The 72,089-nt window shown below is 37.6% G+C and overlaps 1 protein-coding gene across 1 annotated transcript; it reads right to left on the bottom strand.

Moving 5' to 3' along the window:
• Positions 1–26,383: 26,383 nt before the first annotated feature.
• LOC131030364 (large ribosomal subunit protein uL29c) lies at positions 26,384–66,325 on the bottom strand. Its single transcript, XM_057961159.2, has 2 exons — positions 65,853–66,325; positions 26,384–26,904 (listed from the first exon to the last, which is right to left on the bottom strand). The coding sequence occupies exons 1-2, from the start codon at positions 66,189–66,191 to the stop codon at positions 26,734–26,736; spliced, it is 510 nt and encodes a 169-aa protein (XP_057817142.2). The 5' UTR covers positions 66,192–66,325; the 3' UTR covers positions 26,384–26,733.
• Positions 66,326–72,089: the final 5,764 nt, after the last annotated feature.

Raw genomic sequence — 72,089 nt, 5'->3', positions numbered from 1 at the left:
CACCTTAGCCATTATCTCTTTTCGGGAAATGTTTGCCCTAGACCTTACTTTTGAAGAATAACAAAGTCATCAACCACCCTTAGATGAGGACTTGAAATCCTTGTAGTTCGTGATCATGGATATTTACCTTCTTTTTGTTTTCCTTTTTGAGTAGGGTTGGTGCAGAACCAAAAATTATGGGTTCTCCTTCTCCTTAATGGAGAGTCCTTGAAAGTCACCAAGGTGTGAATGAAAAATTCACAAGTTTATGTTTGTGCCCAAAATTGTTCCCTCTTTATTTTGCTGAATTTCAGAGTTTTGATTGTACTATGCTATGTGGCATTATCACAGGATTTTATGGTGGACCCACACATCTTTACCAATTCGTCCCCATCGTGCTTCCATACATTTGGTTCTTGCTTCACAAACAGGATGTCCTAGGCTCCTTATGGTGCATCCTCCACATGGTTTCCAAGTAGGAATTCTATGGTCTTCGGTGATCGGGGCATCTCTTTTCTTTGCCATGTCGCCACGTGTCCAAGGGAATGACGACATAATTTTGTTTTGGCTCATACCGCATACTGAGGATGAGATCATCATTAGTGTCAGATGATAAGGGCGAATTAATGTTACTAACATTTATGCAAAAAGAATAAGAATATTGAAGATCTCCTAGTGCACTCATCAAAAGATATGAATCAAGATCAGATTGAAAATGAAGGCAATTACAACAACCTTCTTAATGACTATCTACCACCGTAGGGTGGAAATAAAGTTAGGGTTACTTGGTTTCTTAGGTTTGAGATCTCAAAGTATAAAGAGATGTTTTTGTTGTAAGAGAGGACTTTTGCTTTTTGCAATTTAGAGAAAAGACATATAGATTGTGTTGTCTTGGCCTCTCTATTTTCATCTTTGGATTTGTTTAAAGTATTAAGTCAAGATTACTAGTTAACGTTTTATGACTCTTATGGTTTTTGTTTATTGAATGCAAGTGACTGAATCATGTTCTTATTAAACTCTTTTAGTAACTTGTGAATGATATTATGTTACCGTATCATGTCAATGTGAATGAATTGTTATTCCAAGCAGTAAATGAAAGGCATATATCTTCTCACAACTCTTAATAAATTTCTACTGAAGATTTCAAATATTTGACTTCTATGTTTATAAGCTTTAAGCCTCTTGTTCTCCTTCAAAAGAGTGAATTTATTATGTACTCAATTCTATAAGATATCATGTCTGTGAATTAGTCAGGGAAAGTTCTTCGCTTTACAATTCTAGCATATTGCCTTAGTATTAGTTTTGTTTTATGTTCTTCTTTCCCTTTTCACCCCATTTGCAATTACGAAGAACCAACTTCTAAAATCCTAGAGGTCATTTCACAAAGATAATCAAATCCCATATCTATGGAACTTACCAACTGCTCTGCTTCAAGTCTTCGAGCCCGATTGGGGATCAACACACTTCACATTGCTCTTGTATAGAGTCACTATAATTGAATAGAGTTATTTGAATGGAAATCATAAACTCAGTTGACAAAAAACATACTTAAAAAGTGAAACATAAAGTTGTTAAGACAACCACTTCGAGAAAGGAGATTTATTGTGCTAGACTTTCTCATATGATGTTATAATGAATGGAAAGACTAATGCACATCATAATTAGAGGGAAGTAATTGAGAAAAGATATGTTATAATGTGGCAAGGGAACATACCAATTTGATTGAGCATTTGAGGTTATCAAGTGGGAATAAACACTATGTTTATGATATTGAAAGCAACATAACAAGGGTGTTGTCCCTATAACATCCATAGCCCAAAGGCATCCAAAAATTACACCAAAACTACAGTAAACCAATAACAACAAAAGTCACAGTAGTTCGACAACAATAAACATAACCATCTAGATAGTAACCAAAGTCCATAGCATCATCTATCAAAGAAACATACTATAATAACCTAGTAAGTTTATCAAATGAGCCAAGGTCTTGTAAAAAAAACAACAAAAACAAAGTCCCCTATAACACTAGGCATTACTAAATTTTTGGACACCTTGGCCTGCTTGCACCAGGGCATTATTCTAGTCCTTAGTTAGGAACTTAAACATTTCCCTGTGAATGCCTTCCTTGCTCACAACATCACTGAGCACATTTTCCTGCATTAAACAAGGTGAAGTTATCGAACTATGCATAACCCTGAGGCTGAATTTGCAAATACTGCCCATCTTCGGTTCCAGCTCAATAATCCTATCCTTTACCCTATGCAATTCCTCCCCCATATCCTTCAACTCTTTTTTAGCCTTTTGACATCCCACACAACTCTCACCTACAAAATTCATCTTCACATCTTCCTCCATGGCAACCTCCTCGAATTTTTCATCCCCAGTCGGATTCCCTTGTTAATAATGAATCATTTTACACTATAAAAGAGATAAGGGCTTACCCATTCAACATAAATACTTTAATTTGGTTTGAATTTCCAAATCATCTACTAGATGTATGAGATAAAAGATCATAGGGACTACATAATTATGGCATGCCTAGTAATACTCATGTTTCTAGATAAATAATATTTTTTTCATTTGTAAATATATATGGTTCGACTCGTACCTATTTCTATAGCTACATATTTTGAGGGAATGATCATACATATGGTCCTAGCTTGCGAATCCCTCAAACTCCACCCAATGGTATGCAAAGATGACATTTTACATCATGTGGATGTCTAAATAAAACAAAGAGATCACCTTCAAAAATTTCTCAACTATAGAGAATGGCAAGTAGTCTCCTAAAGCCACTACGCACCCTTCCATATTAATAGAAATATTTGACAAAGATTCAATATATTTCTAGTCTTCTACATTGAAACAAGAAGGGTACTATCCTCCTTAGACAATTTCCTTCTTTCATCTAATAGATTTGAGAGGAATTTATGGCTCACAAGAATAATAATGACCATATTCTTTCGTTGTTGTCATTATAGTATTAAGTTGATTCTAGTCCCTATTCATTAGCTTGGACCCAAGAAGCACTTTTAAAAGTGTGAATTTTATTAAAAAAATTCAAATCGTAGTAGGAAGTGACTAGTGTTAATCATCCAAGTGAGATTATCACTACCCCTTTACTATAAACATAATGTGTGTTCTTTGTATAGGGGGCTAGAAAGTATTTGAGGATTAAGAGACCATTTTACAGAAATGGAAAAAAATTCTAAGTACATGTTAAATGTATTTTCTATAATCCATACACATTTTCTTTTTGAGAATTTCGTATAAACCACTCCTCGTTGGATTAATTAAAATTGCCTCATGTGTTTTATTATTTGCTTCAACAATCGCTCAACTTCTAGTATACATTTGTTATGTCTTTGTTAAGATGGTGTTAGTTGGTATTCAAGTCATATTGCAAAATTTATTTTTATATATTCATCTTAATAGGGAATATTTATTCTTAACACATGGAGTAACTAATCTTGCAAAGATGACTAAGTAGAGTTTGAATTATTTTGGTTAGGTACCATTTGATAAACCTAAGTCTTTTATGACAAAACCACGAATATTAACTTTCAAAAATATAATGAATAACATGAATTATATTATTATTTTTATGTTTAGCACTTGACTTTTTGCATAGAATAGGCACTAATACGAGCATTTTCCAATCACCTACTCTACTTTTTAAAATGAATATCGTAATGGAAGTAATTTATGTAAATTAATCATCCACTATATATCTTTTATCTTTTGCTTATAAATATGTGGATTTATATTTTTGCAATTGAAAATCCCTCCATTTGTCTTGCTAGTTGTCAACCAACTTAAGATCAATGAGAGTTGAAATTGAGTTTGTTTTTGTGTCAAAAGGACCTAGTTCATATAGCATATAGTTTTAGAAGAATTGATCAAATTAGATGATCTTGAATATTTTATTTTTTTGAAGAGAATTTGAAATCAATTTATCTTTTGAGGGATCGAATAGGGAATACTTGTTGAGTTCCATAAAACTAAAAGTAGAAGGAGAAGCGAGTTCCCTCGTATGTGTTGTACCTACTTTTATTCTATTTGATCATGGTTTTTTGTGTTTTCTACTTTGGAATCTGACATACCATATAAATTAATTATATTTGTAGGAAAAATACCCAACTAGTTTTATACACAGAAACATCATAAAAAATTTTTGTTCAAACTTCAATATTCAATGGAAATGAGAAATGAAATTACGTTATTTGAATGACGAGACTTTCGAAATCGGGATTTTATGACTCAATGTTTGATCTAAACAAATATAAAGGATCCTTAATTATCTTAGAAGTCATTTTGCTAATGCTTTCTCTATGAAATTTACATTCTAGAATCAAAGTTTGTTTGTCGATCTTCATTCATCTAATGACTTCAAATGGAATCTCACAAGTGCAAGGACAACTACATAAATACAAGAAGAGGATAATCATGATCAATGATGTCTTTCCAAATCGAACTTTGACATTTTTTATATTTAATATAGAACAAAGGTAACTTCATATTAAGGGTGAAAGTGAATAAAAGAAAGACATCTCAATTGATGATCTAAACAAATCTACTAGATGATGACTTATTTTGAGACTTCTTCCACCAAAATTTTCCCTTTCACATTCATATTCCAAAATAGAACTTTAATCATCAACCTTCATTCAACATTCCTCATTAGATTCATTAAAATTGCCTCATGTGTTATTATTTACTTCAACAAATGTTCATTTATGAATATACATTTGTATTGCCCTTGTTCGGATAGTGTTATTTACTATTCAAGTAATATTATAATATTTCTTGTTATATATTCATCCTAATAGGGAATATTTTATGCTTAATATATGGAGTAATTAATATTGCAATGGATCACTAAGTGGAGTTTGAATTATTTTGGTTAGGTAGCATCTAATAAACCTAACTCTTACATGACAAAACCATGAATATTAGGCTACGTACAAATATAATGGATAATGTGGATTACATTATTATATTATTATTATGTTCAACACTTGACTTTTTGAATAGAATGGACAACCATCCGAGCATCTTCCAATCGCCCACTATACCTTTTAAAATGAAGATTGTAATGGAAGTAAGTTATATAAGTTAATCATCCATAATGAATGTAATGGTACAAAAGATTGCCACATTTTTACTATATATCTTTCACCTCCTACTTATATATACGTGGATTTACATTTTTGCACTTGGAAAACCCTCTATTTGTTTTGCTAGTTGTCAGCATAATTAAGATTTATGATAGTTGAAATTGGGTTTGTTATTTTGTCAAAAGCGCTTAGTTCATCTAGTATATAGCTTTAGAAGAGTTGATTAAATTAATTGATCATGAATATTTTATACTTTTGAAGAGAATTCGAAATTGATTTATCCTTTAAGGGATCTAAAGGGGAATATTCCTCAAGTTTCACAAAGCTCAAAGTAGATGGAGAGGTGAGCCCCCTCTCACGTGTTGGTCCTACTTTTATTCGATTTGATCATGGATTCTTGTGTTTTCTACTTTCAAATTCAACATATCTTGGAAATCTTATTCCCAAAGAAAAGCCCCAACAAGTTTGACATAAACAAATATAAAAAAGGCAAAAAATTCAAACTTTAATATCCATATTAAATGAGAAATGGAATGATGTTATTTTAAGAATGAGAATTCCAAAATTAGTCTCAACAAATCTCACCATTTGATCTAAACAAATCTAATGGACCCTAAAATATTTCAAAAGTTCTTACCAACACTTGCACTATTAAATTGTCCAAACTTCAATATTCATAATAAATGAGAAATGGAATGATATTATTTGAATGATGGGACTTCCAAAATCAATCTCAACATTTGATATAAACAAATTTCAATGTTTGATCTAAGCAAATCTAATGGATCCTAAATTATTTCAAAATCCCTTTAACAAAAACTTGCTCTAAATTTACATTTTAGAATTAAAGTTTGTTTGTGATCTTTATTCATGCAATTAAGTCAAACGAAATCTCACAAGAACAAGGACAATTACATAAATACAAAGAAAGGACAATCATGATCCGTGATGTCTTTTCAAATCAAAATCTGACATTATTTTACAATTAATATAGAACAAGATTACCTTACTTAAATGTGAAAGTGAATAAGAAGAAAATATCTCAATTTCAATTGCTGATGTCTTTCCCAATCAAACTTTTGACATTATTTCACATTTAATATAAAGCAAAGTCACCTTCATATTAAATGTGAAAGTGAATAAGAAGATAGATATTCTTTACAAATCTACTAGATGATGACTTATTTCAAAACTTCTTTCACCAAAATTGCACCTTCTACTTTGAATGGAAAATAAAGAAAATCAACCAATCCAATCAGCCATCAAATAGTAAAGTGAACATATAAAATGATATAAACTTCATAAAATTGTACACAGTCTAAAACATTGACTGTAGACAACATGTTAATGCCTGTGGTGAGGTCATGGAATGTAGGAAGTGGCAATGACGTCTTATCTCCTCTCCTCTGTGCATGCAAGGAATTGGGATTGTCCACTGTATCTCAGTTTAAAGAAGTCATGGGTATTAAAGAAAACAAAGCAAACTTAATATCCAAGTCATGGGTATTAAAGAAAACAAAGCACCCACATCAACCTTAAGATAGACAAACAGATTAACAGTAATGGTTGATGGAAAGAAAACAAAGCAAACTTAATAACCCACACGAACGTTAAGAAAGACAAGCAGATTAACAGTAATGGTTGATGACTAATGGTGACGTTTGATATGTGCTCAATAAAACAGAAGAGCTGTGGCCCAAAGGTTAGTGACAGTCTTATGCCACCCAGCTTAGCCTTCCAAGTGTCCTTTATCTCCTTCACATCCAACAGTTCTTCAAGTTCTGATAGACCTCTCATGCATTCTGACACCCTTTGAAGTTGTGATAGATAGCCATCAGATAATTCCATTTCTCAGGGGACCGTTCTTGGGACCCTCATTGCACAATATCCCAAACATGTAAATCCTTGTTGGGTATTATCATGTCAAGTGAAGAATGGATACAAAGAGATTTTTGTATCAGAGAGGCTTTGGTCCTACTTTGTACCACAACAAACAGTCAGACTGTAACAGTGTTTGACTGTGTGATATGAATTGTTCCTTTCAACAAAATTTACAGATTGAGGCCTATTCCAAAATTGTCAACAAAATTAAGAGGCCTATTTTAAAATGATTATCTTGGTATGTGGGTGTGTCAAAACTTGTTTATGAGATACAATTTATGGTACTGATTATTGTTTGTTAGTTCAATGCAAAGTATATGATGAATCGATATGATAATTTGTCAAATAAATAAATTTATACTCTTTTTTGTCGTAATACTTTTATCATTCAAATTGTATAATCTTTGAAATTAGTTGAGAATTCATTCAATAAATTATTCTATTTTTAAGAACCATTCTATGATTTGTGAGTTCAAACTATTATTTTATCCAATGTACACAAATATATGACAGATTTTTTTCTTTTTCTCAAAATAGTTATCAATATCTAATGTACACAAATATACTAGCTATTAATTCATCGTGGTAATTAATGCACCTAACCAATATTAGTCAAGATCTCATATAACTTTTTAGGGATCTTTTCTAATATATATCTCTAGTGGAAATTTTGAGGGTACTTGTTTCTATATGATACATGATAGGCATAGATAATTGGGAGACCTCAAATTACGTTAAAGAAAACATAATGAAGATAAGATGTTTGTGTTGTTGATCTCATGTCTTTCAATCTCAAAATTCCAAGTGTAAGTTCAATTCAGACTCTTATTATATACTTATAAAATGTATCAATGTTGTTGATCTCATGCCTTTTAATGATGTCTTATGGCATCCAAGGGAGATATTTGGTCAACTAGTATGGTCTTATGGGATTTAAAAGTGTCTAAGGCAGCTAAATAGAGAATAATCGAGGGGGGTAGCATGTCAATCGCTCATCTGCATGATATAACTCAATTATTTTCCTAAGCCTACGAGTGTTTCCTAAGCCTTCTAGACCTTGTTTTGATAAAACTAGGTGTCCGTAGATGAAAATTGATGAGTACTTCCTAGGTCTTTTAGAACTTGATTCAAGGAAACTAGAGAGACATTATTAATAGCCTCTTTGACCTCTTCACCATGATTAAGTATGACCAAACCTAAATTGAATTATCATAGCCTTCGAGGAATATGACTTGTTGCAAGTTTTTACAACAAACATCCCATTTTGAGATGGTTTAAAAAATGGACAAATTTGTCATATTAAATCTTGAAGTACACAACTTATATACCTAAATATAATCCTTATTAAAAACTCCATAGGTATAGTTATAATAATATACACATGACAATTTTAACTTTTCGATTGTACATTTGTAGTCCATACAATATAGAGCATATTATCAATCCACACAATTGCATTTGTGTAACTTTTCTTTGATACATTAATTTTCTTTTAACTTTATTTTAAAGAAATTTTATTTGTTAACGAAACTTCTTGTAGTGCAATATGCAATAGGTCTTATCCACCCAATCATGGAGTAATAGCTACAAAAAAGTGTTAAAATTAAAAATTATTTGAAACACATTCTTTAGGAATTCCTCAAGTTAAATTTTGATGAAGCCTCTAGGGTAAATTTGGGCATGTTTGAGGTTAGTGTTGTGCTTAGAGCGAGAAATGGATCTTTTTAAAAAGGTGGTTCTTATTTTGTTGGTTCAGGAATCAACAATATTTTAAAATGGGAAACAATGATGGCTATGGATGTAATGACAATATCAACAATAGACTTTACCTCTTGCATTCGGTTGACCGACTAGACTGAGTGCTCGTGCTTACAACAATGCAAGCTCTTGAATTGAGATGGATGCTTACTCTCAAATGGAAGGTATATGACTCGATAATGTTTCTATGGATAATGTTTTGGGATATTAGAAACCATTCTAGTAGATGTTAATTTGAATAATGTTATTCCTGGTTTAGGAAATCTAATTGCCTAAATTGTAGGCTCTAGGGTGTTTAAGAGGAAGCATTGCCTATTTGCAAGGATTTCAAAGACATTTTCCTTGTTCAATATTATTGGGAAGGCAATGACATGGTTGTGGTATATGAGGACCTACCAAACAAGGTTCCTATGGCAATGTCAAGACCATTCTCATGTTTGCAATAATACAAGGATCACGAAATTGTATCCAAAAAGTGTCCTACATACTCCAAAAAAGTCACAAAGAACTCTACATAGGATCGGACACACTTATAGTTCCATGCTTACACCAAACATTTTACAATTTCTAATATAGGTTTAGTAAGCCCAACTACAATGTCTAATTCACACTTCTTACTACATTATTCTAAGTGTAACACTTTGGATCCTAGACAATATAGTCATCATGTCAATCCATGTGCCATTCTTCAATCTCACACTATGCCAAGTCATTACTAGCACATCACGTGACTACTAATTACACCACACTTGTTGAGAGGTGACAAGTTGACATCCATAATGACTCCTAGCCTTCTACGACAAGTAAGCTACCTATATATACATATAAATAACATAGATTAACATGTAGAAGAATGCACACATATAGGTAGATAGCAAAAAAATATTTGTAGTACATATTTTAAAATGTGTTATGTAGGGGACAAACAAATGAAAAAAATAAATTTATTGTTTCAATTCTATACATCCCTCCTTTCCCTCCTATTTTGTCTCTCACAACTTCCACGCATGCCTATAACTTCATCTAGAGAGTTGTCCCAAGGGATTGAAACTAGGCCCAAACCAATGGCATAAAAGTGATTCACCTTCATCTTGCATGACCTATCAAATGAGCATCTAAGCCTTGGCATCAAACCTCAAGAACCATAAGACTATCTACTAACTCATTTCCAAATGGCCAAACTAATGCAAGAATACATTCATGTGATAATCAAGAGTGAAATTGAAACAACACTCATGAACTATCGAAAATTCCTCTTCAATTGGTTTGCAAAGGACCTTGGCCACATAGTTTCATCAACCTCATCATCATGTAAAGCTTTTGGTGGTTGTGTTCCCCCTAGGTTTCAAGTAAACCTAGATAGTTGTATTTTTTGTGGGAAGGGTTACTATATATGTAGTAGATAATTAGTTAGGCCAAAAACTTATTTTTCCATGAATAACTTTTCGAACGAAGAGATGATCTAGATTACACTTCTAAAATTCTTTTAACTCATCAAGAAATGATGGTAAGCACATTTGTTGTGAAAGAAAGACCAAACGAAAGACCAAACAAAAGACAAATCAAAGCCAAACTCTGAGAAATTCCTAGAAGCCATCAAGAATAAATACTATCTTGAAGATATTTGTGGTGACTGCAACATACAAGGCCACGATTGTGGCAAGGACATAACTAGCCAATCTAATCCTAAATTGATGCCTTTCATGACCTCTAAGCAAATTTAGACTCATCCAAGTCAAGGTAGCATCAAGTCCTCAATTATCGTAGTGACATATATGACCATCAATTCAATTTAGATAAAAGATAAGTCAAGAAGATGGGAGCTATTTATCACTATGTTGCAACCATTGAGAGTTCATAATGGAAAGTAGGAAGCAACATCAATGCTAAGAAAAACACTACCTTCAAACAAGAGTAAATCATTTGGGCTAGGTAAATAGTGCAATAAACAAAAGAGAAATAATCACTCTAATGTTGAGTACCACAACCAAAAGGATTTTCTCACACAACTGAGACTAGAGGATGATGATACCAAATCCTCAAATAGAACTATTGACGCATATACCAACATACTATTCAACATTGCACAAGAAACTACCATAGCACGAGAAGTTGATGTTGAGAAAATATTTCATAAATAAATGTGGGTATAAGGCAACCATTGGACCCCATGATCAACGGAGGTAGAATGAAGAACCTGATTTTTATAGCAAAAAGTGAGTAATTGAGGTTTCAAATCATGCCCTGTTCATAGCCTTAAATTTGGGATGTTTCAATGCCTACAACACCCGAGGTAGAATAGTTCCTCTCTAGTGCCACTTTTCATATGTTATTCATCCTTTTAAAGAGGAAATAGTTTGTAAAGTGGTGTCAATGGAGGTCTGTAATGCACTCGCCAGACATTTCTACATGCATAATCACTAGTACATGCACCACACAAATCCTCATATCATAGTGGCAATATCGAGTAATACTCGATATCGAATTCTTCAAGTGAATTTATGCCCAATACAAGTCACACCAACTCTCAAAACGATTGGGTCATATAGCTATGGAGGCTCAAATCTCTACACATAAACTCCAATTGACACATAACATGTTGGAACAAAGACAAATCAATTTTGGAAATCCTATTAACTAAATTGTTCCATACATATGTATAGAGTAATCTGAGTAGGTATGCTCTCTCAACAAGCCAAATGGTTCACTAGGGATCAATTAGAAGTCAAGACTTTGCACCTACTTCCTGGACAACCCAATTGGGACTCTTGCTTCACAAGGAGGGGTGACAAATCCAACAGGATTTGGCAAGCAAAGTACTTTTGGTAATGAGAAGACCATTTACGTGGCTCCCAAGTACATGTAGTAATAATTGTATGGTTTGCAATACAACAAAGTATCTCTAAGATGCTCATGATAACAAAAGGATCATCAACCCATCTCTAGCAAGTGCAACAAATATTCTAGCAATGGTGTAGAGCATTGTGCATATGGTTGAACACTATTGCAATAATCATATTTCCACCAAACCTTCTATATTTTCTTCCACAAAGTTGGCAAGGTTAACATACGTTCAAACCAAACCATAAAGTCTAATTCACACTTCTAGCCGCATTGTTCTAAATGTCACACTTCATAAATTGGACAATGTAACCATCACAATTTAGTCTAGGTGATGCTCCTAGGGCTTGCACTTTGTTAGCTCATCCACTAATGCATAATAGGACTACCAAGCCCACCACACTCATTGAGAGAAGATGAGTTACCCATTAGAAATAGTCCAACTTCCACAATGGCTCTTGGTCGTCCATGACATGCAATCTCTCTCTCTCTCTCTCTCTCTCTCTCTCTCTCTCTCTCTCTCTCTCTCTCTCTCTCTCTCTCTCTCTCTCTCTCTCTCTCTCTCTCTCTCTCTCTCTCTCTCTCTCTCTCTCTCTACACACACACACATCTCTCTGTGTGTGTGTGAGTGTGAGATTTCTTGTATAGGACGTGTTGGAACTCAAATCCATGGTGCCACCTCTCTCTCTCTCTCTCTCTCTCTCTCTCTCTCTCTCTCTCTCTCTCTCTCTCTCTCTCTCTCTCTCTCTCTCTCCTCTCTCTCTCTCTCTCTCTCTCTCTCTCTCTCTCTCTCTCTCTCTCTCTCTCTACACACACACACATCTCTGTGTGTGTGTGTGAGTGTGAGATTTCTTGTATAGGACATGTTGGAACTCAAATCCATGGTGCCACTTTTTGTTCAAGTCCCTTGAAATTTTGTGTTGTCTTGGCCACTTGTGACCCATTGATTATAACCAATTTAAAAGATCTTAGTTGGGCCCTTATGTGTTAGATGTCTCTTCCTTTATATCATTTTTCACCCTTGCAATTTAGTCAATTCTTCAATTTTTTAAAATCCAAAAAAAGGCTAAGAATAGGGGTGTTCTTCTTTTTTTGGTGCATATTGAGCCTAGAGCCTTGACAAGAAGCAAATACCTCAAGTTCTTTTTTTTTAATGAGTTTGGATGCAAAAGTTTAACATCCAATTTTGCTCGCAACTACCGCCATGAATGCAAATGGTTTTTTCCAACTACCAAAACTTAAAGCCGAAATCAAAAGTGTGTCGTGGAGGTTTGTGTACTTCAAGGAATTCCTCACTCTTGTGAGATGGTGGCTTTGTTGACAAAAACTTTTCTTCTTGTTGATGTTCATGGTTCATGAACATAAATCAAGGTCACCACAACTAGATATTAGGTACATTGTTCCCTTTCCAGAATTTGAAGCATGGTTTCTTTCTTGGTAAAGCATTAAAAAAATCTCTTTTTTTTCTACTCTACATAATTAAGTTTATCTTGCCATGGATAGCTAGAATGGATGCAATTACCCTAGGAATACTTATATAACATATACTTCAAACCCTAGATGCTATAATAGAGAAAATGTCTAGGAGTACTACAAGGATGAACCTCCATGTTATTCATAGAGCCCAACACAAGATAGAAATTTACATCCAAATCCACAGGCATCCATATTTGAAAGCAAGTTGAGGATAGATGAGCCAAGTACTTTGACATTTCTGTAACGGAGGAAATTTACTACCTCAAAGATGATGAATCCTTAAAAACAAACTATCCCTCTGATACCTCCTCGAACTGGCGCTAAGATGAGCCAAGGGATAACAAAATTATGCTAAGACGTCAGAAATCAGAGAGGAATCTTTGGACGGCTTTGCTAAGCCTCTGTCCTTGGGATGAGCGCACGGAGTTGGGACACCAGTGCGACACGCTATCCTCCTGTATGGACGAAGTGCAGAGCCCGAGCAGAAAGTTTTGGACGAACCGACATAACTCAGAAAGTAATAGAAAAGTGCTAAAATGAACTGATAACTCAGATTACGAAATGAAATGAGAAAATAAAAGAAAACGGAAAAATCTCACAAAGTGTCCACACTATGAAGCTTCCCGCAAGATAAATTCTTCCTCGCCATGACATATCTACACACATGCAAGAGAGAAAATGTTGGGTGGTGTGTTTTGGAGTCTACGTAAGTCACACCCCCATTTTGGTGTTGCCACCTCCATGGACAACCCAAGAAGCCACAAGAATAATAATATGATAAAGAGGAAATTGGAATTAAAGTAAAATGATAAATGATAACTTGGTAAATGAAAGGAAAAAAGCGAGTAAGCTAAACTCCCCTTTCACAATACTCGTTGAGATGATGGCACGAACTATCTGGAGAGTTGCAACAATGGTGGTGTTCGCAAGAGAAGTTGTAAATGTTGTCCAAAGAAATCTCCAAAAGCTTCAACCTACAAAAAATTATCAACTTTTCAAAGGAATCCCCCAAAATGCCTTTGAAAATGGAAGATAAAGACCTTGCAAGGAAACCAGACGTTGGTGGGCACATGCAGAGGCGTTACGATTCCTTCTGGGTGCAAGTGTAACGCTCAAACGACCACCTGCAGACTGTCAGATTCACAGGATGCTAGCGCGTCGTGCAAATGTCTCTGTGTCACGCCTTAGTCCCCGAAGGTGACAGGTTGGTAGAGTTGGTAATGCTTTTGCCTAAAATTGACAGGGATAATCCGAGTGGACAAAAGGACAAGGTGGTGAAACCCGACCTCCGATGACATAGAGGAAGATGCCATTTGTCACATTAATCGCAAGGGGTGAGATTTTTTATATTACATTTTGCCCCCACTTTATCGAGCATACCTTTGTCGAGGGATGCGGAGCTAAAGTAGAGGAAGATAAAGAAAAAGAAAGTCGCGATAGGGAAGCAGATTTTCGTTGATCAGACGAGGCTGCCCCCAACGAGATGATACTAAGATTTGGAATAGATATTGCTATTTGGTACATCACAAACACGCTAGCTGCAGACTAGCATGATCGATGATAAGAAAAAGAAGTAGATAAGATAACGTAACAACAACGAACCTCGCTTTGGAGGAAAGCCCCTGGTTACGGAAAGAGACGAAATAAGCGGTCGTCGAGATATGAGATACGTTGATATGGTTAGCAAGATGTGTTATGCAAGATAGCCACATGATAGGGCATGATAATTGCCAACATGAGTAGCAATATGCTAGATAGCCATGCGATAGGGCATATAAGAGATAGATGTGTCGGCATGAGTAGCGACGAGCTAGATAGCCATGCGATACGACAGATAAATTTGGTAAGTAGTAGATTGGCCCCTACAAAGGCAAACAAGAGAGATAGATCAAGAATGATTTGGCACCCATGTGGGCCATCTAGGAAAATAAAAAGATCAAGTGGTTTGGCCCCCACCTAGGCGAGCTTGGGAAAAAAAGATCGAGTGGTTTGGCCCCCACCTAGGCAACATGAAAAAACAGCCGATAAAGGATGCCGATGCAAAAGCTAAAAAGATAAATGTAGATATGATGCCCCCCCCTTAGAATGATATGCATGGAAGGCATGTCATTCTAAGGAGAAGAGCAGTTGTGGCACATCAACATAGTAAGATGTTTGCATGGAAGGCATGTCATTCTACGGAGAAGAGCAGTTGTGGCACATCAACATAGCAAGATGTTTGCATGGAATGCCACCATTAGAGGGTGACACATGAATGTCCACAACATCGACAATGAAATGCAAGAGGACAGGAGGATCCGATAGTCTGGCATCAAAACCCATAGCAGTGATAAAAGATATGTAATGCAATTGCGAGATGGGTATATCGTCATAGCGCCAAAGTTCTCGGATCTGAATAAGAGCACATGAAGACAGATAAAATAAAAAATTCATGTCAACATGGAAGAAGGCAAATGATGCCCCCAACGCTTTGCATCGTTCCCGAATATCGAAAAGTAAGATATGACAGATAGAAGTAGAGAAACAAATAGAGGAATGAGTACGAAATAAAATCCCCTGTATCTGAGCATCGACAGGGTAACTCGGGTCCTACAGGAAAGTACAACGGATAAAGAAAATCAACCACCCGTATCCAAGTACCTATAGATTAACCTAGGTCCTTCGGGAGGGAACAAACAGAGAAAACAAGCACAAGGGAACACAATCACATGCACATGCAAACAAATGTAGAGAAAATATAAAAATCCTAAGGGTTTTCCCTTAAGAGGTCATTGCCCCATAAGAGATCATCGTCTTCCCAATCTAGATCATAGGGAGAAGGGGGACGAGCTCGGAGAGGGACAATCACAAGGGCTACACCGAGCGCCTTATCGACAACGAGAGCAAGAGACGAAGCAGCAACAACGTCTTCGTCTATAGGTTCATAAGAGGTGAGGGTCAGCGATCGAGCGAAGATCGTAGACAAGGCCAGGATGTCCTCTAACGAGTCGAACATGCAGGTCTCCGTGGAGGAAGCAGGTGAATCACTTGGAGAAGATGAAACAAGAACAAGACTATCGACCTCTAGAAGAGGGGTAGTGACAAACTCAGGAGAAGGCAGGGCCTTCTCGATCACACATACATATACAGGCAAACCAACAGGCATGGAGACAAGCAGAGGAAGGGACGAGGAGCATACCTGAGAGGATTTGAGTCATTGAAACTCCAGGATGGAGCCCTGCTCGAATTTGTGCTTAGATGGGATAGGAGTGCTAGGCCTCCTATCAACCGTTGCAGGCTGAAAGACCCCAGGAAAACTTGGATGCTGGAGCAATGGCGAAACAAGCGTGGAAGACAAAGTTGCCCTAGGCATCATCTGCATGTGCAACATATCAAGCAACTGGGACAAAGGAGGCATGTCCGACAAAGAAGTGATAAGAGGCGGTTCCAAAGAGGGAGCAATGAAAATCTGCACCTGCTTAGGGGGAGGTTGATCAACAGGCCCTGAAGCAGCATGAAGCAAAACTGAACCAAATGCAGAGACAAAAGCAGTCATAGAGGCGGGCTCCAAGACAACAGTGCTGGGTGTTGAAGATGCCCCAACAGATTGCAAGGCGACATCACGCTCTTGAGCTCTGGCTCATCGAAAGCGTTTATGCTCACGCGCACGCTGATTTCGACAGAGGTGAGGACCATCAACTGAAATCCAAGAGGATTCAAGGGCATCATGCTCCATAGGAGAGGCCTTTGGAACCGTGTCAAGGATAGGAGAAGGCCCAATGAATGAAACAGGAGGTGCATCTTGTAGAGGCACGACATCCACAGCAACGGGTGCTCTACCTCGCTTTGCTCAAGTGATCGAGGGAATAGAGGGTGCCGACACAGGCTCAGAAGCAGTAGCGAGAGGGGATGAAGGAATATGAGAAGAGCGCTTCCTTTTCCCGTAATGAGGGGGTTGAGGGATATCGGCCATGGTCAGAAGCTCGAAGGGAGGGCAGACCGCGGACTTCGACAACATGGGTGCCTTTCCCTTGGCTGCATTGGGCGCAGTTGTAGGAAAAATAGACACCACTGGAGGTTGTGTGGTCCTAGGTGAACACGGAGGTCGATTCGAGGGAGCAGGCTTTGCCTCGGCCTCCAATGAGGGAACATAAGGCACTACCCGCTCCAAGACTGGAATCGATGGAGAAGGGGTCGATGCAGGGGGTGGCAACGAAACACTAGGTTGCACAGATTTAGGGGCTGACTCCCCCATCTTATACTAATAGTAACATGGTACATCAAATCACCACGGGGAAGCATGGGCCCTACCGAAGCAGACCAAAAGTGGTCCAACAAAAAAATCCCACAGGCAATCAGGGGTCTATATCCAATATCTTGGATGACATACATCGTGCCCTCGTGGGGGAGCTTAAGACATTTGTGGACAACCGAAGGGACTGCCTCCATAGCGATCAACCAAGGAATGTCGAGCTTAGCCTAGGAGAGGTCCGATTTGGGAATGATCACAAACACGAAGGATACCTCCTTAGGTCCTACGAGCACCGTCAAGGTGATACTACCCAAGGGGCAGATGGAGAACCCATCATGCGTCCTCAAAGTTGCGCGACACTCATCATACACCGGCCTATGCCAACCGTTCACGAAGAGAGTCTCCTTTGTGATAACATCGACTCTGCTCGATGGGTCAACCATCACACCTATGATAGTTTGGTTGTTCATCTTGGCAGGGACATAAAGAGGAGCAGACTCTCCGCAATATGGGGCATCCAAAGGGATAAATGACATGGACAAGTCAGATACCTTCACCTTCTGGGTCGAAGGTGAGCTAATAGGGGTGATGGTGACCATGTTCACATATGGACCATCATCCGAGGAAGGATCCAATGCAGAGGTAAAGTTTGCCAAATGTGGAGGGAAAGGATTAGTATAAACCTGCAAGTCGTTGTTAGTTTTATCAACAAACTTGTTTGATTTGTGCTTCCGCGCATCCACCTTGATTGCACCACTGTCAATGTGGTCTTGAACAACATGTCGAAGATGATAACATCCCTCAGTGTCGTGACTAGGCACATGATGATAATGGTAGAACTTCGATCCATCATACCAGCGAGGGTAGGGTCGACTATCAGACAATGGTTTAATCTCTAGAAGTGTGATAAGGTTGTCTTTCAACAACCGTTGCATTATGCTTAAATAAGAGTTATTCAACTTAGTGAAAACTCTATTGTGTTGTGAGGTTTGTCTGATAGTTGTCGGAGGAACAACCACGACATTAGCCACTGCTTTATTCTTTCTAGACCCTTCCGTTGATGTACCTGCAAAGGACCCACCACGAGGGTTTGAAGTGGCATCTTTGAATTGTGACACAGTGTGTTGGTAATCCATAAGAGTAGAGCACATGTTTGCAAAATTCCGATATCGGTTAAGGGACAATTTCTCCCTTAATGTCGGCTGCAGATTGTTGATGAACATTCTCTGCAGGTTGCTATCTAGCAGGGCAAAGGGGATCCTAGTGGATATTGTCTGGTACCTCGAGATGAAATCTATGATATTCTCACTAGGCTTTTGTTTACAATGAACAAGATCGGCAATAGTGACCCTTCTACCAATGTTCGCCTGAAACCGCTTGAGGAACATATCCATAAGCTAATCGAAGATACGAATGGAATGATCAAGTAGGGAGCTATACCATTCTAACGTTGTCCCCTTGAGGAAACGGGAGAACAACTTGAGCAAAACAAAATCTAGACTATGGTAATCACTACACATAGTCATGAAGGAATCTATATGCACGTTCGGGTCCCCATCACCATTGAACCTATCGAACTTCAAAGAATCAACAGCAGTAGGAAGGATAGTATTCAGAATGGTGATATCTAGGGGGCTCTTCCTATAATATGCAGGCATAGACGACTGGTAGGAAGCAGATGCTAGGTTAGTGAGTAGCAACTGCAACTAACCCATGTTTTGCTAAATGGTGTTCATGACACAATTAGGAGGTGGAGGCGGAGGTGCACCACCACCTCCACCGATACCTCCAAGAGAAACCAAAATACCTACAAATGTAGCACTTGTGTTGATCAAGGATACCTGAGCAGAGGTAAAAGTAGAGGTTGAACTACTAGCCATACCCATATAACCCAATGGAGTGGATGAGGCATTAACGCTATGTTTGGTAGAATCAACCATATGCACATTCAACCCCGGAATACCAACGCCAATTTGAGAACTAGAGGCGTCATATTGACCAACCTGAGGGGGTACATCTGCCAAGGGCACATGGTTTTTGACAATCATGGATAATGCCCTCAACATCTCCAGGCCTCTCTTGTTCGAGATCAACATGTCTCTCAGAGTACTCACGACATTCCCAGCTTGGGGGAGGAAATTCTCTCGATTTAGGAAACCCTCAAAGTCTCTCAAATTCTGCTCCAACATGTCAATTTTCTCAAAATTGACAGTGACGACGGAATCATGATCGATGACAGGAGAGGAAGACAGTGGAGAATTCATTGGAGAATTATTTTGGGAACCAACAGCTGAAGAACCACCCATGAAAGGGATCCTAAGAGTATGGGAAGAGAAAAACTCGTTTGGTTTAGGAAGAGGATCCTTGTTCATCGTATCGAGTAGAGGATCGTATCGAGTAGAGGAGAGTTGTAACGATCAAGGGGAAAACTCCTCCTAGAAGACCTAACCACAACTCCTATTGCAGTCTGAGTTGTAAATCTCATAGACAAGCTACACGATGTTCAAGACCACACCACAGGGACACAGAAAAATTTGGAATGATAGAGTTGGTTTAAATTAAATGCAAATGCTAAAAGGAAATGCATAAATTAAACTGAATGCAGATGCTTGTTTTGCTTTGGCTTTTGTTTTCTTCTTTTTTTAAAAAGATTTTTGGAAGATCTAAAAGCTCATGCGATAAACTGAACAGAAAGCAAAGATGCAAACAAGATTATTTCACGTCAGGTTCACCAAAACGTAACGGAGGAAATTTACTACCTCAAAGAGAAGAATCCTTGAGAACAAACTATTCCTCCGATGCCTCCTTGAACTGGCGCTAAGATGAGCCAGGGGATAAAAGAATTATGCTAAGATGTCAGAAATCCGAGAGGACTCTGGACGGCTCTGCTAAGCCTCTATCCTTGGGACGAGCGCATGAAGCTGGGACACCAATGCGACACGTCGTTTTGTATGGACGAAGTGCAGAGTTCGAGCAGAAAGTTCCAGACGAACTAACAAAACTCAAAAAGTAATAGAAAAGTGTTAAAATGAACTGATAACTCAGATTATGAAATGAAATGAGGAAATAAAAGAAAACGGAAACATCTCACAAAGTGTCCACGCTATGAAGCCTCCTGCAAGATAAATTCTTCCTCGCCATGACGTACCTACACAAATGCAAGAGAGAAAATGTTCGAGGTTGTGTTTTGGAGTCTGCCTAAGTCAGACCCCCATTTTGGTGTTTTCACCTCCATGAACAACCCAAGAAGCCATGAGAATAATAATATGATAAAGAGGAAATTGGAAATAATGTAAAATGATAAATGATAACTTGGTAAATGAAAGGAAAAAAGCGAGTAAGCTAAACTCCCCTTCCACAATACTTGTTGAGATTATGGAATGAACTATCCGGAGAGTTGCAACAATGGTGGTGTCCGCACGAGAAGTTGTAAATGTTGTCCAAAGAAAATTTCCAAAAGCTTCAACCTCCAAAAAATTATCAACTTTCCAAAGGAATTCCCCAAAATGCCTTTGAAAATGGAAGATAAAGGCCTTGGAAGGAAACCAAACATCGGTGGGCACATGCAAAGGCATTACATTTCCTTCCGGGCACAAGCGTAACGCTCAAACGACCATCTGCACACTGTCAAATTTGCAGGACGCTAGCACGTCGCGCCTTAGTCCCTAAAGGTGACAGGTTGGTAGAGTTGGTAATGCTTTCGCCTAAAGCTAACATGGATAATTCGAGTGGACAAAAGGACAAGGTGCTGAAACCCGACCTCTGATGACATAGAGGAAGGCACCATTTGTCACATTAATCGCAAGGGGTGAGATTTTTTATATTACGGTTTCTTGGGTCAACTAGAGGAAAACAATGAAATCTTTGATATACTAATTAATGTCTAGGTTTGGTGGGTATGATCATGTAGAGGGAAATGCACATATTGAAACATTTTTAAATTTCATGAAAAAATATTAGTCTAATGATAAAGACATGTGGATGAGATTTTTTGTTAGGTCACTAAAGGTAAACGCAAAGAATTGGTATGATGGTTCTTCAAAGTGTGATCAGGATACTAACATGCTACGTGACTGAAGTCCACACAACTCTCCTCTAAGCTTTGTGATCTACTCCTTCAACATGGCTATCAAATCTCTTTGTATATCATCTCTGTGTCTTGTCATTGTCAAATCGTCCACTAGTTATTACACTCAGGGATGTTGCATATTAGTAGGAACACTGTTGCGTGCAACCTCAACCTAGCTCTCAAGCTCATCAACCTAGCTCTGAAGAGCATAAAACACCCCTTTGGCACTCTTTTCTCTTCTCACAACCTAGTCTTGCTCAAAGAGCATGGCCTAAAACTCCACAACTCTCTGATCTCGCTAGCCTGTCACGGTGCTCAATTTGGCTACTCTCTTAACCAACTCAACATGGCCCTCGTCATATGTTGTCCTGAACCATGTTATAGATCCAAATAGCTGGACTTGTCATCCTGCTATCTGTTGTAGCCTATATGAATGTAAGGTCAAACCCTATGTCTATATAGCTAGAACCATCTCTAATATGACTCGACTAAAGAAGTTGAGCCACTTTCATGTGAACATTGCAAGCACTGAGGAAATAACATTGGTCAGTACTACATCATGATCATAATCAAAACATATGATAAACCAAAATAAACTCATCTATATCATATCAATAATAAATGCAACTCATACTTGGGTCACCAGACTACCAGTGTGAATCCTGCAATGTAGCCCCACTGCTTGAGGCTATGCTAGGTCTTGTAGTAGTGAATAAAGGAGGGACCATCATCTTTGCACTTAGTGGCGCTACTATAAACATGGGAGCTCTATCAGGAGAAGATACTCTCTATCACCTATTGGGTCTATGTTCTACCTCTAAAGGTGTTTTCTCTATGACCTCCTCGCTACTCTCCTCCTCCCTGTTTGACTTGTGAACACCAAGATCCCCTCTAGAGGCATCATTTGAGAAAATTAGGGTTGGGCATGTCATGTCTCAACAGTGAGCAAAACTTGGTGTGGCCCCTACATCATCTATGTCTAGGGCTGACTCTACATCACCATCGTCACTATCGATGTCGCTAAGGGAAACCTCGCTAATCATATGATGGGGCTAATCCCCTACCCTTGTAGCACTCTTATGCAAGTGCATGTACGATGGTGTAGCTAGGGGCAACCTCTGCACCTATTCAAACTGCCAGCAATTGGGTGCCAATAGTAGGGCACGATGATATGGTTGTGGCGTCCAACTAGAAGTCTATCACATTGCATCCTAGAGATTTGTGCTCTATCTGTATTCCATGTAGTCATGTCCCTACATGCCTCCCATACCACATCTCCACTCAATCTATCAACGATTTTTGTCTTGAATAACAAATCTCTAAATCTCCATTTGTGTACTAAGGGGTATGCATGTGCCTTAGGCATCTCTTAAGTGATCTACTAGGGATAATTGATCGGTCATATACATGTGATGTGCTTGAAGGCCCACATCTATAGTAGTGTGCAAGTCGTCACACTATGATACTCATGGTGCACATACTGCCTAAGGTCCTAGTACAAGTGGGCCAACATGCTTAGTCCCCATGCGAACACTATCCTCCTATCCATTTGTCTAATGCAATGCATGAGGTCCCCATGTAGGTGAGAGCCTCAATCATCCATCATAACATGCAATGCCACCTTCGCTATCATGATGCAAGGGACTAGTGGCGCAACGACGCATCCCTACTTGAGCCACTGTATCTAGATGTGTCTCGTGGTGTCCTCCAAGACGACTTGGTTGATGTGAAGAATTGTTGTGCAACTTGTGCATTTGTGGTTGTTTATGCCTCCTTGTATACTACCTCTTCTTCAATGGGGAGTCTAAGGATCTAATATACATTAATCAATGTGATTGTCATCTCCCCTGTAAGGACATGAAATGGGGTGTTTGTGTCCCACCTCTCCATGAACGCCATTAGTGTGGCAAGGTGGAACTATATCCCCAGCATCTTATAGATCCACCAGAGTCTGACACGATGTAGCAATGTGTGCTTGGCAACTGTAACCTGTTTTTTGCAGCTCCTCAACAAAGATGGTACAACCTAGCTTGCATTCTCTCAAACAACACACAACTCCTACAAATCAAAAACTATGTCACGAAAAATTCTACTTCTATCTATTTTGGCATGAGATTTTAAGCATATTTCTCACTTCTTAAGCTATTTTTTCTTCTAAGTCCCTCAGATACCCATGCGCCTTTTGGATGTCAATGCATTCTAGAGACACCATTGTGTCCTATACACAACACACCCCTATGATGCCTGCATAGTGGCAAAACACCAATGTTCCCGCTAGAAACTAGCACACGTCAAATTGTTTTCAACCTAAAATTAACCTACTATACAACATCAGAAGGGAAAAAAAGTTGTGTACCTCATTGCTCTCCATTGCAACCCTCCGTTCGTCCACCTGTGACAACCAGAACTCACATCTGTGAGGTATTTTCACTAAGAACCTTTAGTTGTTTTGATTGTTATGACAACGCAGGCACACAAACGTTCATGTAGCATGTTGGCATCCATGGTTGAGAGAAAATCCATTTAGTGGTGAAATCTTTGGCCTCTATGCTTTCTATTCCTGTGATCTAAATATTGTTATCTTACTATATATCCTTGCAATTTAGTAATTTCAATTTATCTCTTTTGATTAAATTTAGCATAACTTTGAATTGGTAACACAAGTATTCTTTATTATTTCTTTTAATCATTTCAATAGATCGTTTTAGGTAATCGAGGGCTATTTTCTCCTCGAGACCTTGTTTCTTGAGAGTAACCAATCCCCTCCTTTACATTATGTTTGAGTATTGATTAGGGCGATAGGTGACATATATTTGTTGTTCTTTAGGTTCAATGTTTTTTCATGTCTCAAAGGTTTTATGTTTGTTGGTATGCAAATTTTTTGTTGTGTGGTCATTTTGTGTAGGGTTTATTAGGGCTTTTGGTGGCTTCTCTAGGAGTTAGGATTTTTATTAACGATATAGCTTGCAAGTTTTAGCAGTGGTTTATAAATATCCCCAACATCATCGCAAGGTCTTTGACCATAAAATTCACAAGATTTTTTGGTGCCAAGACTAATGTGTTGTTGAGTGTTGTTGAATCTTGTCAAGAGTGTATTGTGAAGTGAAGATATTGGTGATAAGGTCAAGGGCATTCGTAGTTGTGGACTTCTCTTCAAAATTGTAAATGCTATCCCTTCAAAGGAAATGTATAAATAAGTAGAGCTTCTTCTACTCCATATGTAATATATGATGCTAGAAGGTGGTTTTGAGTTGAAGGAAAGCAAGGAAGCCATTAGAGTCTCATTTTTTCTCATTCCTATGAAGTTTTAGTATCTAAATTTGCTACTATAAAGGAGTTGTGGGCAATTTGATTTAGGCTTTTTGCCCAGATTTGCAACCTTTTACTAAATATTTGTTGGTGTCCCATAATCAAAAGACTTTAGAGGTGTCTTGTGCATACACCTTTGACTAGTGACAAGTTGGCACAAGAGTTGAAATGTATTGGCATTATTCATGGTATTAAATTTGATGCTCTTCATAGTTCTATCAACAATGAGGAGGTGACGACCAAGTAGTGTTTGTTGGCAATGGATGGGTGGACAAGATGATATGCAAGGAAGTGGGTGTGGATCCTATAGATGGTGTGAGTGGATGGGATCATTGTGGCCTTTGTAAGCCTCCGACTAATTGCAAGTTTCTTGGTTTAGCTTGTTGCAAGTACTTCGTTTGTGGTTGGTTTTCTTCTAGTGGCTTTGTTGGTCATCACCACCCTTCCATGGGTTTAGATTTGACTCTTTCTATGCTTAGTTTATTTTGTAGTTGGCTTTGTATTTTGTTTTCCTTGGCGAGAGGACCTATAGAATTCCCTCTAATATTATCTTAAAAAACATGTTATAGGTCTTATTGTTGGGTGTTCTATCTCCTATTGTGCACTCAAATATTAAATTTGAAATATATTTGCATGCATTACTCTCCTAGTGTTGAATTTTAAATTTGAGCAACTTGCAAAATTGCAAGGTTAGCTGAGTGACATTGACTAATTGCAATAGGGCATAGTGAGGTTAAAAAAATCCCAAGTTGGAGCCCAAAAAAGCTAAGAACCCCAATTAAAGTTGTAGAATGTACCTCCTTAATGGTAAAAACTAAATCTTATTGCATTGTAGAATTTTTTCATTATGACTAGAAATGGTCACCATTTGATTCATCATTTTAGGGATAAAAATACAAGAGTCATTTACAAAGAGAAACTAAATCAAATCACACTTCATGCACAAAGGATCCAACTCTACATAAAACAATTATGATCGTCGAAATTGGGAAAACCAAAATATCATAAAATACCAAATAGCCAAAATAACATAACAATTCACGTCCTCGGCCAAAAGATAGAAACCCCAAAAGTTTTAAAGACCAAAATCAAATTTTTTGCAACAAGTCTTGATTGTTGGATGTTATACTCCATATTAAGACAAGATCCTTTGTGGCGACAACCAACTCCCAATCAGTTTGAATATTATCCTGTTTGCCAACATTTTGCTACTCACCATGTTTTCTAGAGAAATTGCTATCTCCATACGGAGGAGCCTACCTTTTCTAGATTAAGGATCTCATCCACCATGCCTTACAAACAATGGAGAGACCCACTAAATAGACAACTAACTCATGATTAACAAACACTCACGAATGATTGTGCCAACGAGTATCTCCACTTAAACATCAAACTGTTTAATGTTGAGTAGGTAATGGTAACTTTATACCTTATTCGCATGCAAAAGTGGTAAATGGCTGTCCTATTTTTATTGACAAAAATTTACTTTTGACTGTTGAACCATTTGATGTTTAATAATAGTCTCTCCCCTTTGTGCCAACAAGCTGCAATACAGTGATGGGTGTGCACTGTGCATGCACCTTCATACTAAAGCCAGTTGTATATTTAATTATTAAATTAAGAACAATCCAAGCCTGGAATTAATTAAACTAAATATCGAATCCTGTACAATGTCATTAAGCAAATAAATCAGCAAAGTGTATCATGCAAAGATACCAAAACTAACATAAACTTACCCAAGATAGATATCCGATATTCCCTTGCAAAGCATGCTGAATTATTTCATGTTTGTAGCCTTTATGATACAGTATTTCTTGATTGTTCAAATAGAAAAAAAGGCTTCTTAATATAAATAGGTAAAAGATTTGATATCAATATCATAGACAATGCACCCTACAGGTTAGTTCCAATGGTGAAAACTAATAAGGGAAAAGAATTCCTGAACCAAGAGGATACAGATATCCTTAAAATGCTGTCAGAAGATTTTTTGACCAAAAACTAGAAGTCTTCAATGACATCGATTGAACTTCCACACCTGTAGAGAATCAGAATGAGTTGAAAGCAAACATGAATTATGACCCTTTGTTTTGCTCAGCAGCATTTTCTTCTTGCATCTTCCGCAATGATGGAGGTGGTCTAACAACAACACTACGTTTCCATTCACGATCCATCTTTCTTGATTGTTTTTTATTAATTCCTTGTTCAAGCTCTCTTTCTCTTCGTACTGTTAGCAGTCGTGCAATCTGTTCAACATCCATAAGTCAGAAAAGGTAACAATTCATGCTTTTCTCAGTGAGTTAATATAAACAAAACTGAAACAAACAAAAAAACATGGAAATACCAATATCCTAAATGAATATAACTCATCATTAAATAAAAACTGTTCTACAATCATGACCTAATATCCATATAATGCAAGCTGAGCAAAAAACTTGGGGCAGAAGGATACAATTGATTGATATCAAAGAATTTTCACATTAATATTCTACCTTACAAAGAGACTTTCAAAGACAACCAAATCTTATGATAAATTATATAGTTAAGTTGCAGAAGTATTTTGTACAAGAAAACAAATGAATTGGCTGACAATAAAAACTTCTGAATTGACATAACGCTAGATTGGTATCATGGTCCTGACCATCTTTGCAGACAAGTAAGTCTGGATCATCATAAAGTACTGCTCTGGGAAATTGAAAAACTAACACTTATGCTGTTGCTTATTTATTAAATTGAAGAAAGAATATTCAAACATCAAAGGCTTATGTGAATAGTACTAAAGGTGATATTTGTTTGACATGTGCTTTGCATTAACAATTAAATTGTTTTCATGTATAGGCAGCACCAGCAGTAACAGAAATGAATCTTATTAAATGTAAGCAATTGTAAAGCTATCCTTTGTAAAGCTATACTTTGTAATCTCACTGTGACAGTCAAATCAGATGTGGAGGTGCTCCGTGTCTCCAACTTTAGAGTACTAAGAGGACCTTCATGCTAGTGTCTTTGCTTGTTCTCATCTGAATAAAAATGCCCACATCATTATTGAGAACAAGATCAATGCATATCAATGGCTCTCCCATCCTTGTCAGAACAAATTTTTGAAGACCTAAAGCAATGAGATATGGCACAAACACCAAACAATAGAATAATCTTCAATGTATGTGCGGTTGCAATACACAGCATTTCTTATGAATCTCATAGGCATGGTGCACCTAGAAGACATAAAAACTGGTGGTTTCAGAAACATGAATTGGCAGGTATATACAACCATCAGTCATAGAAGAACTGAGAGAAAAGGTATATGCAATCATCACAGTAAAATTTCTCTGTTACAATCAGTAATCTAGAGATTGATACATAGAACAGGCAGATAGGTTTGGCAAAATTTCAGATATATAGAATTATACCTTGCATATGTGAGGATGGTAATTGAAATAGATCTAAATACTAAATGGTACACTTTGGAAGATATAATCCACGGAGGAGGAAAATATGGAATAAGTTCACTGAAGCAATGCCAAGATGATGCCTACTCTAGATTGAGAAGAGATGCAAAGTCTATAATATAGATTCTCTTCTACAACAAACAAAATCAGTAAGCTCCAGATATTTTGGTGGATTTTGGCAAACAAAATAAAATCTAAGATTAGATACTTGGTACACCTTTAAGGGAAACTGACTTAAGCAGAGACAAGGTTAATTCATGTACAGTTAAACAAGTCAAAATACCTCTCTGTTTCAGATATTTATAATTTCACTTTTTACACCCAATGTATCAGTAATTTTATAGACTGTTTGGCTCTTTAGTCAAAAGCACTTCAGCTTTACTAAACCAAAGGAGGTTAAATGAGAAGACTTTGCATTGTCTAAGTATGGGATAAATCTCAAAAGTTAATATTGGAAAAACATCTTTATATTTAGAAACAAAATCTCAAGTGAAATGACTGACAGGAATGCCTCCTTTGTCACTGTTCAGCACTTAGATGCTGTTAGATTCCTTTAATCCCAAATCGCTTAGTACAGAAATCTTATGATCTAAACTCAACGTGGATATTCCATTGTATGATTCATCAAAACAGATTCATATTCATTCATCCCTATCTAAACCATGTTACCATACATATGAATGCTCAACAGATCCACAAAACCAAAGTGCAACCAAGAGTATGTCATGAGGAACAATAACTATGCTCGTGAATTAAACCACAACTTTTATTGAACTTGTTTACAGCTGAAGCTTATCTATTTGTGCTATAAAATGTTCGAACCTTGCAAGGAGACAACATAAAAAACTAATAGAAAACAATGTCAAATGAGATGAACACCAACACAAGTGATTTAACCTTGAAAAATCCAATTAGGAAAAAACCTCCAGCAAGAATCCATTTCAAATATAAAATCTTGCTCCGTCCTTTAGGGCCACTAAGAACACCAACAACAAAGTATCTTCTCGCTTGCACAGAGTGAACTCAATGACTGCATACAGCCAACTAACTCTAGAACCATGACAATGGAGTGGAACTTTTAATAGGCACCTGGCAAATATCTAAGGTAGAATTGTAATAAAATTCAATTTTGTTACTGTTGCGACTACCATATCTGTTCTCCAAGAGCTTAATAAGATCCAACCATAGTTCTTATGGTCTGGAAAGGAGGATGTGATGAAGACATAAATTAGATGTAGCAAGTTTAGTTGTTTATCATTCAATATGCAAGTGAATTTATTAAAATTAGTCAAAGCTAAGATTAAAAAAACAGAAGTGGATAATTAGAAACTGGCAGGTGGGAGTTGGAAACACACGATGTCTTTGCAAGGCTTTTGGACTATAAATATACGGCAATATCTTATGTAAACAAGCATTCAGAATAAGAAGCAACAAAGCCTCTGTTGATCAAGTATTTTCCAAGCTTTAAAATTTTCTTTATTATTTTCAAATTTTGACTTCTGATTGAGCTATTCATTTAATGCATATTAGATTTTTGATTGACTTCCTAATCCTGTGTGTCAGCTCCTGGCCGCTAGCCTTCAATACACTTCTTGCATATTTGTCTCCAAAATCTCCTATGTCTAGTTCCCTGTTTTTCAATTTCTGCTGTTAAATTTTTGTGTCCAATTTCTGATGTCAAATCACTGATTCATATTGCAACTGCTAAATTGCTGATTCCATTTCAATTTTCAAGGTTACTGCTTGCCATTAGGCCATCCACAGCCCAATAACTCAATTTAGCATGATATCCCAGCATGTAGAGATCTAGTCTGATGCTACTGTCTGAACTCTAAAGAATACCTGTAACAGCAGTAATAGAGCAACCATACAGAACCCATCAGCAACTCACTTTGGTACAAGATTAGGTATGCACAGATCTGGTATACTATCCTGACAGCAGGTTCACAGCCCAAGAGCTACTCATTTTTAGGTTGGGTCCTCCTGAACCAAGTACCCACTAGCAGATTTGTTCACTTACCAATAAATGCCTCTTAGTTGCCAGATCCTCGGTTCAGAGCTTAGTTTCTTGCAAGTCTGGTCCTCTAGTTTCCTGCATATCTGATCCTCTATTCTTCACTTTGCCATTTGAAGAGGCTTTTCCATATTGGAACAACAGTTGCAGATTTTGACTCGACTATTACAGCGGACTCTCTCCTTGATTGTGGCTCCTTCAACCTAGTGTATTTCTCCTAGCTGCTGCAAATCAATTTTTGCAGGATGTGTCTACCTTAATTAATTGTGATCTACAATGAACAAGAGATGATGAAAAAAATCTCTTAATATTAAGGTATAGTGAAAATTTTCCTAACTTGAGATTAAATACTTGATTTCTCCATTCAAGTATTTTTCTGCCTTAGGCATTTGCCCTGTGGAAAAATATTTTATTTATATGTAACTTTGTCTTTATGCTATTGTAATTTTAGTTTTGAGTTTGCTAATATAAGCCAGCCTTAGTAGAAACTCTAAATTAAAAGGCGAGCATGGGCCCCATAAATCAAAAGGAGCTAAAGTTAAAAAGGAGATTTTTCAAAATAAGGAAAACTTAAATGATAGTAAGGATATTCCTCTTTGAAGAAAGGAAAGGAATATTCCCTGTGGACACAAGGCTCGGCCAATGAATAAAAGCTCATTTTAAAACTTCTGGTTTTAATATTTTAAGGTCTACATACCTTTTCCTTACTGCAAAGATAGTTTTGTAGGCTTTTGCGGAGCATTGATGAGAAGAATGATAAAGATAGATTTTGAAGGCCCTTCAATGGCCCAGATTTATACATAATATAAATAAATAAACAAAGAGAATCTCTACTTTGTAGGAGCTTGCTTCTGCGGTGAACATTCTTGCCTAGATGGTTGTTTCTTCCAACCCTTGAAGAATTTTCATACTTGGAATGTTTAAAAATATATAATAAAAGACAATCTCGTTGTTTTCATTCTGCCCTCAATCTTCAGTTCTATGTGGATGGTTTAGCCTCTCAGCAGTATGGAATTTATTGCCTTTAGCATATATAGTTTATGTGTCTACCTTGCAGTTGAATATTCAGATTAAAAATTATTTTGTGTCAAACATCAGCTCTTTTATTCCTGAATTTATTGTATTTTTCCATCATCCTTTTCACCCCCAAGCATTTTAGGTAGTGTTAGAACAAGGGAGCCAGCCCAAAATGATAGGTTGCTCTAAGCCTGCAATACTTAGAGCTTCCTATCTGTAAACTTTAATTGCAGGTGCAATAATCTGATCAATTAGAAGTGTCTGAAAACCTTAGTTAGAGCTCCTATCTGTAAAATTTGATTGTGGCTGCAATAAGCTGACCAATTAGAAGTATCTAAAAGGGATTTTGAAGTTTATTAATAAAGAGAAATTTTCCTTTCATATGCACAACTATTTTTCTTAAGGGGTGAATTTTTTCCCCTGGACATCTCATGAGTTTAAGAAGTCATGTTATAAAGTTAATTTATTCACTTGGCTTCATGTTATACAATTCTTTTATTCAATTTTCTTTCTAGCCAATGAGAAAGGTCACTGCTGGTCAATGGAAAGTTATCTTATGTCAACACTCTAGAGTATATTTCAAGGTCTTTTTCCTAGGTGTTATTTCTTTTATCATAAAATACTTCAAAATTTAAATTGTAATCTTGGGATTTGTTACAAAATATTCTTCTATATTTCTTTCATTGCAATATCAATAGTGTAATCATTTTTCTTTGTATCCTTTTGTTTTTATTTGATACATAGTTCAGCAAATCCCCCAAACACCACCCAAAATCCCAACATGGTCCGATTACTCACCCATGAGCTCCATGATCATCACCAATAACAGAAAGTGCAATTCAGCTCCAATTTTTGCAATAGATAACAAGCAAATTCTAAGAACTGATGGGATAATAACAAATCACCAACGCTACTCCCCAATTGACCCAATTCCAAACTCATTTGAGGTTGGACAAGAAGATACCCATTCCTCATTTCGATGGCATAATTGATAGGGATAACTTGGATGCTTGGATTCACAAGTTGAAAGTTATTCTTATCTTCAGGGCCAGGGATTTGTCATCAAGAAGGTAAAGCAGGGTTTCCATCAATAGAAATAGGAGGGTTAAAGGCCAATTGACAAAAGTGGGTAGTCTCTACGACGCTTTGGCCTCAGCTAAACCTAGGAAGGTATTCCTACAGGTACCCTTAATAGGGTTTTAAACCAATTAAAATGTAGTATGACTACAACAATCAACAACTATACCCGATGTACACATGAACCCTATAATTCACAATAGATCGGAGACTAACTAGCTATATAAAAACCTCTATATAGTTGATAACACACCTTGCAAATGCACCTAGAGATGACAACAATATTTTAATACCTTTAGTTGATTTCATTTGATGTTACATACACAATGGCAAGGTGCACACATGCATGACATGATTTGCCAGTGATTTAGCATTTTGGGCTTGCTTAAGATTATCCCTTGGTTTGTAATATTGAATCGGGAACAACATGCATGAAATTTTAATCTACTCCTATAGCTAACAAGCATGGAGTGTGTTTAAATGATGCATGTTTGATCCTTCAACAATGTAGATCAGTGCCTATTCCATTGCGCAATAGAGTCATGAACAACAAAGAGGAAAGAGATACAATCAAGCAAAGTATCAATAGAACCAGATTTCATTTACATGACAATCAAATATTACATCATATGTAATGGACATACTTAATAATCCATCTCATGACTACAATTATCCATATGCAACAAAGGTTAGACCATTACAAGCTATCACCTTTCATCTAGCCTCTATTACAATCACATTAGCAAATGTGGTGAGAGAAAATGCACATACATTTCCTTGAATCGTTACAAACTGCCATGGAGATATACTATTACATGAAGATTGGCTTTAACAAACCCTTCCTACTCTTCACAAAATGTATTCCTTCGTTTGAATCTTTGACTGGCAACATTTGATGCCCTAAAATGTGTTGTATACGTTCCCAAACTAGAAAATTGGCTCAGTGAACAACCCTTTGAATGAAAAACAAGCTGCTATTTATAGTTTTCTAGCTTAGTCATGCAACTTTGGGAGAGGAAATGTGATCACTTTGTGTTGCAAGGGTCACCCATACCCTTGACATCATTATCATTAATGCCCTCTTATAGAAATCCACCCTTCAGGATGTGTGGAGGTCTATGGAGGCATGAGGAAATCCTTCTCTTCATGACTGATATTATTCTAAGCATTAATGGCATCTTTTGATTTTAGTGTGCAAGGTATAGAAGAGCCCATGAAATCCATTGAAACGACAGCCAGGTGATGGCATAAGGATCATCAAGGCTTAAAATTCAACCACTACATTAGTTACAATGTGGGTGCCTTCATCTTTTATCATTAGCTGTCCCACTAAATCCGTGTCTTTGGAATAAACAATGATTTATGGGTAGGAAAATCTGATTTGGTAGCTACAACCTTTATCTGGTAATTAATGGTGTTTTGGGTCATGCAAGGAGGTAGGTAGGAGTGAACAATACAAAACATGAGAATTTCGGAGATCAAGGGTCTAGAATACCTCAACCCATACAATTGTCGAGGATCAAGATTTGAGGATCCAAGGAAAAGGAACTCAAGGAAGGGATGGATGGAACTCCAACTCTGAAAAGATATGCATAAAGAAACATCAAAATTCAGGGATTGGAGATACTAAGAAAGAGGTATTCAAGTAAATGGATAGCCAAAATTCCATCTTCAAGAAAGTGACTTAGTGCAACAAGTAGGAACTCAAGGATCAAAGGGAAAGCATGCTAATAAGATGAAGTTTGATACTTTGACAAAGACAAGGGAAATGCAAGGTTTGGGAAAAGGGGATGTCGGGAACGGAAACTCTAAAACACAGACAAGGGAAAAGAGGTGAAGGCAAGAAATGGATGAAAGATATGCCTAGATGGGAAAGTTTGATATCTCGACTGAGATAAAGGAAAAAGGTGGACTTAGAAGGAAAGATACATCAAGAAGGGAGACTCCAACAACTTGCCCACACTTAGAGAAATGACCAGAAAACACCCCACACAATTTTTGGGGGATTTTTGCAACATCTAACACATGATGGGCACATAGAGGATGACAAAGGGCAACACTTGGGCATATTTGACAAATGGAGAGCCATACAAAGATCTCTCAAATTAGATATATGTGATGGGCAAAATGGAGCCTAAGTGAACAAAGGAGCTAGGACTAGAGCAAAATTTGGAACTACAAGTTTGAGTCCCAACATTGGCTCTACTTGGCAAGAATAGTAAGAATACAAATCTTCAAGAGCAGACCAAAATTGGGGACCCAAAGGAGATTGAGAGAAATACACTTCATCATGATCAAATAGGGATTCATGATGGCACAAAGACACAAAACACAATATACAAGGCAAGCCACCACAAAACAAGGACGCAATATGTGCAATATAGTACCAATGCTTATAAAAGCACTACTAATCCAAAGAATCATGGATCAAAAACCTCACTAGTTCTTTGGCCAAGCTCTTGAAGTGGTATGTGTTGTCACCATATCCCTCAACAAATTTGTATGACCATGTCACTAGTCATAGCCTTCTCCATCTTGAACATTTGTGTAGCAATCTATTCTGATTTTTCCCTAGCATCAACTCATATCTCTAAAGCTTCAAATCAAGTGTTCCCTACTAATTATCATTCCATCCAAGGATACTATTCATATCCTCCAAGAGAAATGTCATCTTTTTGGCTTAGATCATCCTTGAGTTGAAAATGGTGGATGCATATTTGACATTTACCTCATTGACCTTGATTGCATCTAGACTTACACCTTGCCCATCAATGACTTCAACATCATGCAACAGCATAAGCATTTGAGGCACCAAGCTAATTGGTGCAACTTCTTGACAAATTAGCTCAAATGAGCTCCTACCAACAACTTCTCCAAGGGTTATCTTATCAGCCCATGGTGTAAACCTCCTCTTGTCATCATGTAATGACTTGTTGATAAATGCAATAGGCTGATCGCGCTCATTTTTGTTCTTTTGAAGCACAACAATAACAAAACTATATGTTGAAGAACAAGGGAAGAGTTGAGAAGGCTCATAATGGCTTGGACTTACCAAGACCAATGCATCCTAAAGTTCTTCCTTGAGTTGCACATATGCATCAGCTGCCACCTCACTCTTTATGACTGATTTTCCATGTAATATTCCCACTCAGAAAATCCAAGTTTTGCATGCAGTCATTACATATTAAGCTCAAAATTTGTTATCGGAACTTGCAAACACTGTGCTAATCCATTGACAGCAAATTAGGAAAGAAATTAGTTCCAAGCCAAATAAGTTTGATTGATAAAATACTGGTAAATTAATTCAATGACAGAAAACACTGATATCAGAATGGGATCTATTACAATCTGAGTAATGTATTCAATTTTCAGCACTTCCAGCATACATACTGATTGACCCATCTAAGTAGTGTACCCTCAGCTATTGGAGCGATTTGCTTCCTCCTTATTTGGCTAGATCCAACCAGTCCGATATGTTTAACATAGATGCCTTGATACAATGTAGATAGGTGCCTTGAAGTGGCGTCAAGCCTTCCAGTGAGTCTCTTCCTGCTGCTTCAGCATGAAAGCAATTTGCTCCTGGCAGCTCCCATCCAACAAGCAGATCAATAGGCATTCTCAGGTTCAGCTATCTTCCCCTCAGTGAATGCACACTCCCTCTTTTCTCTGATAACTCCTAACTCCAACAATCGATAGGGGTGACATTAATACTCAGGTTTAGCTCTTGAGATCTACATGAGGATAGGGGTTTTGTCCTACCTCGACTAGGTTCTAAGGTTCACATCTCAAAAGACTTGCGTGCACAAGGAGTGTTTGCAACAGATCGTGTTTGCAACAGATCAAGCATACTTTTACAACTGAAAGATTCACATAATAATACTAACTCATGCAAAGAGGAAAACAGGTTGGTCAAAGGTAGAGATGTCGATCTGCCTAATGAGAACCAAAATTATTTAATGGCATCCCTTTATTTAATGCTATTCACCATCTCAGGTTAGCCCGCCCATGTATCATTGAGACATTATTTAATAATTACATTTATGAATAATTGTTTATTTATTATTTATTTAATAAAAAATGCTAGCACACAGAAAAGGTGTTAATCAACACTGCTAGGTTGGCTGACCTAGCCCTAAATAGGGGTTATTGTAGTCCTCCCATCCCAGAATTGCTTGGCCTCAAGCAATTTCAAACTGGGATACTCAAATATCTCAACTCCCTCCCATGTTGCATCCTCAAGCGGAAGGTTCTTCCATTTCACTAGATACTTAGGAATGATCTTGTTCCTTAACCTCTTTTCCTTCACATCCAACATTGTTTCAGGTTCTAGGATTAATTTTCCTTCATCATCCACGGGCAGCAGCTCTTGTGAAGGAGCGATCTACTATCCAAGAGCTTTCTTCAGACAAGAAACATGGAAAATACTATGAATTCTACTGCTAGCTGGAAGTTCCAGCTCATAAACTACCTCGCCAATCTTCCTCAATACCTTGTAGGGTCCATAAAATCATGGCTTCAGCTTCTCAACTCCACTCTCTTTGATGAATGACTGTATATAGGGCTGCAACCTCAAGAAGACCATGTCACCAACCTCAAAAACTCTAGTTTTGGGCCCACTGCAAGTTCTCTTTAAGAATCTTCAAGATATCCAAACTTTATTGTACCACATCTTTGGCTCTTGGAACTCTACTATCCATAAGGATTAAATCCACAAATGAAGTAGGATCATACCCATAAAGTGCCTTAAAGGGAGTCATACCCATTGACATGTGATGTGTTATGTTGTAGCAATATTCTCCCAAATGCAGCCACTTGATCCGTGTTGTTTGCTGCCCTATAATGTATTTCCTTAAGTAGCCCTCTATCCATTTGTTCACGATCTCAATTTGCCCATCAGTTTATGGATGATAGCTAGTGCTTGGTGTCAATCCCGTACCTATCAATCGAAAGAGTTCTTGCCAAAACAAGCTGAGGAACTTATCCTTTCTATTACTTACAATGTTCTTTGGCAAACCATGCAGTCTGAAAATCTCTCTAAAAAATAGATCTGCCAATTGTGGGGCTTTATATTTTGAAGAAATTGCATAAAAGTGAGCATAATTAGTGAGCCTATCAACCACATATATACAATCCTTACCTTGCACCTTTGGAAACCCCATAATGAAGTCCATGAGTATGCTCTCCCATTTCTGACTTGGAATGGCTAGAGGCAGCGAAAAACCTGTTGGAAAAACATGCTCTATTTTGTTTTGTTGTCATTCCATACACTCTCTAGCATGCTATAACACATCATTTATAAGCCCTTTCCATGCAAAAGTTCTCTCACCTACTTGTATGTCTTGGAGAAGCCTGGATGACTAGCAAGTGGTGTGTCATGACATGCCTTCAAAATCCTCTCCATCTTGGATTCAGGTATGAGATACACCCAATCTTTGTAAAGGATGAGCTCATCAACCACCTCAAACCTATCATCTTACAATTTCCCTTCCAAAATATCATTAGTAATTGGATACTCAACATACTAGGCCATTACAGAAGGCTTCCAATCTAGCAGATATATCAGTTATAGAATATAAATAAGGCTTCCTAGAGATTGCATCAGCCACCACATTATTATTCCCTTTTACATACTCAATATCAAAATCATAGGGTTGAAGTTTGCTTACCCATTTATGTTGCCTATCATTCAAATCCCTTTAGTTGAGGAAGAATTTCAAACTATTATGATCTGTTTTGACCACAAACCTCCCACACAAAGTATTGTTAAAATTTGGCTAGAGCATGCATGATAGCTAACATCTTATCATAAAATACAGAAATTTTGTTCCATATCCTTGAGCTTTTTACTCTTATATGCCATGGGGTGTTTATTTTGCATCAAGATGTTAATATTAGGTAGCTATGGTCAGATTCCTTCAAGCCGACATAGCTGATATAAATGTCTAGGTGGCCTATCGGCCTTAGACATTTATATGAATCAATTTATTAAACATAAAACAATATTTCATGTTGCCCGATAATCTCCTAAGATGTACGATTTCTTTATTATGTGCAAATAAATATAATAAATAAATTTATTAAGGGGGCCAACTTTTGGGAAAGTCTGCCACCCTTAATGAAAGGATACGTTGCTTTGTATGGAGCCGACTCTTCATGGAAAGTCACCTTGCTTGGGTATAAAGGAAGATAGATTGACTTCTCCTTGGCATTCGAATTACACACTAGAAGCAGATTGATTAAGTTATTTAGCAGATCGAACTTCCAAGGCAGATCGTATATCTTCATTAGCAATTTATATATCATCTTTAGCAGTCCGTGGATTATATTGTGTTCTTCAAACAACACATTAAGATCGGATTGTGTGTTATCAAGCATTTGCTGCTAAATTCAAAGAGTGAAGCGAATTTATTGTAAAGACAACTTGTTTTCTGATAAATATAATAAGAGACATTTTGTTGCTGGGTTTTTCACGTTCAAGTTGGAAGGTTTTCCTAGGGTATATGCTGTGCAAAGTTGTGTAAATTGTCTTATATCTGCATTGTTCTAAATCTGATCATAAAATTAACATGGTATCAGAGCCACGGTGAAGTAGATCGTGATCAGATTTCTATATAAGCAACAGTTTATTCTTGTTCTAAGGAGTAGTTCTTAGCAAGTGAAAATGGTGAATGGACTTAAAGTCGAGGATAGGCTTGAAGGCGCATCAAACTTCACTTCATGGAAGTTTAGGGTTCTTATTGCACTTGAAGAAAATGATCTTCTTCAGTTTGTGGAAAAAGAAGATTTACCTGAACCTGAAGATCAAGAGGAGAAACTTCAATTCAAGAAGAATGCCATAAAAGCGAAGAAGATCTTGATTGACTCCGTCAAGGATCACTTAGTGCCTCTCATTTCCAAAACGACAACTGTAAGAGACATGTTCAAAACCTTGGAAGGTCTATATGAGATCAACAACACAAGTAGGGCTCTTGCATTGAGGCAACAACTTCATCAAATCAAGATGGTGAAAGGAGAAACCGTCATATCATTCTGCATGAAGATCTCAGAGCTGAGGGATCAACGAAGTGCCATTGGAGATCAAGTAGTGGATAAAGATCTTGTCATGTTGGCATTAAATGGCCTTCCTCATTCTTGGGAGCCATTCATTCAAAGTCTCAGTGGAAGATCCAAATTGCCCAAGTTTGATCATCTTCGCATTGATTGCATTCAAGAAGAATCTAGGTTGGTTGCAAGAGGAATTGTCAAAGGCTCTCAAAATGAAGACACTCATGTTCTAGCCACTCAATCTACCAAGAAAGGAAGGAATTGGAAGAAAGGCAACTTCAAGAGAAATAGAGATCAAAGATCAGATTCTGCACCTGATTCAAAGAAGAAGAAGAAAGATCTCTCCCACATTCAGTGCTTTAGATGTGACAAGTTTGGTCACTATGCAAGAGATTGTTTGACAAGGCCTAAGCAACAAATGGCAAACATTAATGAAGTCTCATCTCAAAAGGAAGTAGAAGACAACTCTAATGGATTCCTCTTCATATCTGCCTTATCAAGTAATGTTCCCACGGATAGTGACACCTAGCTAATTGATAGTGGAGCTTCTCGACACATCACAGGCTATCGAGAACATCTTTCAGATTTGGTGGAAAGGGAGTCTAATCTTCAAGTGATCATTGGAGATGATACACGCTATTCAGTGAAAGGATTTGGTGCTACATCTCTCAACCTAGAATCTGGAATTCCTCTTCATCTAAGTGTTGTCTTGTTCGTGCCAGGAATCAATAGAAACTTTGTATCCATTTCAGCCTTGGAGGACAAAGGTTATCAAGTGGCATTTTCAGAAGGGAGAGTTATTGCATGGCCAAAGAACTCTAGCATCAAGACTGCACATGTGATTGGGAATCGGCATGAGAGTTTGTACAAGCTTTCCATTCGTCCAGTTTAAGCTCTTCTACATGACTCTTCCAACTCTAGCGAACTATGGCATAGAAGACTTGGTCATCTACATTACATGGCTCTTCCATCAATGGAGAAGATGGTTAAAGGTATTCCTAAACTTAGTCACGTACATGATGGTACTTGTAGAGGTTGTGCTATGGGTAAAAATACTAAGAGTCCATTTCATTGCAGTGAAAGTAGGTCAAAAGATATATTAGATCTTGTACATTCTGATTTATGTGGTCCAATGTCAATGGCATCCATAAGTGGATTTTTTTACTATGTAATTTTCATAGATGATTACTCTAGGAAAACTTGGATTTGTTTCTTAAGGTCTAAAGGGTCCGATGAAGTCCTAGGTAGATTTACAGAGTTTAAGGCTCAAGTAGAAAACTTGTCTGGGAAAAGGTTTAAAGTTTTAAGGTCTGATAATGGAGGTGAATACACCTCTAGTAGCTTTCGTGATTTTTGTATTGAGGCAAGGATCAAGAGGAAGTTTTGTGTCCCTTACAACCCACAACAAAATGAGGTTGCAGAAAGAAAGAATAGGTCCATTGTTGAAGCTACAAAAGCCATGATCCATGATCAAGACCTTCAAATCTTTCTTTGGGTGGAAGCTTCTAGAACAACAGTGTATGTTCAAAATAGATGTCCTCATTGGATATTGCAGAATATGACTCCAGAAGAAGCCTTTACAGAGGTTAAGCCTGAAGTCAATCACTTGCGAATCTTTGGTTGTCCGGTATATGTCCATTACCTAAAGATAAGAGAACCAAGTTGGAACCTTCTGGCAAGAGAGGAATATTTGTGGGCTACAGTGAAACTTCTAAAGCCTATAGGATTTACATTCCAGGTCAGAAACTGATAGAGGTTAGCAGAGATGTCACCTTTGAGGAAGATGTTGCATTCAGAAAATCTAAAGGTTCGTGCATGGAGATAGAGGATGAAGAACAAGAGACTCCTCAAGAAATGGACACTAATCATACTCCTGAGATTCAGAGGGAGCCTACTGAACTAGTTGAGAATATTGATCCAATTGAACCCTTGGATCCTACTGATGGGCCTAGAGATATTATTGTGAGTCCGAAGAGACCTCTTTGGGCAAGGAACACTATGGAAGGGACAAAAAAGTTCGCAGCTCCAAGAGGCTCCTAGAGGCACATTCAAAGAAAGTAGAAGACCACAGAGATTCTCTAGCTATGTTGTATTGATGTGTAATCTTATTGAGACTGAACCTTCCAGTGTTGAGGAAGCCTCGAATCAGCAAGTATAGAAAGATGCCATGGATGAAGAATATCAATCCATTACTAAGAATGATGTTTGGGATATTGTACCTAGACCTGAAGGGAAGTCAGATGTATCTTCCAAGTGGCTATTCAAGATTAAGCATGCAGTTGATGGAAGCATTAAGAAGTACAAGGCTAGATTTGTGGCACGTGGTTTCTCTCAGAAAGAAGGAATAGACTATGAAGAAACATTTGCTCCAGTTGCTCGCTATACTTCCATCAAAACCATCATTGCCATTGCAGCAGCTAAGGGATGGAAGCTACATCAGATGGATGTGAAGACAACTTTTCTCAATGGTGTAATTGAAGAAGAGGTCTACATTGAGCAACCTGAAGGTTTCGTAATTCATAGGAAAGAGTCTCATGTATGCAAATTGAAGAAAGCACTATATGGTCTTAAGCACGCTGCTCGTGCATGGTATGAAAGGATTGACAAATACTTGGTGAGTTTGGGTTTCTGCAAAAAAATGATGTTGATCTAAATCTTTACTTCAAGATAGTCAATGGTGAAGCTTTAATCTTGGTTCTATATGTTGATGACTTATTTCTTACTAGGGAAGATCATCTCATATTTAGATGCAAGGAGTTGACTTCAGAATTCGAGATGAAGGACCTAGGACTCATGCATTTCTTTCTAGGTTTGGAAGTGTGGCAGAGGCCTAATGAGATTATCCTGAGTCAAGGAAAATAAACCATTGACATCTTGAAGAGATTTGGAATGTTAGATTGCAAGTCTATGTCTACACCGATGGAAACTAACTTGAAGAAATTGAGTGGATTTGCAGCTAGTTCAGATCTTGTGGATCCTACTATGTACAAACAGTTGATTGGATCCTTGATGTATCTAGTTAACACTAGACCGGATATTTGCTATGCAGTGAGTGCACTTAGTCAGTTCATGTGTGAACCAAGGCAAATACATCTAGTTGCAGCCAAGCATACCTTGAGATACTTGTGTGGCACAGTTGGATATGGCATGAAATATTCTCCAGTGTGGACCTGATTTTGCAAGGCTATTCTAATTTTGATTGGGTAGGGAGTGTTACAGATTGGAAGAGCACCTCTGGTTGTTGCTTCAATTTGGGATCTGCTATGATTTCTTGGTGTAGCAGGAAGCAATCTTCAGTAGCACTGAGCACCATAGAGGCAGAATACATTGCAACATGTGTGGCAGCTCGCGAAGTAGTGTGGCTTCGAAAGCTCCTTGCAGGATTGTTTGGACAATTGTTGGAGCCTACAGTTATTCATTGTGATAACCAAAGTTGTGTGAAGCTTTCTGTCAATCTTGTGTTTCATGACAAAACTAAACATGTGGAGATCAAATATCACTATATTAGAGATATGGTGCAAAGGAACGCTATTCAGTTGAGGTACATTAGCATTGATGATCAAACAACCGATATTCTCACCAAGCCTCTTGCCAAAGTGAAGTTTGTGCATTTTCAAGACAAGCTTGGAGTTGTGGAGAATGAAGCCCTAGCTGAGAGGGAGTCTCAGCATCAATGATTTCTTGAGATGTACTATAATGCATTCTTCTCTGTGAGAGAGAAGTTTGCGGTGCATGCCCTTGTTAATGCATTCTTCTCTATGAGAGAGAAGTTTGAGGTGAAAGCCCTTGTTCCACCCTCTGGGAGTAGCCATGGTGGATGTCATGTGAGAGACTCCATGACTTAGCACTTGTGTTCATTCACCCTCTGGGAGTAGCCATGGCGAACGTCATGATGAGATGAAGACATCACGTTGAGTGATTCCGAGATGAACACGTGTTCATTTGCATTTCCATTCATGGGAGTAGCCATGATGGACCCACCCTTTGGGAGTAGCCATGGTGGATATCACTACATGACTCAAACATCGAGAAGGATTCCTCCCTAGCTAAGAGGGAGTGTTAATGTTAGGTAGCTATGGTCGGATTCCTTCAAGCCGACATAGCTGATATAAATGTCTAAGTGGCCTATCGGCCTTGGACATTTATATGAATCAATTTATTAAACATAAACAATATTTCATGTTGCCCGATAATCTCCTAAGATGTACAATTTCTTTATTATGTGCAAATAAATATAATAAACATATTTATTAAGGGGGCCGACTTTTGGGAAAGTCCACCACCCTTAATGAAAGGATACGTTGCTTTGTATGGAGCCGACTCTTCATGGAAAGTCACCTTGCTTGGGTATAAAGGAAGATAGATTGACTTCTCCTTGGCATTCGAATTACACACTAGAAGCAAATCGATTAAGTTATTCAGCAGATGGAACTTCCAAGGCAGATCGTATATCTTCATTAGCAATTTATATATCATCTTCAGCAGTCCGTGGATTATCTTGTGTTCTTCAAACACACACTACAAGCAGATCGATTAAGTTATTCAGCAGATTGAACTTCCAAGGCAGATCATATATCTTCATTAGCAATTTATATATCATCTTCAGCAGTCCGTGGATTATCTTGTGTTCTTCAAACAACACATTCAGATCGGATTGTGTGTTATCAAGCATTTGCTTCTAGCTTTAAGGAGTGAAGCGAATTTATTGTAAAGACAACTTGTTTTCTGATAAATATAATAAGAGACATTTTGTTGCTAGGTTTTTCACCTTCAAGTTAGAAGGTTTTCCCAGGGTATATGCTGTGCAAACTTGTGTTAATTGTCTTCTATCTGCATTGTTCTAAATCTGATCATAAAATCAACACAAGACAGCTCCAATGCCTTCTTCTAAAGCATCACATTCTAAAACAAAAGGAAGTGAGAAATCTGGAATTGCCAAAACACAACATGAATTCATTACCTTCCTAAATTTATCAAAATCTTCTTGTTGGGTTGCCGGACTCGAAGAGAATGTCCCTTTCCTCATTAAATTTGTTAAAAGAGTTGCCAGTTGTGAGAACCTTCTACAAATCTTCTATAATAGCTGCAAAGTCCCACAAATCCTCTCTAGTGTGTCAAATTCCTTGGTCTGGGCCAATCCTAGATTGCCTTGATCTTCTCCTCATCCACACTAACCCCTTCAACACTAATCTTGAATTCTAAATATAAAATTTCAGTCAACCCAAAGTCATATTTAGAGACTTTGGCAAAAAAGAAATGCTATTCAAGTATGCCAAGCACTTCATCTAAATGTTTCAAATGGTCCTCCCATGTCTTACTATAAATTAAAATGTTATCAAAGAAAACCAATACAAATTTCATCAACTGAAGGATGAATACCTGATTCATACATGATTGGAAGGTGGTGGGTGCATTTATTAATCCAAATGGCATGAACAAGAACTCATAATGCCCATTATGACACCTGAAAGTTGTTCTGTGCACATCATCATCTCTTACCTTAGTCTAGCGGTACCCTGATCGCAAATCAATCTTGAAGAAATACACCGCTCCATGAAGCTCATCAATCAATTCATCAACACTAGGTATGGGGAAGCGATTTCTTATTGTCCTTTTGTTGAGGTCTCTATAATTGATGCACATCCTCATAGTCCCATCCTTCTTAACCAATACTACGAATGAAGCAAATGGGTTGGAACTAGGCCTTATATGCTCCATATCCAATAAGTCCTTGATTGCCTTCTCATTCTCTTCCTTGTATTCCTAGGATGGCAATATGGAGTTATGATGACTGGTTTTGCTCCCTACTCAAGCTCAATCACATGCTAAAAACCTCTATCTGGTGGTAGTCTAAGAGGAATTTGATCAACTTGTCCAAAATGGACTGAATATCCACATTGTAGGATCTCCTATCCTTCGAAGGACTTGTGTTTGTAATTAAACATTTTGTTGCCCATGCTACTTGATCTCTATGAAAAGTTCGCTCCATCCTCTTCATTGAAACCATCATGGGTCCACCATTAGAGAGACTATGTAGGACTTACCTTCTTCCCATTAGATTGGAATGCTAACTCCATAGTCTGATAACTATGTTTATACTTGTCAAGCGAGTACTACCATTGTACTCCTAAGACCAACTCTGTATCTCCCATGCTGATAATGTAGAAATCATCTCTCATCTTATTGTCTCCCATAGTCAGCTTACAAGGAAGAATTGTCTCTCTTGTAACTGTAACATTAAACCCCTTGATGTCTATGTCTTCAATCCCAATTTAGTCACTATCCCTTCATCAATGTAATTGTGAGTAGCACCGCTATCAATGAGAACAATCACCTTTTGTCCAACAAAACTCCTCTTTAACACAAAAAGCATTATATCTAGGTGCCCTTAATAGTGTTGCAAGTATACCTTTTGGATGCTCTCCTCCTTGGTGCTCATGCTAAATGTCTTCTACCTCTTTCTCAAGCTCAAGCTCATCATTCTCAGTATCTTCATCAAAAACTACCTCTATGTAATGTATCTGTCCTTTAACCAAACACCTATGTCCTAGTTGCCATGGATGTATGCATGTGAAACATATGAAAAAAATTGGCATACACAATCGAATCCAGAAACAAATCACTAAACATGTGAAACATAGCTTTTCCCTTCAAAGTTCATTCTTAGATACCTTTATTTGATTTGTCTTAGGAGATGATACATTGAGAGGTAGCGTGTTCTTCTAAAAAGGTCTCTTTGGCAAAATAGTAGGGATTCTCTTGGAATAGACTCTGTCCTTAGTCACTAAATCCTCCAAATTTAGAGCTCTCTTGATGGCTTCTTTCAATGAACTTGGATCAAATGCCCTTACTAAAACTTTCAGAGTTACAACTTGGCCTTCCACAAAAAAGACTATGTGAGGATCTATTAAACCTATGAGTGTACACTCTAAATGTCTTGTACATACGTGTGTGCATTTTTCACTTTCATTCTTATGTGCATGACTCCATGCTGAATGGTGCATAGTAGCATATGCCCAAGAGTACCATTGGTTGGAACCTAAGACATGTTTGGAATGGCCTATGCCCTATAGAATTGTTCAAGGTTTTGTAGTAGGCATGCCAGATTTATAGCAAGTCGTGACTCCATGTGCATGGTTGACCACCTTGGTCTAGTCATCTATCTACAAATGGAAGGTTGTGGACTCATCCAAGTGTGTATCCAACTTCTCCCAAAAGGTTTGCCAAAAGTAAGCTAACAAATTACAGATCACAATCAAACACAATGGATGTTGGTAGCCCATAGTGAATCCAAACATGAGTGGGGAAAAGTCAAGAAATTTCCTACATTGATGCTCTTCCTACACGTAACCATGATGACCATCTTCAAAAACTTACCCACTACAACATACTTAGTCATTTGATGCATTGTCATAGGTAGTCAAATCATGAAATCCAAGTTGATAGATTCCTAGGGCCTTTGTGGTATCACCGAAGGTGTGTAGAGCCATATTCCCAAGCTTGGCAATGCAACATGGAATGCAAAATTTGGTACGGTGCTCAATGTTTGTGCACACAAGAGGAAGTGTCTTTTAGCATTGCCAATGGCTTAGTAACACTAAAGTGTCTTGCACCCTTGGCATAGTGCACCTCTTGAACAAGGTTACCAAGAGTCGGGGGTACTTGGAGACTCCGAAGACTGGTACCGGTATAGGTACAACTGATTTTCAAAAATAGGAGACAAAGGTACTTGGAGACGCCAATTTTTTTTATATCATGTAATAATTTCAAGAAAATATCATGACAGAGAACTTTGAAAACAAAAACCATGGTAAAGTTTAACTTGAAAATTGAACAAAAAATGAAATTAAAACTGCTCATACTTTTGTTACCATAGCCAGTCTAAATGATTTAGTGAAAGTAAAGTAATAAACGTGTTGAGCACACTCAATATTGTCGGCTAAATAATAAAGGCAATTTCTCTTTAGACCATTACAATGACACAAAATCAGTCATACAACTATTTATGTCCCTCTTAAAAAGTCTACAGTGTCAGTAGATCTGATCACTATAACTTTGCATGGCTTTTTGTCTTCCTGTGATGGAGTTTCCTTATTAGTTATTTCAACTACGACTTCGCTTTGTTGCAGGCTTATTTTGTTTATTTGCCTTCCTCTTTTGCCTTTTACTGCGTTTTGCCCTAAGTTTTTTGGCAAGAGATGTCAATTTCGAAGATGACAAGAGACGGAAGCCAAAAGCACCCTATGCGTCGGAAGTTTCTGGAGACATCTCCGGTATCGGAGACGTGTCTCTGTCTCTGAGATGCATCCCCAGGGGTAGGAGACGGGTCTCCTCATAATTATGCTCTTGAATGAGTCTTTAAAGAGATGTGTGCAACCTAGAACACAAAAATGCATGAGCTTGCAAAGAATCCTATCAAACAAACGAAAATCACCAAGTTGTTTACCCTGTGCTTGGATGGTGTAAGTTTGCACTAAGTAGAAAGTTTACTAGTCAAAGAAATTATGGCCATACAAGTCCAACACTAGGATGAGTGCATGGGCAATGGTTGATTGAGCTAGTCTTCCACTAAACTGTTCTTCCCCTTCTAGAACTTACCATTAGATGGAACTATTGCAATAATGTCATCCACTTAATTTGGTGTGCATTCTCCAAATTTCTCTATGTGCAAAACTAAAGTGACTTATAATCATAATAATGACAATCTCCTTACCCTAAATGTAGTGGTGTCGCTACTTAACAATTTGAATAATGGCACACAAATTCTTTCTCATTAGTGAAGTAGCACTAAATTATGTTGCTAAAAGCCTCTAAGCAATAAGCAACTAGGTGCCCATGTTGTGTGAGTGATATGTTGAGTGTATAATCAAATGCATCAATCTAAATCTCAAAGGGGTGAGTAGTGACAAGAATTGCTAAAATGGGTGTGCAAAGTAATTGCTTAAGCTCTTCAAATAAGAGTTGTTGCTCAAGTGTTCACAATAATTCTACTTTGGTGCAGATAATTTGATTGAGTGGCAAGGAAATGTGTGAGAATCCTTGGACAAACTAACACGAAAATTCACAGAGTCCAAGAAAGTTGAACAAATCCATGATATTGTGCGGAGTTGGCTAGTTTTGAATCACCTTGAACTTCTTCCCATAAGATCAACGATGTGGCCCAACTACTAGATTTGCACGACGTCAAAGGTGCATTTGTTGAGGTTGACCTACTTGTGTTGGCACAAAGTGTCTAGGACATGCAAGACATACTCCACTTGCTCCTCCCAAGTCTTGTTGAAGATATGTCCATCTAGGTAGACGATGACGAATGAGTTAGTGAAGAGTTGAAAGATGTCATTCATCAAGCACATGAACATTATTGGTGCACTAATCAAGTCAAACTGCAAAACCATTCATTCCTACAATCAATTCTTGGTTTTGAATGATGACTTCCAAATGACTTTAACACAAATTGGCACCTAATGATATCTTGATTTGAGATCAATTTTGGTGAAGTATTTGTATTGCTAATCTAATCCAAGAGATCATTGATGCATGGTAGTGGATACATGTTCTTCACCACAATCTTGTTAAGTGCACAATAGTCAATGCAGAGGGGCCATTCACCTTTTTTAGTGCAAGGACTATCAAGTTGTTGCATAGAGAAGAGCTAGGGTCTTAACTTGCCTTGACCAACCAACTCCTAGACTTGGTGCCAAACTTCCTTATCTCCCAAATAGAACAATGGTAGATATGACTATTTGATAGAGGGTATCTAGGAACCAAATTAATTCAATGTTGTACCATACAATTGAGGAAAATCCTTTCATTTTACAAAAACGTGTCCATATTGCTATTGACCAACCAACTCCTAGACTTGTGCGAAACTTCCTTATTCTCCCAAATAGAACAATGGTACATATGACTATTTGAAAGAGGGTATCTAGTAACCAAATTAATTCAATGTTGTACCATACAATTTAGGAAAATCCTTTCATTACACAAAAAAATATCCATATTGCTATTTTACCTTCTTGAATTGTTGTCATGGTCTTTACACAACCTTGCACACCAACAATGCTCTTTTGCTTTCCAATACAAATGCATCTAGATAGACCATGAGAAGCATTAACTTTTTCATGTGGGAAACCATCTTGTGCAATTGTTTAATAAATACCAAGGTTACCTTGGGCTTTGATGAAGAATCTTGGAGGTTGAAGTAATGATTGTTGACATGCACTATCTACCACTACATCTTTACCTGATAGACACCATTCTATTGTACACGTATGGTCTTCCAAGTAAAACATCACAAACTTAAAACAACATGATGTCACAAGTGATTGTGTATGTCATGCCCCCTATTACAAAAGAAATATGAGGTAAATCATTGAGGCCAAAAGCCACTAAACTACACTATGTAAACATAACTGAGTATTCAATATTAAACTTGGCTGACTTTATTATCGAAATTCAATATATATTAATCAAACTAATATCATTGTGGCTGACTCCTTCCTTGTTAAGTGCCCAAACCTATTCAATAAAGCCGACTTGAAATTAAAATATGGGTCGAACTCTCTCCCTTTCATATTGGTATATAATAATATATGGTGGCCGACTTCTTTTGGCACCAAAGATAGATATCATCATATATATGACATGCTAGGAAACAATTACTATATATGGTGGAGCGATCAACAATTAGTAAAAGGCAGCATGATTAAGGAGAGCAGCAATTTGTTAATGAACAGACATCATATTAAGAAGAGCAGCGAATTCACAAAAGACAACGATTCATGAGCAGCAATTAGATATATGAAGGGGCAGATTTCTAATAATTAATGACCACTCATTAAGGTAGAAATTAATATGATCACCAAAGCAAGGATTAATTCTATGAAGACATATTAGAGAAGGCAGCAGTTAGTACAAAGTAGTGATTATGTTTGATCTCAAAAGGCAGCGATTTCCTAGAGTAAGAGATAATTAAAATATAATTAAGTTTTAAGCCAGCAATTAAGAGGAAGGGTTGTGACTCTTTCAAAGGGGTAGAAAATTTGAAGAGGCATGACTTCTCTCTCGTACTGGAGGGTATAAAAGGAATAAGAGTGTAATTGAAGTGGGCACCAATGGAGGAAATGGGATGTTCTGAGTATATATTTGGAAATCAGAAAATTAGAAAATAAAGCAGAAATCTGAGTGGTGGTATCAACCTTGAGTTTGTAAGTTGTGTTTGATATTGAACCAAAGCAGAAATTATATATATATAATCTGCATTCAGAAAACAGCAGCCATTTGATTTAGCAAGTAATTGGTATGCAATATGATTAAGTATATTGTTTAATATGTAATCTCTTGTGTATCTTTGATCTAGTTATTAAATGGAATTACCAATCTATCTAGATTCTTATAAGTAGTAAATTAATCTATTTAATTCCCTACAAGCAACCATATATGGATTAGTAGGAAACATGTTAGAGAGAGGTAGTAGACCGGTTCCCACAATGTAAGTAGGCCACCCCAAGTTGGATGGACGGGAGTTCCTGCCACTTGTGGGCCAAGGCGTGGAATTGTCTTGGTTGGATGTACCACTCCCTTGGGCTTAGTTGTGGTGAACAGTTTCTAGGTGCCCTACGTGCTTTCCCCTCCAATCCCTACTATGGTTGGTTGTTGGAAGTAAAACTATAGAATGGATCCAAATTGATGATGTTAATTGTTTAATTACTTGTAAAGGTTCAATAGCTATTATATGATTTCGTTATAGAATGCTCTTTGTAAACAAATTGTAATGTTAGAATTGTTACTTTTAGGCAAAAATCAGGTATACCCCAATAGGGGACATTACAGTGTACTACATGGGCTTTATTACATAATTGAAAGGGCACTAGTATCTTACATACATTACTTTCCTTGTTGCAACTATTCCAAAGAGTAAGGCTTCAAGTGCACTTCAATGGAGAGACCCAACTGCTTGATTGTGTCTAGAGAAATGATGTTCTTTTGGCTTTTGCTAATGATGATAACATGCAACTATCATTGTCATGTACGCTTGAGTTGGCCTAATGGTGGAGAACTTTTACTCTTGAAAGAGAGGTCACAAGTTCAAATCCTGCTAGGAGTAGGGTATGTACTGCCTTGTTTGTAGCACAGTTAGGTGCCTCCTACATGGAGTACAAGGTAGTCCCATATTACTATAAAAAATAAAAAACAGATCGTTTGTATATCATGGACTATAAAAGGATCCATTTCCATTTCCATGTCCCTTAGTCCGACCCAACTTTATCTGAATTAAAAAATAAAAAAAATTTAACACTGCCGACCTATGTAAATAATAGCAAATATTTAATAAAAAAGAAAAAATTTAAATATGTGTAGGGGCACCATTTTGGGGATACTTTTGGGGAACTGATTTGGCTGTTGCAACTCTTATGTTCAAGGGGAGACAAAAACTTCTGTTTGTTGAGGTTTGTGAGGTGAGGATGAAACCCCTCCACTCACGTTATCAATCAGATTTCCAATTATTTGTAGTTTGAACTTTGAACTAATGTGTAGCCCTTTGTAGTGCAGAAATCAGTGAACTGGGTACCGGCAGGATCTGATTCGCCACCCTTATTAGAGTTCATTCACAGTCGCTGGTCTCCAGTAGCAGATTTAAGGGCACAGGATCTCATTTGCCACTCTTATTAGAGTTTACTTCCAGGCGCTGATCTCCATTAGCAGAATTAAAGGTGCTTACCTGAGAAATCTTCACTTCGGTTTTTCTCACCTTCTAGGAGTTCAGATTGCATACCAAACCAAGTCAGGGTCATCCAAGGAAGGCGAAATTGCTGTTGCTGATCAGCTCACAGGCGGCTACTGTCAGAATCACATCAGATCTGCAGGTCTCTGGCCATCAAAACCACCTCCCAAGTGCACCAAACAGCAGATCCTAGTCTTACAAACCCTAGTAAACCAGTGCACCTTCACTCACACACTTAGAACTGAGTTTACCATCAGATCAGATCAGAGACAATTTTTAGGTGTCTTTAACCCTGGTCAAGAGAGGCAAGGCATAATCCATCATCTGTAATTTGATGTTTACTATCTGAAAGCAAAGAGTCAAACCATCAAGCCACTCATCCTTGCAAGCAGGATCATTCTGAACAAATCTCCTAATTGAGGGGATTATATTTATCAACTAAACTTGTATAATCCTGTATGCTGTTTTAGATCAATAATCATCTCAGTTAAATTCAGATATTAAAACTCTGATATGCAGTTTTTGTGTTTAGATCTCTGCTAATATGTTTTATAAAATTCTGGGATATTTCTGAGAGTGACTTTTTATTGGCTATTCATTTGTTTTGTTTTTTTGAACACTAGTGATCTGTAACTGGTGAAGATGAATCATTAAACCCTAGGAAGCATACAGAACCGTTGATGGTTGGTCCATTAAAACACTAGGATATTACAATCATCCATTAAACAAGCACTTGGCGTGGAAGAGATGCTCACATTCTTTTAAAGTGCCAATAGCATAGTGCTAGCACATAGACAACTCTCCTCTAGATCAACATCCTGACTTGCACAACTAAACATTGTTCTACACAACATTCAACATCACTGTGTAAGCCAATGCAATGTTAATGGCACCGCATATCACCTTGCTTCATCTTATTGCCTTTGTCCTGGTTTGCTACAACTAATGTTCAGGCTTTAAAATTCGATGCAAATGATTCAGATTTTTGTGACTGCTTTTGAGTAGACTGCTTTGGAGCCAAATCCTAAGTGATAAGGTAATAAACCACTAAAGTATTTGAGCATTATATGTTGCTTGGGAGTATCGTTGTGCAGATGCTTAGGGTAATCATAAATCACATTGGGTATCCTTCAACTGTTTGCTCCTTATGTTATTGGAACTCTATCTACTCATTATCACAGTTTCGAAGGGGTTAGTATTTCTAAAACAAGGTGGTGACAAAAGAATCACAAGTCTGAATACAATTGAGATTTTTCTCATACTAGACACTAAGTGTTTGCCACCAGTGGGGCACTCAAATAGACATCTTCAACATCACAAAGGATACCTTCTCTTCATCATTGAGGTTATTGACAAAGAAGTAAGTCTTGAGTTTTCAAATCCAGTTATCCAATGCTAAGCCATCAATCTTGCCTTCAAATGTAGGTATATCTAAATTGACTTGTACTTTGAAAGCATTGGTTGAGTGGGGAAACATGTTATTTTGAGGTGCATTGTGGTGTTGTACCAAGTAAAATCATGAGTTTACAAAACTGACTGAAGCACTATTGGCATTGTATCTTAAAGGCATCTTGAAACATCTTTTGAATGTCTAGAGCTATTTCAAATGAACTTTTTTGTTCACTGGCCATCTTGCTCTTGCTATGGCATTTAACCATATACTCTTAAGTTGAACCAGGCAAGCAACCTTCCTTCTACAATTGTGCTCACATAAGACTAGGACGTGCAATATGCCACTTTGATACCAATGATCTAAATCCTAGGTGATCTGAGGGACAATCTTATATTTAGCTAATGAAAGGCAGAATTATAGAACATGTGATGGAAAACAAATATAGGAACTTAACCAATCCACATTTGAGCACATAAAACTATAGAAATTGGTGCCACCTCCATGCTGAGTGTGAGGAGCTTGTGCAACTACCCAGGGATCACTTGCTATTCATTCAACTTACCCCATTCAAACAACATTAGCTACAAATGCTAGTGCCACAGTAAACACAACTAAAAATCAAGCCAAACAATTAGACCTATAGTCCCGTTGATGTGTTTTTTAGGCACATGTGAAAACAGAATAAAATGTCAAGGTATCTTATCCTCTCCTGAACAAAGTCTCTCAAATGCTATGCTTCGCAATCAAATGAGACAACTCCAAGGTTCCTAATATGTCGGGTCACGACGTGTGGATAAGCTCTATTGGTTGTTGTGATTGATGTTTCTTCAAGGGGCCTTACATTGAATAATTGAATGCTTGAATTGTTGGAACTTAGATTTTATCTACTTGCTTGGAGAATAAAAAAGGGCAAAAGGCATAAGGTTTAAGAAGACTACACTACTCCTAAGAATGCAAGAGACAAAGAACGATTAGATGAAATTCAACTAAGTTCTGCTTCGCCATCAATAAACAACTCCACAAAACTAGTGCAATCTCTTAAGGAAGGTAAAATTGATGTTCAAATCACTATCAACAACGAAGATACAATCAAGGTGATGCATATTTGTTGTCCTCATTTTTGAATTTTAAAAAATGTGACAACTCCTACAAATTTTTGCTTAAAATGTGTCATTTTTGTCTCCAATGCACGTTTTACAAGGTACAAAACTCACATTTGTTAGTGTCAAATCATTGGGGGTGTCTTTGCCATCATTGTCCAAGTTTTGGTGAGTTTTGGCCTTCATTTCCCTAGCTTTCTGTGCAATTTCGGGTTTTAGAGCAGTCACTGGAGGTTGAAGATTTTACTCTTAAGGCACACTTCCTGAGGCAAAAAATTTGCTCCTTGTTGAAATGGACTGATCTTCGGTCCATCCTCGATTCACGTTTCAAATTTCATTGCTTTTCGAGTTCGTTTGCTATGTTTTTTCTTCAATTTTGGGTTTTTTCTTCCTGATTGTAGGTGGGAAATTTTCCTTTGACTGCAAGTTTTAATTTTCTCTTGTTTTAGTGTTGTAGGGAAATTTTAAAACAATTACAAGTGCACTTTATTTAAAACTTGTCACTTGTAACTTACTTTTTACTTCCCCCTTGCTTTTTATGTCTTTAAGTCATTGTAGGAACTTTTTACACAAATTACAAGTGAATTTAAAATTATTAGAACTTGAAATTTCTTTTAAAAGTTCCTACTTAAGTGATTTTTAGATGTAATAGGGATTTTATTTCTCTATTACATGTTTTATGTCCTTTTAGTTGTTTTAGTCTTTTAAACTTGTAAAAGGGATTTTATTTCCCTATTACAAGTCTTTGTGTCAAAGTCATTTTAAACTCGTAAAGGGGATTTTATTTCCCTATTACAAGTTATTTTGACATGTCTTTTTGTTCTTTCCTCTCACAAACCCGAATTTGCCTAAGTGATGAAAAGTGAAGATTTAAAACTTGTAGAAGGGTTTTTAAAACCCGATTACATGTCTTTTGCAAAGCATTTTAAACTTGTAGTTTCTTGCCAAGAATCCAACCTGCACATTTGCTCCCACAAATCCGTTTTTTGTGGCTTTCTTCCCCAAAATCCATCCAACATTCATGCAAAATCATTGGGAATCAATGCTGGTTGCCACATTTTTCACCAAAAACGGTTTTGGCAAACATGTTTTGCATTTTTTAAGGCATTTTAGAAGACGTTTTTGAATCCGTTTTTGGCTCATGTTTTGGCCACATTTTGCATTACATTCAAATCATAGTGTTTGGCACTTTATACTTGGTGTTTGCATTCAAGAAGAACATGTTTTCTTCAAACATTTTCTGCTAAATGTGCCCTACATTCATGCCGGTTGTGGAGCCTTGGATTCTGGACATGAAAGAGGTTAAATTCTGGTTTTTATTTGTTCTTCCCAAATTGTAAAAATAGTTAATCTTCTTTTTACAAAATTTACAAATGTTGAAGAATTGCCATGAGACTCATTCATTTGATTTCGGGTATTACAAATCTGATTGCAAACAAGAGTTTTTCCCATTATCCATGGTCACATAAAGTTTGCCATTACCAGTTGGTATCATTTTTCCCATTTAAAGTCTACATGCAGTCGAAATTTTAAAATCCAGTTGCAGTTGTGTCTTCACTTGCAGTCAGCGTTCCAGAACCCGAAATCGGTCCAAAATGCACTCAAAAAACACTTGAAAATGAGTTTTAAAGGTCCAATTACAAGTGCAAACTTGTAGTTATCCATTACACATATGAAGTTGCATGTTTGTTCTCCGCAATTACAAGTTAATACTCTTGTTTTTCCGCACATGCAATGCAGTTCCTAGAACCCGAAATTCACTTGTGAGCCCTTTTTTGCATCAATTTATCCCTTTCCATGTCAGTCTTGTTTGCACACATGACCTACCAAATTAGTAAATTAAGGCATGGGCCTTATTTTGCAAGCAGATTTCAAGATTGGAGGATGATACAAAGAAGAGATACAACAATAATTCATGGACGCAAATTATAGAATGCTTTCAAGACAGAGATAGGCTTCTTCCTTCAGCCTTGCAAAAGACCTCCCTCCTGAGAAGCTAGTACTACCCCAAGCAAGAAGATAAGGTTGAAGTTCGTTGGCCAAGGACACAAAGATCATTAAGGATGCAAATTCCTGCATCCGGTTCAAGATGTCTTCACCGATCCAAAATACTTCAAGTTCTAGCATCCTGAAGCAGCATGAAGATCATCACAGACAAAGGATGATGTAGTTAGAGTCGTGTCTTCGAACACATAGAATAACCTCAATTATGCATTTGTAATTTTGTTTTGACACATTACATGTAATGTCAAATTTGTAATTGCAAGTGTCACTTTCACTTGCATTTTTGTAAAATATAATTGCATGTAAAGCAACTACAAGTTGAGTTCACTTAAGACTATAGTTGGAATAAGTCATGGTGGTTGAGAGAATTTCTCAAGTTAGTTAGGATCCTCCCACCTTTTTCTCAAGGTTCCTCTCCTATAAATATTTGAGGGGATCTATTGTAATTTTTTTATCTTTTGGCAATGCAACAAAATTTTGTCAGTTTGTATGTGCACTCTAAGACTTTGAGCTTAGTTGTAAATCAGATTGCAATCAATTAAAAAAGGCAAATTGCTTTCAAACTTTGTGTTGATTCAAGGTGTTATGTGACGACATTTTCTAGTGATTGATTGTGAGTTTTGAGGTGTTATACAAGAGGGATTCAAGCTCAATCTTGCAGACTTTGAACTGCTTATTGTGTTTGGAATTTTAGATTGGTTTTAAGATTTGATACTGCAGATTTTGAGCTGCTTGTCACGTCTGAAACTATTGTAGGACGCTCAAGCAAAGGGGTAACTTGCAGCCTTTGTGCTACTTTTATTTTCTATGTTTGTGCATAAGAGGTGCATCATGTGGTTAGACTTTGAGCTGCTACATATCGTGCTTAGTTACAGAAAATCATCTACAAAGGTTGATAGGACAATAGAAGTGTTGAAGACTTTGTGCTTTCATTTCTTTTTTTCCGTCCCAGGGAAGTGACGGAGGTCTTTGTGCCTTCATAGAAACTTTGCTTCCCTTTACGTTCCAAAAATCCTACAAAAAAGTCTCATTTTTGTATTTGTTGCTATTTATTTCCAATTGCTATTACTTTTATGTGAAGAGAAAGGGGTATAGTTTTTCTTGAAAGAAGAAGAAAGACTGTTGTCCCATCCATATTAGATTAGTTTAGTTTGTAGATAGGGGGGGGCCTTCCCTAAATTAGGAGAGTATCATACTCACACACTATGGCTGAAACCACAATTTTGTATATCCCCCAAGTGTACAAAATTTTCAACCAACAATATCAAAGTGTGAATAGCAATTGAAGTTAAGCTTATTTGAGGATTCCAGTTGACCACACAAGGCAAACTTACAATCAGCAAATTGCTAGTGGTATGGATAAATGAATTCCACCATTAATCATTCACAACTCCTATCACTAATCTAATCAACATGAAAGCAAATGAATTGAGAAGTAGAGACCATGCAACTTGTTGAAATGACACATTAATTCACCATAGCTTCAATGAAATCAAATGCTCTTTACAACAAGATTTTAGCAACAATCGTTGCCTTCTCCTAGTCTAACTTCTACTCTATCTTCTATTCTATTCTTCTTACTCTTGACCTATTAACCTGCCATTATTAACCTTTTACAAATGAGAGATTTGAGCCTTTTATAGATAGCTCTTTACAATAAATGGTTCAGATCAATTTGAGATCAATGGCCAAGATTTTACAATTAAACCCTAATTAGGGTTTGTTACAACAAACTTCCTTCTAGCCAATAAGATCATTACAATGAATTGTACACTTGTCCATCTTGATTCTTAACCAATGAGAGAATAAGTTAGGTACATAAAATAGTATTTGATGAGGTGCCATGTGTCACTTGCTCCACCATCTATGTGATTAAGTTCCTCTCCCCAGTTCGCCATCACTTCATGCATCCCTTTGTGTATCAAACTTCTGATTTTGATTTAGGTTTTTCTTGTGATTCTGATTTGAATTTCGTCCCAATCTGGTCTAGAATTTACTCCATTTCTGAAATTGATTTTCCTTCCGTGCAGTTTGCTTCTCTTTGTTTTCAATCTGCTGCTCTATACAAACTTGTTCTGGTCTGCATTTGATCTGCTCCTTCATTTCCTTTGAGGTCTCCGGAATTCACACCAAGGATTGCTGTGATTCACTTCAGAACTGACAGAAATGCCAAATAATTCATCTTTATGCATGATGCACTCAGGTTTGACTGGTTGTTTGCTCAAATCTGCTTCCAAATTCTGAGTTTGCTCTATCTTATCTGCCTGCAATTCGAATTGTTATTCAAAAGATAGTGAAGCTCCCCTTCTTAGCTTTCCATCTTTCTAGCAAACCTGAAAAGAAAAGGAAGAATCTTAGATTATGATAATGAACAAAACGCTAAGTAAACTAAATGCAAGATAGTGCATAAATTTTGCTTGATGAAACCCTTCAAGATCTGGAAATGACTCAAAAATTCTGGAAGTGTCCCTCATTGTTTTGTTGAATCTCACTTTGCATGACTTGATATTTGAAAATCCTCTTTCCAATTGTTACTTTCAAGGCAGATTCGCAGCACTTGATCCTTTAATTTTCAGCTCCTAAGATGAATTCGCTGTGTCTTCTTTTGAAGGCAATTCGATGATATTGAGGTTGGCAGGTTTTTCTTAGGAGAAGTCGATGATTTCTTCTTGGAGCAATTCCACTTCAATTTCGCCTATCAAAGCTTGAAGAAAATCTGATTGGAATCTAACCTCTGCTTATGATGGTTGTGAATGCAAATCTTGTTTGTGAATATGAAGGAATGAGTATGCATCTTCTTACATTTATATGTTCTAACTCCAAGAGTCGCACCCCTTTATGTTCTTAGGAAGGCTGACTTAGCATCTTAAAGCTTACAAAGTCCCATTTATTCTCCTCCCTTTAGAGGGCCGACTTGGCAAATGGATAAAAGAGATCGCTTAAATTAGAATTTAAATTGCTTATCATCATGTGATTTCAACCTCCAGCCATCTAGGTTGGATTCTCCTTCAAATTTGCCTTAGTTGTTTAACTTGTATCTTTGGAGGTTCGAGTTTTGAAGTTAACAATTTCAAACTCTAGCTATCAAAGTTGAAATTTGTTTTAACTTGTGTTTCAACTCTCATGTTTGGAAGTTCGAATTTTGATTTATTTATTTTCTCAACCCTTACCGTTACAACTTAGAAGTCTTATGCTTGGGAAATGTCAATTTTATTTTCTCCTTAACTAAGCGAATTAACCTTCATCTCCCTTCCAGTGAGCTTCATCTTATCTGACTTGTATCCTTCTAATTTCTTTGAAATTTGTCTTAATTTTGATTAACTTGTCGATTTAGAAGTTCGGTTCTTTGACACTTAGTAATTTCAACCTCTATCCTTGTGACTTGAGGGAGCGAATTTCATCTTTGTTTGCATTTCAACTTCCCGCCGTCTAGGTTGAATTTGCTTTGTCTTTTGTTTTAACTCTCATGTTTAGAGGTTTGAATTTCAACTAGGTGGTTTCCAACCTTGATCCTTGCAACTTGTTTAACGATCTTGCCTTCCTTTCTTTTCCAACGAACTTCATATCATGCAACTTATATCTTTTAAACTTGGTGTTATTCAAATTCTTCTCAAGTTTGTTCCATTTTACTTCCTTCTTAAGGTGATTTGAATCTTTTATGAAATTTGCATCTTTGATCTCTTAAGGGTAGATGTTTGATTTGCATCATCTTCTACTTAATACTTTACCAACCCACATCCTTGGAAGTTCGGCTTCAATACTTGATGGTTTCCAACCTTCATCATTGCAACTTAGAAGTGTTTACCCTTCTTACCAACATAAGTTGATGCGCATGTTTTATTAGACAATTTTGCCAACTTACACCCTTGGAGGTTCAATTTTGCTATTTGATTATTTCAACTTTCATCCTTGCAAGTTGAAAGTCTCATCTTTTAACTTTTCAACCTTCATCAATGCAACTTAAGATTTTCACCTAAAGTTAATTCGCCTTGTCATCTTTTGGGAAATTCGATTTCTTATCAATTCAAGTTGATTCGCACTTCTTTCTCAGTATCAAGGGTTGAACTTGATAGATTGAACTTTATTTCTTTCCAACTCAAGAAGGTGCACAAGAGGTTCAATACTTGTTGAGGTTGAAATGCTCTTAAAATGCTCTTCATTGCTCATCTTTACCAACCTAGGTTGATCCGCAGGCCCTTTCCTATCATCGAAGGTTGACATTTGTACTTAAGTAATTTCACTTTCCTATCAACCTAAGTTGATCCGCAGGCACACTTAGAGACTTCCTACTGACCTAAGTTGATTCGCACTTTATTAACATTATCGACAACTTAGAACTTCAAGCAATTTTGCAATGTGACCTCAACCTGACATCTCTTACTCATTAGCAAAGGTTAACAGCTAAAGAAACTAGGAAACTAAGACACCTAGCCTAAGCAAAAAGTGGGGGTCCCCATTTGCAATGGGGTGATGTGTGAAAATGTCACAACAAGTCCCTTTAAAGGGAGCCACCTAGAACTTGATACAGATAGGCCTCTGCCCCTGCAATACAATCACCAAATAAAAGAAAACCAAAACAAACAAATTATCTGCCCTGCAAATCAGCTAACCAAAAATACCTCATCCAATGATTCATATTCAAGACCATAAACATTTTGAGGACTTGCAGAGAACTAAATGTGGAAGAAAACATATTTACGTTATGCCCAAAGAAGATACAGAAATATTCCTGTTATTCAAAAACAAAATCAACATAGAAATGGAGTACATGGCACAACACTTACAAGAACAACGGTCTGCAGCAAACTCCACACAGTCACATATGTCTGACTTCTCTACAGCACTATTAGCTTCCTCTCCACCACAGTGAATTCCCCCAGTTAAATTTTCTATGCCCTTACTTGAATAGGAAAATAGCTACCTTCCTCCCCAAAAATCTTCCCATAGCACAGAACATCCCCTTCCTTATATCAGAAAGAGGAATTTCCTAAAATTACCCCAAATCCCATGATCCCATCCTCTTTTTACTGTTGCGACAGAGATTTAAATGCCCTTTGATACCACTCTTTGTTTCACTAAAGATGGTTCCTTTAATAAGGTACTTTAAAACTGCCGCTGACGATTCAATTACTCCCCAATCCACCACTCGGGAATCACTGAATGGTTTGCATCATTCTCTCTTTCTTAAAAGAAGTCTGAACCTCCTGTTAATGCATGATAGCTTCGGTAAGATAAATGATTGAATGAGAGATAAATGAAGTCTCTCATTCAATCATTTATCCTATCGATAAACTATTAGGAAAAACTTCAAGCTATTGTTCTTTCTTTGATGATCATTCTTCACTTGTATATGTTCAATCTACTTAGTTCGATCAATGCTCAAACTATTGATAATCATATCATAGCATAGTATACCGATTAATATTGGTTTGCATTATAAATGTGATCACCGATTATTATCGGGCTAACCATGTATCCCAATTTATATCGGTTGATTTATTAACAGTAAACAAATAATAGTTATCGGGATTAACCGATTGTTATCGGGTGGCAAAGCATACACCGCTTGGTATTGAACTATTAATTAAGCGATCAGCAATTGGTATCGGTTAACAAGTTACGTAGACACCGATTGGCATCGGATAATAAATTACGTAGACCCCGATTTGTATCGGATAATAAGTAAGTATGCACCGATTAGTATCGGGCTGTTGATTAAAGTATACACCGATTGGTAATTATAAGTCAAAGGGTGTGATCAAGTAATGTCTTGATCGGTCATGTCTAAAAGATATGACCGGTCAAGGCATTGCTCGATCCTCCCCTCTTGCATATATATATCAATCGATATTTGTGAGAAGGACATCAAAATCAATAAATGCTCCTCTCACCTGCCATACAAAAGAAGATAATCAGATTTATCATATAAATAGTTAATACATAGATCAAGAAAATATAAACTAGAATATATCTTGCATATTGAATTGAGAATTGAACATCATTTACACCTCCTGGTTCAGAAAAGTCGAAATGCATTGACAACAGAATGAGGGGGCAGACTCACAAGCAGTCTACTCTTCAAAGTATTCTTTTGGGATTCTTTGGCACAATTTGAGCCGCCACCAAAACTTTCAACCCATATTTGTCTAGGGTCAGGAGTCCAAAGCTGATTCCACCATTCAGTTGGACTGATAAAGCTAGGCGAAGTCCCTAAAGCAGAACCAACAAAAATTATCACTACTACATTCACTTGCAAACTTGAAATTCTTCCGCTTTCTCCAATCATACTCCACATCACTCTCTCAAACTAGTTAAAGCAATCACTTTTGACTGAACTCTGGATCATGTTCTTGGAAGATCTCTGATGATCGTTCTTACACTCCTGCAACTCACTATCCCCTTGAGAATAAAGGTCACAGTCAGCTGAAATTTCAACACCTATTTCTTGAGGCACACATGCAATCTTGTTAGTTGAATCTTTTTGCAGCTCTACCTCAATTTTTGGTTGTATCACATTCTTCAAAATGTTTACCTCTTTTGCTCCTAGATTTTCCTTCAACTCCCTCGTTGGTTGAGCTAGAGATTTTTTTTTCTTTGCAAGCTTGAATTTGGCTTCTACTAGAAGAGACAAAGCTGCCACTTCAAATGCTCCTTCCTCTTTCATAGGTTTTAAGAGTGTTTTCCTTCCTTCATGCCGAACCTCATTGGTATTCTCTCTGCCTCGATAGATTACATTCGAGTCATATTGCTAAGGCCTACCCAACAACAAATGACATGCATCCATCAGTACCACATCACAAAGCACTTCATTCACATATAAACCAATTTTGAAGGCAACAGGGCAAGATTTATCCACAAGTGCACTATGACTCTTCTTTAACCAAGAAATCTTGTAGGGGTTAGCTTTTGGAATGCAAGCAAGCTGTAATTTGTCAACCATTTCTATACTTACTAGATTGTCAATTGATCGACCATCTATGATCACCTTACACGCATTGTCCTTACATTTGCATTTTGTTTGGAAGACACTCTTCCTCTTCCTAGCAACCTCAGATGTTTCTTTCAAGTTGTCTCTTGATTCAGCCTCAACTTCTTCTGACCAGGGCTTTTCTTGTTCTTGGGCTACCATCACACTTTTAGGGTTGTGAGGGCAGCCTATGGCCTTATGAGCTTCATCACAAATAAAACACTTCAAGGACTTTCGCTCTCCCGATGACGGTTGTCCACATCCTCTTCCTCTAAAGTCAACCTTCACATTCTTACCTTCTTCTAGCTCTTCACTCATGGTAGGTTTTAAGGAAACCTTTTTTCCTTTGCTTTGATAGCTTTCCCCTTTTTTACTCATCATGTTGTTTTTCCGATTTAGTTTCTCCTCAGCCTTCAAGGCATATTCATATGCCTCATCTATAGTAGGAACTTTCACCAATGCAAGCTCATCCTGAAGTAAAAATTTGAGCCCATTCACATACCAGAACGCCGCTTGTCCTTCACTCTCTTGGATATTGATTTGAATTTGAAGCCTCGTAAACTGTTCAATATAAGTCTGCACTGATTGATCCATTTGTTTTAAATTCTGAAATTATTTAAACATTTTTTGTTAGTGATCTGAGGGAAAAAATCAGGCTTTCAGATGTTTCAGCATCTTAGGCCAAAGCCAAATTTTATCTTTACCTTGTCGTCTTCTTGAACTCTGCACATTTTCCCATCATAGGGCTGCATGCAATTTTAACTTGGAAGCAGCAATTTTTACTCTTTTTCAATCATCTTCGTCTTTGTCTTCCATCTCAAAGTACTTCTCCAACTCCTAGATCCAATCTAAAAAAATATCACGGTCAAGCTCACCTTTAAAATCAGAAATATCCACCTTTACTTCGGAAATTTGTTTTGTCAATGCTTCAATAAGCCTCTCCATAGGGTCTAATAATACCCTAATAACGCTTTCCAAGTTCTCTTGTTCCCCTTCGCACTCATCCAATTGTAATCTAGCCTCAAGAATCTCTAATCCTCTGAACACTTCCTTGGTGTTCCTTCGAGTTTTCTCCTGCCTTTCTTCCCCGGTTCACGTAGACTCCCCTCTGGGCCATCGTGGATTGCTCTGAAACCGAAACTGATGCAGATAGGCCTCTGCCCCTGCAATATGATCACCAAATAAAAGAAAACCAAAACAAACAAATAATCTGCCCTGTAAATCAACTAATCGAAAGTGCCCCGTCCAATGATTCATATTCAAGACCATAAACATTTTTAGGACTCGCAGAAAACTAAATGTGGAAGAAAACATGTTAACGTTATGCCTAAAGAAGATACGGAAATATTCCTTTTATTCAAAATCAAAATTAACATAGAAATGTAGTACATAGCACAACACTTATGAGAAAAAAAGTCTAGAGAATATCTCCGGACAGTCACCTATTCTAATATGTCTGACTTCTTTACAGCACTATTAGCTTCCTCTCCACCGCAGCGAATTCCTCCAGTTAAATTTTCTATGCCCTTACTTGAAAAGGAAAATAGCTACCTTGCTCCCCAAAAATCTTCCCATAGCTGTTACCACAGGACATTTCCTTCCTTATATCAGAAATAGGAATTTCCTAAAAATAACCCCAAATCCCACGATCTCATACTCTATTTACTGTTACGACAGAGATTTAAATGCCCTTCTATAGCACTCTCTGTTCCACTAAAGATGGTTCCTTTAATAACATACTTTGTACTGGGCTGACGATTCAAATTACTCCCTAATCTACCACTGGAAAATCACTGAATGGTTTGCCTCAGAACTGCACCAGTCCATTGACAAAACTTCACAGACCCAATTCTAAGGACATTTGCACCTACAGTGTTAACACCCCGCAACACAACAAATCCAGACATCCTTTAACAAAAGAGCATCTAAACATCCTTCAGCATAGCAGTCTTGGCTTGAGAATTTTTAAAAGTATTTCATAAGCCGATTGTTACAAAGATTTTATGGTAGTGAATTTTAACCTAAATATTTTTAAGAAGCTGGTTATCTCATTTTTATAAAGCAACACTTAATATTAAAGATTTCGATAAAAGGTTTCTTTTAGTTACAACTAATACTAAAGTATGAAGATATATTACATTTTGAGAAAAAAATCCTAAACTAGAGGAGGAAACTCCCAGCTCTGCCATACTGGAATTTTAAAAACTGAAAATAGAGGCTTCAATTTTTAAAGATAAGATTCCAATCCTGTAATAAGTTTTTCCAAGGTTCCAAATAGATATTGAAGCCCCCTCCAGGGGACCGAATCTTCATTAAACAATAACAAAATCTGCCAAGAATTCCAGCCCGAAAAACCTAATTACGATGGAAATTCAAAGTAAATAAAAAGATGGGAAAAAATAGCCTACTTGTTTCCTCATTCGTTTGTAATCGCTGGCCTTGTACTCCTGTTTGGTGCTCTTCATAAATCGAAGCATATGAATCTCTCCCTTGAGATCAATAATTTCTTCGTTGATATCCTCGTTGTTTTTTCCCCTGATTTCTTGAAGGCTCTGTTCCCTCTTGCCCATCATCACGGTCAGAGTTTTAACTGGCTTACGACCATGAATGCTCTGTCCAACAGCTATCCTCATGGAAGTGAAATGGGTGCTTAAGCTTCCCATTCTGCTGGACTTCGAGAGACTCAGAACATGACATGGAGGTCTCCACGAGCTCATCACATTGCTAGCCATGCTAGTTGCCAACATTGAAACTCCCCCTGTGCTGTGCTCTTCTAACACGAGCCTCTGGATAAGGATAAAACAAATGTTTCCCGACAATCTTGTGTTAAATGAATGGGATGAAATCAATAATTTTTAAATCGAGCGTACTGGTCAATGTTTACTGATTTGTTCTTTTACCCTCCTATTAGTACCTGCCCGTGGCAGTATACTAATGTGTTTAATATTTCTATCTTATAAACAAGAGACGCATATGCATCATCCGTCATAATGCTTTTGTAGTAAAGTTGGAATTTAGTAATAATAGTAAAATGTTGACATCGTTAAATAATAAATTGGAATTATTTGAATAACATTTGTAGTTATAATAATAATGTTATTTTAAATTATTATTGAGAGAGGCGAAGCAAAATGGTGGCATTGGATGGCAGCAGGATCGACATTGGCGATAGGAGCAAGATTACCGATGTGCGCTATTCTGACGCTCAGTCTACGAAGGTTAGATCTTGAAGCGATGAAGCGGACATTGCCTTCCCCATCGAGACAGGTAGATTGCATGATGTTCAGAAACCGGTTAATGCTGGGAAAGCAAATATGGTTCAGGGCAACAAACATTCCAAACCGCGGTTAAACTATGGAAACCCTTATTCAAGTGGTAACCAGTGCCCTATTGACCCGCATAAGTGGAAGGAGAATGGTTGTATTTGGAATAACAAATGCTAGTTTCGCAAGGCTAAGCATCCCACATCCAAGGCCCCCCGAAACTGGTATCCACCGCCTGAACCTAGCATTTCCAATACGGCACCTGAGAGAGGCAATCCTCACACTGACTCTTTTTTGGTTCCCCCGATTGATCATGGTAATCTCCAAAAGCAGAATGGGCACTTCAGGCAAGATATCTCAAGGGCGGACCAAGCCAGGTTTTGGATATCCAATTTCCATCCTAAAAATCGGAACCCTTGGTCGAACCAAGAAAGATGCCCTGACTTTCGAAGAGCCGCCTCCCTCCCTCAATGACCCCGTTTTCATAAACCAGTAAGAAAAACCTCAAGACCCTCCATCTTTTTAGATGAGAATAAAATTAATTTTGCTAGGTCAAATTTGCTTGAGTCTTGCCTTTTCATCAAGTGGGGTGGTGGAAAGCAGGTTAAGGACAACTTTGAATCCTGGTGTAGAGGGCAGTGGGGAAAGGATATTAACATTAATATTCTCCTGAATGATTTCTATATGATTGAATTTATGAGCAACGAGGAGAAATGACAAGCAAAAAAAAAAGGTCCATACATGTTAGATGGCATTGAAGTTCACACCATTGATTGGCAGCCCAATTTCAACCCCCGAACGCATGTATTGTCGGATAGCAAGGTATGGATAAGACTGTATAATTGTCCCTCAGATTATTGGCACGTTGATTTCATTAAGGATATATGCAAAGACCTTGGCACCTTTGTATCGGCAAATAACATCTTGGAGGATAAATTATGGGGAAGCTTCCTCATAATCTGTATTAGCATAGATCAAATCACCAAGATCCCCGACGAAGTCAGAATTATTGGGGTAGGGAAGATCTGGATCCAAAAGATTGATAGAGAAGATCATCTACATATTTGTCCTAAATGCTTTTCCTTAGATTATACTGGTATTAGTTGTGATGTTTCGGCTACGATACAGCGAAGTTATTCCTATATGCAATCTCCTATTGAGGCAAAACTGCAACCGGGACCTCCTATTGCCTTTGACACTGAGGAAGCTTTTTGTAACGATACTCTTGACAAGGAGAATGTTCCACTAACGAAAGCAACACCTTTGATCATAGTTCCTCCCTCCTCTGGTCAAAGCGAGAGCCAACAAGATCTTCTCACACTTTTGGAGAAGACCAAAACCCTACAAGCAGACATTGAATCCAAGTTAGCGGATTCACTTCCACCCTCCCCTTTTGTGTCTAGGAATCAATTGGTAATTGAAGATGGCAATCTTCACTCTCAGGATATGGAGACTGGCACTGGAGGGCAGATCTGCTCCTCGATAGGCATTGAACTGGAAGATGGTGAAATTGAAACCTCCTCCTCAGAGGGGGAGGAAGACTTTGAACCTGACTCAGAGCTTATATTGGAGGGTACTTCAAAAGGTTTTGGTAAGTCGGATTCAACTATTGACAAACCAAATTTTAAGCCAAAAGGTGTGTGGGGCGCAAGTCCAAAAAAGTTATGCTAGCAGTGGCTGGTGCTGCCAATGGTCAAACCAAACTTAATTTAGGGAAGGGAAATGCCCTTCCCCAAGAGCAATGAAACTCCTATCTTGGAATGTCAGGGGCATCAATGCCCCTAACAAATGGCGCTTGATTAAGCGCCAGATTGATGACACCAGAGGAGATATTTGGCTACTACAGGAAACTAAATGGAACAAGGTTGAGACTGCTACTAAAATGAGAGTTTGGAAATAGTGGAATGGGCTTTTTAGGCAATCGGATGGAGCCTCTGGTGGCTTGGGAATCATTTGGAACCCCATGAATGTTAAGATCTCACTTGTTGGGGAAGATAAGTATTGGCAACATTGCTCGGTTACTATTCTTGGACGGAATGAGAATTTCAATCTTTTCAATGTGTACGAACCATCTACTGTTGGTGATAAACGGGCTCTCTAGGATCTCTTATCCAGCAAACTAAACAGTATTACCGATGGTAGTTGTGCGGTAGTCGGGGACTTTAATGCGATCATTTCTAGCACTGAAAAAAGTGGGGGTATTCAGAGGACTGGTACATCCCAAGAGGACTTTTTGGATTGTTTTGAGAAGAATCACCTTTTAGACATTGTTCCAAAAAATGGAATTTTCACGTGGACGAACCAAAGAGTGGGTTTTACTAATATTGCTAAACGACTTGATCGGTTTCTCGTTACTGGTGAGTGGTTAGGACAAAATCTAGCCTTAGAATTGTCGATTCTCTCGCTTATCGGATCAGATCACTACCCGATCTGTTTGGAGGTCGCCTTGGGTCAAGCGAAGGGAGATACCCCGTTCCGGTTTGAGAAAATGTGATTCAAAGTGCCTGAACTATATGACCTTATAGCTGCTTGGTGGAATGAACCAGTTTTTGGGAATCATTCAAGACTACTCATTCTCAATAAAAAGCTCAAGTATATTAAGGTCAAGATCAAATAATGGAATAAGAGCCATTTCAAGAATATTCATATGGAGAAATTAAGAATTAAGGCTGAACTGACAGACTTAACCAGCTCTGTTATCACTCCAGGAATGACCAAGGATTTGTTCATCAAATAAAATTCTCTCAAATCTAACCTAAATGAAATCCTTCAGTGTGAGGAAATCCACTAGCGTAAAAAATTAAGGGAGTTATGACTAAAGGAAGGTGATAAAAACACCAAATTCTTCCATCGATCGGCCATCGCCAACCGAAATAGAAACATAATATCGAAGATTATGAGATTGGATGAAGTCACTGCCAGGAATTATGAGGACATTGCACAGGAAGCTATAAGATTTTTTGACTCTTTGTTGAATGGTGACCATTGGATCGATCATGAAGCAAGAGCCAAAATTTTGAACTCAATCCTATTTGTTATATTCGTTAATCAAAATACGGCTCTTTGTACTCTTATTTCAATTGATGAAGTAAGGAATACTACCTTCCAGCTGAAATTGGATAAGACTTCTGGCTCGGATGGCTTCCCTGCTGCTTTATTCCATCATTTATGGGATATCATTGCTCGAGATCTATATCTTGCAATAGAAGAATCAAGAAAGAAGATGACTATGTTAGGGGCTATCAATCACACCTTTTTTACTCTAATTTTGAAGAATCAAAATCCACAACATATGAGTGACTTTAGGCCCATTGCTCAATGCAACACTATATATAAGATTGTAACAAAGATCATAGCTAACAGATTGAAGCCCCTCCTTAAACACATCATATCAGATGAACAAAGCGGTTTTGCCTCTAGAAGATCCATTGTGGAAGGCATTATCGTTGCTCATGAAACACTTCACATAGCCAGGAAGACCAAGGACATCCAGAAAGCTTATGACATGGTGGACATGGATTTCTTATTTGATGTTCTTAATAAATTTGGCTTCTGCAAGAAATGGCTCACTTGGGTCATGAGTTGTCTCTCTTCCCCCAAATTCTTTGTTCTGGTTAATGGTTCATCCAATGGTTTTTTCTCTTCGACAAGAGGAATTAGACAAGGTGATCCATTATCACCATTTATGTTTATCATAATGGCTGAAGCTTTAGGTCAATCTATAAGAGCTCTTCAACAAGATGATTGTTGGGTTGGAGTTAATGTGGCAATAGGGGTTGAAAAAATGACTCATCTTCAGTTTGTTGATGACACCATTCAGTTTGGTTCAGCTTGTAGGAGGGAAGCTAGAACTATTAAAACATGCCTTGATGATTACTGTATGGCTTCCGAGCAGAAAATCAACTAGCACAAATCTGAAGTGTTTTTTGTCAACACTTCGCTTAACTTGCAACCTGTATTATCAAGGACTCTTAATCTCAGAGTCGCAAACTTCCCAGGAAAGTTTCTTGGTACCCCCCTCTTCATTGGCAGTAACAGAACTCACTACTGGAAGCATCTTATTGATAACTGCAAATCCAAACTTGCATCTTGGAAAGGCAAGTGGTTATCCTCTGCTGGGAAGCTCACTATGATAAAGTTGGTTCTTTCAGCGCTACTGGTTTTTTCCATGGCTTGCCTGAGATTACCAGTGGCAATTGAAGATGAATTGATTTCTCTAATGAGAAATTTCCTCTGGAATGGTTTGGATGAAAAAGGTAAATTCCCTTTGATAGCTTGGAAAAAGATCTGCCAACCAAAAAAGGTAGGAGGTGTTGGCATTCGCCAAATCTCGATTATGAATTTAGCAATGGGTGCTAAACTGGTTTGGGAAATTTGTAGCGGTGGGAAGCAAAAATGGGCAAGACTCCTAAAACATAAATATCTGGACTCCCTAGAGCCTAAAAGGATTCTGACCATCAACAATCCTCCTAGAGGCTCAGCTATCTAGAATTTCATTATGGACAATAGGGAAATCATAAGTGATCAGGTTACCTGGGATGTCAAGAATGACAGGGATGCCTCCTTTTGGTTTGATTCTTGGGATGGTGAAGATGCCCTATATCACAACCCCTCTCTGCAACCTATTATGGCAGAAACTTGTCGCCTTTGGGGGCACAATATCTGTGATTATGGTAATCCGATCCAAGAAAATGGTATTGCTAAATGGAAATGGAACTCTTTGGATCAGCTGGACTTGGATCAGCTTCAGAAGGACTTGTTAACTGACATTCTCAACAAAAGGATTATTTTCCATTCCCTTGATAAGGATATTATTAGGTGGTGCATTTCCTCTGATAATAAATACAAAGTATGTTTTGGTTACAAATTGAAAGAAGCGGCTATTGATAAAAAAGACTGACCTTTTAAACTTTTTTGGCATCAACACCTCCTTCCCAAAGTGAGCTCCTTTGCCTGGTTGGCTTGTCAGAGAAAAATCTTAACTAAAGAAAGACTCCAGTCGATGGGTATCAATGGACCCAGCAGATGTACCTTATGTCTAGAACATGAAGAGACTGTGGATCGTCTTCTTCTCCACTGCAAATTCTCCAGTCACTGCTGGTAGCATTTCATGGGAAAACTGAGAATCTTCGGCCCCTTCCCAGCAGGGCTGGATAAGTGGTTTTTGCAATGGCCTAAACCGGTAGGTAAGGCTATTTTTGTTGATTTGCTTTTTATCCTCCCATCACTTATGATTTGGGAAATTTGGAAAGAAAGGAACCGCAGAATCTTCCAGGGTAAAGAAATGAGCCTATTGTCTCTTTGTGGGAAAATTGAGAACCACCTGACTGAGCTCCTGAATGAGGTTGCCCAATCCAAAACATTAAAGACAAATTTATTCAC

This window comes from Cryptomeria japonica, chromosome 2, assembly GCF_030272615.1.
Source record: "Cryptomeria japonica chromosome 2, Sugi_1.0, whole genome shotgun sequence".
Classification (NCBI taxonomy): domain Eukaryota; kingdom Viridiplantae; phylum Streptophyta; class Pinopsida; order Cupressales; family Cupressaceae; genus Cryptomeria; species Cryptomeria japonica.
Note: the sequence above shows the minus strand (reverse complement) of the source record. Positions and strands in the feature narration are given on the sequence as shown.

Bases quoted from the DNA above. Each gene is read 5' to 3' on its own strand.
- LOC131030364 (XM_057961159.2), bottom strand. From the start codon at position 66,191: ATGTTGGCAACTAGCATGGCTAGCAATGTGATGAGCTCGTGGAGACCT. The intron at 26,905-65,852 runs GTAGGCTATTTT...GATGTTGAACAG, and splicing joins ACAAACGAATGAGGAAACAA to ATTGCACGACTGCTAACAGT.